This window comes from Oncorhynchus kisutch, linkage group LG8, assembly GCF_002021735.2.
Source record: "Oncorhynchus kisutch isolate 150728-3 linkage group LG8, Okis_V2, whole genome shotgun sequence".
Classification (NCBI taxonomy): domain Eukaryota; kingdom Metazoa; phylum Chordata; class Actinopteri; order Salmoniformes; family Salmonidae; genus Oncorhynchus; species Oncorhynchus kisutch.
This window is the reverse complement of record NC_034181.2, coordinates 42,071,809-42,143,897: the sequence shown is the minus strand read 5'-3', so window position 1 is coordinate 42,143,897 and position 72,089 is coordinate 42,071,809. Positions and strand designations below refer to the sequence as shown.

General features: G+C 40.5%; 2 protein-coding genes and 1 long non-coding RNA gene across 9 annotated transcripts; 1 reads left to right on the top strand and 2 right to left on the bottom strand.

Annotated features, from left to right (window-relative positions):
* The first annotated feature begins 925 nt into the window (after positions 1–925).
* On the top strand, positions 926–14,949 carry LOC109895056 (noelin). Of its 4 annotated transcripts, none has more exons than XM_020488709.2 (6): positions 926–1,386; positions 5,256–5,405; positions 6,910–7,065; positions 8,100–8,319; positions 10,413–10,519; positions 11,528–14,949. In XM_020488709.2, the coding sequence occupies exons 1-6, from the start codon at positions 1,321–1,323 to the stop codon at positions 12,203–12,205; spliced, it is 1,377 nt and encodes a 458-aa protein (XP_020344298.1). In that variant the 5' UTR covers positions 926–1,320; the 3' UTR covers positions 12,206–14,949. The 4 variants fall into 4 exon arrangements, with proteins under 4 accessions (XP_020344298.1, XP_031686264.1, XP_020344297.1 ...); XM_020488708.2 differs by lacking the exon at positions 926–1,386 and adding an exon at positions 3,467–3,833; XM_031830403.1 differs by lacking the exon at positions 926–1,386 and adding an exon at positions 3,468–5,118.
* A 19,893-nt stretch (positions 14,950–34,842) lies between these two features.
* On the bottom strand, positions 34,843–37,146 carry LOC109895637 (uncharacterized). The gene is made up of 2 exons (XR_002256009.2): positions 36,758–37,146; positions 34,843–36,058 (listed from the first exon to the last, which is right to left on the bottom strand). It is a non-coding gene; the product is annotated as an uncharacterized LOC109895637 (long non-coding RNA).
* A 4,132-nt stretch (positions 37,147–41,278) lies between these two features.
* On the bottom strand, positions 41,279–65,896 carry LOC109895638 (formin-binding protein 1). Of its 4 annotated transcripts, XM_020489507.2 has the most exons (18): positions 65,585–65,896; positions 64,241–64,356; positions 62,243–62,299; positions 61,604–61,751; positions 60,318–60,380; positions 60,116–60,220; positions 56,721–56,735; positions 52,913–53,041; positions 50,736–50,882; positions 49,153–49,338; positions 48,450–48,632; positions 48,021–48,035; positions 47,625–47,734; positions 47,389–47,521; positions 47,012–47,139; positions 46,514–46,650; positions 44,418–44,576; positions 41,279–43,130 (listed from the first exon to the last, which is right to left on the bottom strand). In XM_020489507.2, the coding sequence occupies exons 1-18, from the start codon at positions 65,657–65,659 to the stop codon at positions 43,123–43,125; spliced, it is 1,914 nt and encodes a 637-aa protein (XP_020345096.1). In that variant the 5' UTR covers positions 65,660–65,896; the 3' UTR covers positions 41,279–43,122. The 4 variants fall into 4 exon arrangements, with proteins under 4 accessions (XP_020345096.1, XP_020345095.1, XP_020345097.1 ...); XM_020489506.2 differs by having other exon boundaries at positions 41,279–44,576; XM_020489508.2 differs by lacking the exon at positions 56,721–56,735 and having other exon boundaries at positions 41,279–44,576.
* Positions 65,897–72,089: the final 6,193 nt, after the last annotated feature.

Below are 72,089 nucleotides of genomic sequence, written 5' to 3'. Positions count from 1 at the left end.
TTGTACTGGGTGGATGTAATATGAATAACAGTCATCTAATATGCTGTAATAGAAATAAGGCCATGCTCACAAAAATAAAATTGTCTTCCCTAATCTTAAACGGCACCGACCGCCACTGGTTTCCATGCTCTTGGCAGCTTACATTTAAATAAAAACAACAAACAGCAGGGATTTAGACAACTACAAGCCCGGGACAATCCACGGTCCCAGCCACAAGGGCTAACAGTTCAAATAAATATGCAATATCATTACAGTAGGCCTACTTTCAATTTGTGGGTGCAAAAATCCATACACTGCTTTCCTTGACTTGCCTCGTCTTCATGACATTTCTGGCTATACCACCATTTTTTCTGCAGTTCGCTTTCCATACCTTCCCTCTTTTTCTTGTTTCCCTCTGACATTTCTGAAAAGATCAGGGGAAGGTAGGAGTTGAGGATGTCAACTAAAGACCTGGACAGGGGAAAAACGGAATCTAGAGACATAAATCTAGGAATCTATGATCACATGACAAAGAGTTAGTATGAGATAAGCATGTAAGACACCACTTTGGTGAGTATTTCAAAGCTTGAGCATAGTAAGCAAGATAAAGGGGGTAGCCTATGCATTAGATGGATGCCATGACTTCACGCTAAATTATTTTCAGAAGTATTCTGTAGCAAACACCAATACTGCAATGCTGCAATGGCCTACAACTACTACTATATATATCTCAGCAGATCCCAGAACCCATCATTATGTTGGCTACTACATGATAATAATACTTTCATTTATTCTATATCATTTTTTGAAATGTTGGCTAGTTCTACAGGTTACGAACCAAGAACGCCATTATATTCTATATTCTCTCTTCTCCTATGAACCCCGGCCCCATCTCCATTTAATGGCCAAACCCACCAAATAATTATTGAATTTCCCACTCCAGTTCCTGTTACATCCGGTTTCAGCACCACGGCTAGCTCCTTCCCGCATTGTCGTGATTTAGGTCGTACACCCCTCTGCTTGTTTTGCGGAGCCAACTTCTGACTAAAGGCTGTTGGAGTTGTGATTTGAGAAAGCTTTATGTTTTTTCTTTCCATGTTTCGCATTCGAGGTGGCTGACAGAAGGAGGACATAGGGAAGAGGATCTTCATCACAACGCACTGAGATGCATTGAACATCATGCAGTGACGGCACCTCACCAAATTTATTATTTATCTTTATTTTAGTGCTCAGCTCTGCAACGAAGATTGCAAGACGACACGTATAAGAGGAAGAAGACCTTAGTGGAAAAAGACCATCTGCATGTGAAAGTACTGGATCTGGTGCTATCGGAGGCAAGAGATGCAGCCTACAAGCAAGCTTCTGAGTCTCACCCTCCTCGTCTTGATGGGCACTGAACTCACCCAAGTAGGTTTATAAACGCCATTTTACTCCCCATTTAAGATACTTAAAACATGATTTGCGAATTATCCTACAGATTACCTAATTAAAGACGATGTATGCCTAGAGATTTAAATATATTATGATATAGACACGATAAAGGGATTTCATCCCCCGAAAAATTTGATAAGCTCTTATGCGCATCCACCGAGGCATTTCTATAGCCAAACTGTATGCTATCTATTCCTGATTGTCAACAACAACAATTAGACAATCAATTAAATAGTCTAGGCTACATTGAAATATTTAAATTGTTGTTTCACATGCAATTCATCTAACTAATTATATATTAATTCCAATGATGTGTGAGATAATCGAAGTCGAAATCAGCGAGCAAAACCGACTGAATGAAAGTTAATCACATGGCATTAGCAGTGAGAGCCTACATTGAACTGAGACTTTGGGTAAATCTTGTTCAACTTTCAGCCCATTGCGGAGTCCCTATCCCACTCAGGGGGTTCTTGGTGTGACTATCCATATCCGCAAGTCTGAAGACTTATTTTGGAGAGGTGAGAAGTGATACAGCGAGCAAAAAAATTCATCAAATTAGTCAACTATTAATTTCACAATGACAGAAGTAGGGCACTTTTACATACATAGATTAGTAACGCTATTTTGAGAATATCTATTAAACACGCTGATAACATGTGACTGCAGTAGTCATTTAGTCAGAATTGTAGGCCTATTGGTTTAGTATGTCAGTGGAAAGGCTAAATAAGAAAGCCTAACAAGTATTGCATAAACCAGATTCTACCCCAATTTGTAACATGAATAGCCTAATCTCTTTACATTGATCATACAGGAAGAAAGCTACAAACCAAAATCATTCACCTATATAATAATAAACTGCTATTTAAAATGGGAAACCATTTTTTTTTTAACGAATCATTTTTGTTATGATTAATAGCTATGATTAATAACTGGTATTCATTTGTAATGCTGTTCTTCAGGAACATGCTCTTCTTAATATCTCAATTTTCTTTTCAAATAATTGTTTCTCTGTTCAGAGATGCTTTGCACTCCACGGTGACACAGCGCCTCCCCCTGGCTGCCACAATGCCACCTACTTTTCCGACAGTCTTGGACACCAACAGGGTGTTCACGCTTTTGTTCTAGCCCAGCACTAACACACTTGGTCACACACTAATCAACTGATCATCAAACTCTGGATTAGTTGAATCAGGCATTTGGTGCTTTCAAATAGTCATGACAAATTGACATTCTTATTTACATTCCTGAAGCTGGTATGGCAGGCTATGTCACTACTACTAGGCTACACAGTATCTTACAAATGGGCGTGCAATATAATTTGTAACGACAAGGTGGCGGAATGTCCCTAGATATCCCTGCACATGGTTGGTTAAGCAAAACAAGTCCGTGAACAGCGATAGATATTATGCCTGCATGTGCCATTATTGCGCCAAGGACTTTGTACAAGCCTGGTGTGAAGTCTGATGTTGTTTAAAATCTCTACCATTAATCAGATGTTCCAAGATTACGATTTTGTCGTTTTGTCTGTGAATAACTATATCAATATCCTGCATATCTTTATTGGATGAAATTGAACGTGATTGTACCTTGCTTTCTTTAGCGCTGTTCGATAGTTGATGCTGATGGGTTTCAATGTGGTTGGACTAATCCAGTTATTCTCCCCATAGAGTCATCCAGCCACTGTTATTAAGTAACCTACACTATTAAGGCATTCAGTCTGAGAATGCCGTTTAGTTTAGGTTCGTTTGGGCTCGTTTTGTCTCAATTGCTTTTGTGGGGTTTCATGCTTAACTTGATTATATCACACATAGACTTCAAAGTCTGAAGTCATGTTATTTACATGTAGTATTCCCTCACATGAAGATACTATTTTGTATTTGGTATAGAAGGTGGAAAGGTGCATAATGCTGTCTCGTTGTGGCAAACTCGAAAGCGTGGCACCGCGGATTTTGGCTGACGGTTTATTGATCCGTGCTGGGTGGGCGGGGGGTATCCAGCGAATGGGAGAGGCGACTGAATTCCGTCATTTTATAAACTCGAGAGTGATTGCAGGAGAACGGATTCAGAGTTTAAAACAACCGCATTGGCCCATCATCACAGTCGCCTTTGAAGAGGGCAGAACCTCCACCTGTCATCCAAACATGTTCAAATCCAGACTGTCCACTGTTGCAGCCATACCGTTGCATCAAATGACTGGCAATGTTATTTGCCTAGTTAGTTCTCCACTGGAATGTGTACAATGAAGATTTTGGTAATACGAAGAAAGCGCAGATATGTCGGTGCCTTTACTCAAGATTGGAGTGGTGCTTAGCACGATGGCTATGATCACTAACTGGATGTCGCAGACATTACCGTCCTTGGTGGGACTCAACACCACCAAGCTCTTGGTAGCTTCAGGAGGGAAAGCAGACCGGAGTACAGGCGTGAGTGACAGCTGATTCAGGAACCATTAGAATCATGTACCCTACTGAGGACAAATTGCGCGTTTACATTTGTGCCAATAGCACGAATAAAAATTGTTTAACAAATGTATTAGTATGCGTATAATTGATCATGTTGGTTGTTAATTTAAAGAAAAAACCTGCTCTTGGTTGTTCATCAAAAGAGAGGAAAATTGAGTGTAGTGACTATTGCCAAACGAGTAGGCCTATCCATGAACATATAATCAACTGCGAATAATTATGTTACTATTCCTGTTAACCTTGTGTAGGCCATACAACAACTTTCACATATTCTTTGCTAAATGGATGAGCTTGATATACTGTAAATAAGTGTGGTAATGTGGTCCAATGATGGACAATAATAACAATTCTAAAACTGTGACTAATGTATTTTAATATAAAGAGCAACATTAGGCTCCATTATATATACTAACAGCTAATGTGGCATATTATATACATAATGGATCTTAGCATTATACGCTGCATGTCACTAATTGCCAGGGTATATCTAGAGCCATATTTCTATTCATATCTATATTGCTTTGGCTTCGTGTAGTGGTAAAACTTAAACCAATCCACATTTCAACCAGCCTCTGTATCTAATTATTACTCTGAAGGCGTGTTGCTAAGTAGGCAATGACTGTTTAATTAAATGACTCTACCTCATGACTTTATTGGAGGCTTGAAAATGTAACGGCACAGATTAAATCATGTTAAAACATTACAAGTACTAGATTATGACTTTAATATTTTCACAATCTATCAAAAGCTATTTGAGTAGATTTACAAAGATGTTTTCCTCAATTTGATGTTATATCCTTTTGCCAGCCCCTTTGTCTTCAGAGTGTGGACAGTCTGTTTGATTGTTGAAGATTAGGGGTGGAGCATACTGCAAGGTTCAAAACTACAGATGCCATTTTGCGTAATCATACTCCATCATCTTGGAACAAGGTTATGTATATCCCTGTGGTGAAATGATTCCGCTGCAAACTAGCACAAATTCTCTGCAGAGATCATGATTTTTGTTCAAACCTCCCAAAATGTAATTATATTTTTTGATAAGCGAATGTGTTTTAGAAATTAGTAGTGATGTGGTGCGACTAGTGATGTGGTGTATCTTAAACTACTGAGCTAGAGTGAGCCTTGCCAAGCCAAGCCAAACCGAGCTGGACTGTACTGGCCTGGTAAACCATTCTCCACAGTTGCTGAAACGGTGCTGGAAAGGACAATGTGAAGAAAAAGAACATGTCAGAGCCAGTACAGTATGGTACGGAAATGGAAATACTGTCACATCCCATCATTACACGAATAACCCCTTTCCATTCATCTCTCCCTGTCTGGCCCCGTCCTTGTCTGTCTGTCTGTCTTATCATCTCTCTCCCTGTCTGTGTGTCTCTCTCGTAGGTGCTGCCAGCCAACCCGGAGGAGTCATGGCAGGTGTACAGCTCAGCTCAGGACACAGAGGGCCGCTGTGTATGCACCGTGGTGGCGCCTCAACAGACCATGTGCTCGCGGGACGCCAGGACCAAACAGCTCCGGCAGCTGCTAGAAAAAGTAACCACCCATGTAGCATGACGTACTACTGTACCCATTACCTCCTGTTATCAGAGTTCCACTAGAGCAAACACCATTCACCAGTTGCACCACGAATACCATGACATCTTCTTTTCAGCAGTAACAGCCTATGGCCAGAGGACAGGAGTCACTCACTTGTATGGTTCCTTGAGAACAGCAATTCAGTTCACCCTGCAGGATTTTGCCGATATTAATTCCCCATCATCATCATTTCATACACTACCGTTCAAAAGTTTGGGGTCACTTAGAAATGTCCTTGTTTTTGAAAGAAAAGCAACGTTTTTGTCCATTAAAATTACATCAAATTGATCAGAAATACAGTGTAGACATTGTTAATGTTGCAAATGACTAATGTAGCTGGAAACTGAAGATTTTTAATAGAATACCTACATAGGTGTACCGAGGCACATTATCAGCATCCATCACTCCTGTGTTCCAATGGCACGTTGTGTTAGCTAATCCAAGTTTATAATTTTAAAAGGCTAATTGATCATTAGAAAACCCTTATGCAATTATGTTAGCACAGCTGAAAACTGGCCTTCTTTACACTAGTTGAGTATCTGGAGCATCAGCATTTGTGGGTTCGATTACAGGCTCAAAATGGCCAGAAACAAAGACCTTTCTTCTGAAACTCATCGGTCTATTCTTGTTCTGAGAAATGAAGGCTATTCCATGCGAGAAATTGCCAAGAAACTAAAGATCTCGTACAACGCTGTGTACTACTCCCTTCACAGAACAGCGCAAAATGTCTCTAACCAGAATAGAAAAAGGAGTGGAGGCCCCGGTGCACAACTGAGCAAGAGGACAAGTACATTAGAGTGTCTAGTTTGAGAAACGGGCACCTCACAACTCCTCAACTGGCAGATTCATTAAATAGTACCCGCAAAACATCAGTCTCAACGTCAACAGTGAAGAGGCGACTCCGGGATGCTGGCCTAGTCATTTACAACATTAACAATGTCTACACAGTATTTCTGATCATTTTGATGTTATTTGAATGGACAGAAAATGTGCTTTTCTTTCAAAAACCAGGACATTTCCAAGTGACCCCAAAATTTTGAACAGTAGTGCATGATCTGACATTGTCTTATACAGTAGACTTGTTTGGAGGCCAGGTGTTGCACAAATGTGGCACCTTGATGGGGAATAACCGTTAGTCCATGTTAGCATACTCTCAATCCCTATCCCGGATGTAGATCTTTCTGATTCGCTTGCTCTTCAAGTCCACATAACAGTATGTTGCTCTTGAGCACTTGAATCACTGTAATGTCTGGCTTGACACATTAGAGATTACAGTGACACTTTTTGCAGTGAATCATCCATAGCATATCTACAATTAATTGTGCAATGCACCAACATTTGATGTTGGGAAGACCCTAAAACACTAAATACAAACCCAGGTAAAACAAGGATTCTTTGTATATTTGGGGCTGTATTTAGGTCTTTATTGTCTTTATTTTTTTTATTGTTTCCTATGTGTTAGGTCCAGAACATGACCCAGTCTATCCAGGTGCTGGACCAGCGGACCCAGAGAGACCTGCAATACGTGGAGAGAATGGAGGTCCAGCTGAAAGGTCTGGAGACCAAGTTTAAACAGGTGGAGGAGAACCACAAACAGAACATTGCCAGGCAATATAAGGTATGTCAACATTGCTCTTACATAGACAACATTGTACAAAGAGATGTCCTCTAAGTGGAGTTATGGGTCTATATTTATCATGCGTCTCAGAGTAGAAGTGCTGATGTAGGACCAGGTCCTTCCTGTATATATAATGTTATTCATAAAAGCCTAAAAGTCCAAACTGATCCTAGATCGGCACTACTACTCTGGGAAGCGTGATACATACAGCCTCTGGTGTAAATGAAACCCTTACACCTAAATGCTTGTCCCTGCAAATAAAAATAAACGTCATGAACTACTCTGATGACGTTTATGTTTGTTTGTGTGTGTGTGTTTGTGTGTACGTGTTCCCCATCTATCCTCACATGTTTATGCTATGTTCTGTCATGAACATCCCTGGGAGTGATGACCCTTGCACGTTTTGTGTGTGTATATTAGATAGGCTAGTGAGTTAGATTATTCGACACTCAACAGTATCTCATTTTTTTTGCTTGCAGGGCTAACTTTAGGAAATTATAAAGCTGCAGAGACTGAAGAGGCAGTTCAATCCCAGTGTTCTATCCCTGAACTTGACCAATGACTATTTGCATCATGCATTCTATTTGAAATATAGCACCTTTTTCACCCTCCGACCTTCACTGCTCTTTGCATTTCTGCATGTCACTGTAGATGCATTCCATTAATAGATTTTGTTCGGTTTTTTATTATTTTTATTACATTTTTATTTAATTCCATATCTCGTTAAATTTAGTATATACATACTTGGTTTACTACAGAGAAAACGTTGTATGTGACATGAAAGCGTGTAAAACCCTAAGATGTTGCATTTTAAAAGGTGAAAATAAAATATTTTCCCAAATTGTTTTTGGTGTGCCGAGGACTTGTTTCATGCTGCTTATGTTTGGGATGATGTCACATCCGCTCATGATACTGTTGAATGTGTTAGGTCCACTCTGCACTCACCATAGGGAGACAGCCAGAGTAGGGCAAGACAAGTGTGGCACACCCATTTGCTCGCATAACACTGAACCAAGCCTATTTTAACCTTTCAGGCAATAAAAGCGAAAATGGAGGAACTTAGACCATTGATACCAGTGTTGGAGGAGTACAAAGCTGATGCAAAATTGGTATTGCAGTTTAAAGAGGAAATCCAGAATCTGACGTCTGTACTAAATGAACTCCAGGAGGAGATTGGAACCTATGACTACGAGGAGCTACAAAACAGAGTGTCAAATCTTGAAGAGAGGCTTCGTGCGTGCATGCAAAAATTAGGTAGGCTCAGATAACACCGAAACACCCCCATTTGCTTCCTTGTGCAAGGGGCCAATCAGAGCTACAGTAGTTATTCTTCTCACACCAGCAGATCTCTATCTATCCACCACACCTACATGTTCTACCCCTACAGTATATCAGCTTTAACATACTCAGTTATTCTCTCATGTTAGGGAATCAAAGATGCCTTGACTACACCTATTCCTATTCATGCTCCTACATGTACTTACATGCCTACTGCAAATCAAATCAAATGTTATTGGTCATGCACACTTGGTTAGCAGATATTAATGCGAGTGTTGTGAAATGCTTGTGCTTCTAGTTCTGACCGTTCAGTAATATCTAACAAGTAATCGAACAAATTCACAACGACTACCTCATACACACAAATCAATGCATCAATGCTTAACAATATTGTTGATGAAAAAAGAGATTGTGCTCATACAGTATGTCAAGTTAGCCACTATTTAAACACGTTAGGATTTAGAGTTGTTAACAGGTGATTTGAATTACATTTTGCTAATGTAAACCTATTTAGTCAAAATTACATCACTAGCACATCATGTTATGCGTGCCAGAAATGGGCTAATGAGATTATGTTCACTTCTTGACTAAAAGCTACACACCATTGTAGCGACAGTCATCTAAAAATAGTGACAGGATATAACAACTGACAGATTACTTATTTCAGTAATCTCCTTGTTGCATTGGGTTGTTCACAGGAAGGAATATAGATACAAAGCCTACCTGTCACCATGTTTCTTTGATTGATGTAAAAAATAAGTGAAAGGCTGAAAGTACAAATGTAGGATCTTAATTTGAGACAGTTTGCAACAAGACATTTGAATTATTATATGGATTGCAATTTATTTACATTTTTGTAGGGGTTGATACATTTTTTGGAAATGGTATATCAAGTCTGAAACTTCCAAGTGGACATTTGGTTACTACAAACAGGAAATTACACACTTCAGAAGCCTTTTTAAACATCAAATACACAACAATGTTTTTGCAGGAAAGTTATTCTGCGACAGGGTGATCAAATTAAGATCCTACATCTGTAGATGAAAGGCTGAACAAATCAATGAATGGTACAAAATGCATGTTTAAAAAAACATTAGCAGGTAAAATGTAAAAGAAATAGACTGGTAAGGAATAAGACCGAGGGAAGACAACATGCATTGAAGTCAGTTTCCTTCGCACAACTATACGATTCCATTATCAAGCCAGCTACATGCACTGTTGGTAGCATTGACTGTTAGGATGCTGAGTGTACCAATAGGAAAACATAGACCCTGTAGAGAGGGAGAATAGCTCATGTGCTGGCAAATTCCTAGAAATGTTAGAATGTCTCACTCCAATATGAGAGGATTATCCACTTTTGTTTCAAGTGCTCAGCTTTAACTTTCCAAGTACTATAGCAATGGGAGATAGCAAGATTTACATAGTACGGAACACTATCTAAGAAGAATGGAGGCTGCTACTTTTTTCTGGATGTGAAGTGAGGGGGAGGTGTGAGTGTGAATTGACTCAAAATGTAATATTGCACTTACTGTCCCTGTTTTTAATATAGCATTTGTAGAGGAGAGTAATTGAGTGTGTCCTTTATGTAAAAACAGAAAAGTATGTTTCCATTAGTCATAGTTATCATTTATCTATGCTATTGAATTGATACTGTTGTACAGAGACCACGAGACCAAAGTTAGTGAGCCAACGAGGCACAGAAATAGATTGCAGGAGGACTAGATTCTGGCATACACATGTATACAGTATCTACACAGTTCTTGCTAGAGAGCCCTTCAGCTAAAACACGAATGTCAAAACCTGAAGAAATCACTGAACTGATCACTAGAACGCAATACTAAAGCTGGATTTGTCATTATAAACAAGTCATATTGAAAATGTAATTTTCAACATAATTATATATCAAGTATAGTTGATAGATCAAGGTCACTGACCTATGCAGGCAGACACACACACACACACACACACACACACACACACACACACACACACAGTTTTCCGACTTATAGACAGCATTGATAGTACAGAGATAAATGCAGTATCTTGCATTGTGTCTTTGGCTCTTGCAGCATGTGGGAAGCTGACAGGAATCAGCGATCCAATCACAATTAAGACGTCTGGATCAAGGTTTGGATCCTGGATGACTGACCCCCTGGCACCTGAGGATGACACTAGGGTAGGTCTGCTTCTGCAATACCTATCATATTTATTATACAGTATAAACATAAAACAGAGTCAGCGAAAACATGTTTTGTTAATTATGCAATTGTGAGGAACCTCAGGAAAGATAAAATATCAGATGTAAGATGTTAGCTAGCAATGTAGCATAAATCATGTTTGAATTACCCAATTACTCAAGTTTTCACCAAAATGGATCCCATTAGAACCTCAGTAATGTGTTTTCATGCCTCACTGTCTGGGATTAGCTCACCGGCACCACAACAATGGGAGGTATTTACATCTCCGGGTTGTCATTGCAGTAAGATAAGTAATTCTAGGGATAATTGGTGTCTGATATTATTTATACTATGTGGTGTCTGATATTATATATACCTTATGTCTGATAAGAGATGAATCCAAGGATTGGATGAGCGTTTTGTTTTACTAAAATACTAAAATATCACTCGTTATCATGCATAACTTTTATTCTTGTGTTCGTTAAGGAATACCACTGACATTCATTCTTTCCATGAATCCAGATGGAAGCTATGATCCCTTATTGATGTCACTTGTTAAAGCCACTTCAATCAGTGTAGGTGCAGGGGAGGAGACAGGTTAAAGGAGGATTTTCTTAAGCCTTGGGACAATTGAGACATGGATTGTGTGCCATTCAGAGTGTGAATGGGCAAGACAAAAGATTTAAGTGCCTTTGAATGGGGTATGATAGTAGGTGCCAGGCGCACCGGTTTGTGTCAAGAACGGCAACACTCCAAATCTGAGAGATCAGAGATAAATTGAGTCATCCGCACTGGCTCTCAATGATTGATGAGGGTCGAAGCCCTGGCTTTGTAGAGAAAGTCTGTCTGGGAAAACTTTGATATCCTTAATTTAATATCAGAGTTACAGCAGAAAGACCACAAGCGCTCCATGATTTGATATTACAGGAAGGTTTTAAAAGAACATTTGCAATAACACACTGTACCTGAGAATGACAAATCTTTAATGCTCTTGTATTCCTATCCAGGTGTGGTACATGGACGGCTACCACAACAACCGATTTGTGCGGGAGTACATGTCCATCTACGACTTTATGAATTCCGACAACTTCACGTCTCACCGCCTCCCCCACCCGTGGTCGGGCACGGGTCAGGTGGTCTACAACGGCTCCATCTACTTCAACAAGTTCCAGAGCCACACCATCATCAAGTTTGACTTCAAGACCTCCGTCATCAGCAAGTCACGCCAGCTGGACTATGCCGGCTACAACAACATGTACCACTACTCCTGGGGAGGCCACTCGGACATCGACCTCATGGTGGACGAGGGCGGGCTCTGGGCCGTCTATGCCACCAATCAGAACGCGGGGAACATTGTCATCAGCAAACTGAACCCCAACACCCTGCAGATCGTCAAGAGCTGGACCACCAATCACCCCAAGAGGAGCGCAGGAGAGGCCTTCATGATCTGTGGTACGCTATATGTCACCAATGGCTACTCCGGTGGGACCAAGGTGTACTATGCCTTCAGCACCAACTCGTCCACCTACGAGTACATTGACATACCGTTCCAGAATAAGTACTCTCACATCTCCATGCTGGACTATAACCCTAAAGACAGAGCGCTGTATGCGTGGAATAATGGTCACCAGGTGCTGTACAATGTTACCTTGTTCCACGTCATTCGCTCAGAGCAGGAGCAGTAGATAGCTAGCCATGCTGTGACCTTCTAATTCTACGGCAGACCTGGGTTCAAATACTATTTGATTACGTTCAAATATTTTTTAGCATTTGCTTTAGCCTGCTTGGAGTGTAAGATGGGCGGGGTTTGTAGTTTTGCAACAGTTACATTGGTTCCATTGCACCAGGCAAGCTCAATCAACCTTGGCTAGATCAACAGAATTTGAACACAGGTCTGGTCCACAGATTTTTCAAAGTAGGGGAGATATGTAACTCAAATCAAAGTTTATTGGAAATGTACGCAGATGTGCAGATGTAATCGCAGGCGCAGCGAAATACTAAGTGCTTCTAGCTCAGGGTTTCCCAAACTAGGTCCTCAGGACCCTAAGGGTTACACATTTTGGTTTTGCCCTAGCACTACAAAGCTGATTCGAATAATCAACTAATCATCCGATTTTATCATTTGAATCAGCTGTGTAGTGTTAGGGCAAAAAACAAAACCTGCACTTCTTGGGGTCCAGAGGACTTGAGTTTGGGAAACGCTGTGTAACGCCAACAGTGTAGTAATACTTAGCAATAAAATAAATAAATACACACATAATCCAGAAACATTTAAATACATTAAGAAATTAAGAAACATGAGAACGAGCAATGTCAGAGACCGGAATATAAATATATATACATATAATGGTGTCTAAAGACAGTACGGGCAGTATATGATTAGAAAAGGTGTGTACAGCAGTAGTTATATAGGATGAGCCATGACTAGAATATAGTATATACATATAAAGTGGGTAGAACAGTATGTAAACATTATTAAAGTGACCAGTGTTTAATGACTGTATGTACATAGGGGCTGTATTCTCTAAGGTGCAGGGTAGAGTACTGTGGAAGTAGAGAAGTATCCTGTATGTTACTCAGTAACAAGAAATAAAGTACATCATGATATATAATGTGTAGAAGGTATAGAAACAGAATGTAAGAACAGGTACCGAAAAGGTAATGCCTCTCTTGATTTAGATGACTTCAAAAGTCTTATATTGATTGTGTTTTTATGGAATTACCCACTCTTGACTTCTTTCATCACAGAGGAATAGTGCAGCCTAATGTATTGTAGTGTAGAATTGAATTACTCTAGAAGCTGAGAGGGATATGAAATCCTGGGCCTTGTTTATCAAACTATATTAAACCAAACTGTGGGACACAACACACAATCATGACCACTTTCCCCAGGTGGGTGCTACTCATTGGTGGTGGCTGAGGTCACGTTTCCCCTAAACATCTGGAAAAGCTCTATATAACAATACATTTCTGTATTCGAGTGAATTAATTCAGTAATTATAATTACTGGATCAGATAGTAAAGGTTGTCAAATGGAGCAGCCATTTTACCATGTAACTCAATACCTGCATCTTTAAAGGTGGAGAGAGACTACTGTAGTGATCATCGTAACGCAGAGCCAGGTTTCTTTTTTTGTTGAATTTTTACCCCTTTTTCTCCCCAATTTTTCGTGGTATCCAATTGTTTTAGTAGCTACTATCTTGTCTCATCGCTACAACTCCCGTAATGGCTCGGGAGAGACGAAGGTTGAAAGTCATGCGTCCTCCGATACACAACCCAACCAAGCCGCACTGCTTCTTAACACAGCGCGCATCCAACCCCCAGAAGCCAGCCGCACCAATGTGTCGGAGGAAACACTGTGCACCTGGCAACCTTGGATAGCGTGCACTGCACCCGGCCCGCCGCAGGAGTCGCTGGTGCGCGATGAGACAAGGATATCCCTACCGGCCAAGCCCTCCCTAACCCGGACGACGCTAGGCCAATTGTGCGTTGCCCCACGGACCTCCCGGTCGCAGCCGGTTACGACAGAGCCTGGGCGCGAATCCAGGGTCTCTGCTGGCGCTGCAGTACAGCGCCCTTAACCACTGCGCCACCCGGGAGGCGAGCCATGTTTCTTATTTATATTAACATTAACCCATAATGGTATCCCCATGCGTTGGTAGCAAAATATCTATTTGGAACAGGTGTAATGACACCTCATAACACACCTCAAAGTATTCTGTCTTTCCTGCGCAATACGTCCTCTCAGGAAACAACACAACACAACCACTCATTTGCATGGGATCACCTGTAGGTACATTGTAGGATCTGAGTATGATTGATAAATGAGGCCCAATGGACCACAGTGTAAATAATCTAGTCAATGACAATACCGTATATCTGGGAACACAGACTACAGACAGTTAAGGCAAAGACTGTTGGAAGCACCCTGTTTCATTAATGTTTCTTTGTGGTGTGTATTTTCTCTTTTCTGTCTTCTTTTTGCATGGGCATTTTTACCAACCAAAATGGTTCCCTTCTCTGGATGTATTTTGCAATATTATGACGCTGTTGTACAGGAGACTAGTCTAGCATTGCTAGGAGGCAGGCTTTTTACTTTCTTATTGTCATTGGGGTTGATATACAGAATGTTATTATTGTTGGTATTGATATTTACTGTGATAGCCTGTCTTTGTAGATTGTATTGTATTTGACGAGCTTGTATATTTCTGTCAGGCAAAAAAAAAAAAACGACACTGTAACGATCACGAGAATGTGCAAACAATGTACCTATGAGCCAGTGAAGTATCCATTGGCAATTTTTTTTATTTGACATCACAAATCTTCTGTCTGTTTCTTAGAGTGATAAATTGTGACATATTATTCTGTTGAGCTTGCATATGTATCTGCAACAACATTCATATTAATAAACATGAGCTTTGTTCTACAATTGAGTCTTTGTCCTAGAAAATAAACTTCTGAATAAGATGACTTTCCTCAATCAAACCCATTTCTGCAATGCATCCGTAAAATGCAGATTTTTTTTGGTCTCACAGATTTTGAAACAAGTGCTTCACATCTCATTGCATTATCCAAACGACTTATGCAACTGTTTGGTCAATGGAGCATAGGACACAAAAACGCAGTTACAACCCAGAACATGAAAGGAGAGGAAAGAAAGCACATTAAAGTAATTTCGCTATTGTTGCTCATCTGGATCCACCATTCCCTCTCCATGGCAACAGAGGTACATTGCAATAACCTCTTCCCTCTGGCAGCATGGAACAGCTGGTCTGGATACAACGCCGTACATCGCTGACTGAGCTTCAGCCACAAAACACAACACACTTAATTAGCTCTCCACACTTCTCCCAACGCTGAGAAAATGATTGGTTTCGCTCCGACAATAATGATGATGAACAATGCAGAAGCAACAAGGCCTGTAAAAGAAGACATCACATACCTGTCTCTAGCTCCAAGTTGTTGCACACCATATGGGAATGAAGAATCTGGAGGTAAGATGTTTATCTTGACGGCAGTAGCCCACTTTGGTTAGTACAGTATTATTCCTGATGCTCCATGAATTCAGTGCAATCATCTCTTTCTCTAGTAGGAATACTGTGATGCTATAATCCTTCTGAATATAATCATTGTACTCATTCTTTAGCTACTGCATGCTGATTGAACTCCAACGGGCTATTCTAAATTTGCTGTACTGTACAGTACTATACTATTCCACATCCTCATATTCTGGCTTGTGTCCACTACATATCCTATCTTGTGGTAGTAGTTATGTTTTAGTAACATAGTGCAGAGTGTGGTGTGGGATGCACTTGAATTTGACGCTTCCCCACAGAGAGAATCAATCCGATTCTCAGTCGAGTTTTGACTGATTGCTTTCTCAGGTATCTCTCATATCCCTTTTGTGCCTGTAAATGTGTTGTATGCACAGTTTAATGCAATAAACCAATATTTAAGATGGAAACAAATCATCAATCAATGTTTCCTCTACTGAACATTTCCCTGTTACACATGGATGTTAAAGGGATATCCTTACACCTTGTGAGTGTCCTATTGACAGTGTTCTAGTCATTTAGTTCTGAGTAATTACATCAGCACAGATGGTGCATTCACAATAACCACAGCAGGCCTACAAAGGTATTTCCCTTCAGAGACAGAAACGTTCAACATTGTATTTCTGTAGTCTAGTCACTTGTGATTATACAAATGAAAACCATTCATCCTTCTCTAGGCTTCAAATCAATCTCAATCCAATGTAAAATATTTGTCAACGGGATTAAGTCTTGCATCTGTGAAATTCTAGAATTCAATTTGAAATAGATTCTGCTATCGACATATCAGATTGTCAGATTGCCCACAGTGTAAATGAACACGTACATTAGGCGTTCATATAATCATTAAAGATGTTACATATGTAGGATCTTAATTCGAGCCGGTTTGCTACAGCAGGAAAATAACCCTGCAGCAACAGGAAATGTTCATTATTATGTGGATTACAATTAAAGGACATTTTTGTAGGGACTGATACATTTCTCGTAAGGGAAAATCAAGTCTGAAATTTCAAAGTGGAAATTACAAACTTCAGAAGCCTTTTTAACTTAAAATACACCACGTTTTAAATGTCCTCCATTGCAAGAACGTTCTCCAATAACACTACGTACAGTATGTATGAATAGAGATGACATACGATACAAAGATGTTATCAATGCCTGATGTACAGTATATCCCCTTCAAGTAAAGTGTTACTGTAGTTTGGAGATGACATATCATATTCTATTCTACAATATGGTGTATTTAAAAGACTTGCCCAGAGAAGGAGGTCAGCACAAACCATACATCTGTAAAACAGAGTGAATATCTACCCAGAATTTCAAAGCATAATATCCTAAATGTTAAATTACTAACAATTTACGTATAACTTATAAATGGATATATACCTTATGTGTAATCTGAAACATTCCATTTTAAGTTATGCACACCAGTTCAGTTGAAATGTTCTCCTGCTTTTATTTCTCAACTATATTCTGCCTCGTGTGTACTTTCTCCAACACTTCAGTCATCCTTCAGCTATCACCTTGCTCTTTGTCAATGTGGTAAAGTGTTAAAGCATATCTCTGTGCCAGTCTCCAGAGCCACACCTCAGATACTACTCATAATGGCTTCCAGAAAAAAAGAGCATCTGCTCTGTCTATTTTTACCTCATCCACAAATCCCCCTGTGCTGGCTTTGAGGGGGGAGGGGGGGGGGGGGGCACAAAGCCTTCTAGACGTGCGGAGAGGCTAAACCAGCTCCAAGAGACAAGAACAAAACAAGAAGTAAAGTCCTCTAGCCACGAACAAAGGAGCTCCATGCAAATTCACCCCGGAATTCACAGTCAATGTGGATTCCCTGAAAGACCGTAACATATTATTACAACTGCTTTGAGGGTGTGTGTGATGCAAAACAGGGGGGATTGTGTCTTATGCAGATTTTTGGGGGGTGTCACATTGCTGTTTTATTTCCGACACAGCGCGAGGAATGAAACGCCTAGGCAATCTTTTGTTCGGGCTTTTACTGTACTATGTCTGTGCTCGTATATGATATCTATAAGGGTTTGAGTGAAAATCTCAAGAAAGTTCCAATGGTGATATTTGTACAGTAAAGAGCTGATTGATGATGTCTTGTGAGTCAAAGTACTAAGACGAAAAAAGGCATTCCGACGCAGGCAAGGATGCTATGGAGTCTCATAGAAGGGGAAGTACTGTATGAGCTGCAGGCTTCCTGCGCTTAATCTTCGTAATAGCTGTGAAAGCTCCTGCACCAACATGTAACAAATGTCATGCGCGACAATAGAGAACATATACTTCTGTCTGCCACCACATCTCTCGTGATTCTAAACATGGAGTTGGCATCTAAAATAATGTTTCTCTTTTAAACTCTTTGCTCTTTGTATGTGTAAACATTATGCAATAAGTGACATGGGACATCAGACACTGAAGTAACACATCCTTACGAATTGCAAATGTTGGTATTTTGCTGCACTAAATGTTGGCTTACATCTTTAATTAGCAGTAACATACAAATCATTCATTTTCGAAAATAAGACAACCCAATGCATATTTTATGTTTGTTTCCTACAATATACAGCACGCGATCTTTTATCCCATTCCTCAAGTCCACACTAAGGGCAAAACTATGCCATGATGGCATCATTCACTGCCATTTATCAATACCACCGGCTTTTGGTAATGCAGGTCAACAACAAAAGCATGATAAATGTGAAATCTTTATGACAGTGGCCTTTACAGTGGCATTAGGAAGCTCAACAGAAGTGACAGCTGACGTTTTATACCTTAGGTGTACGTCCTGTTCGATCTTCAACATTATAGACCACATCAACGGGGAGTTGTGCAGTTTTTCTGACTACACAACATTTTGGCCAGGCCACGTCTGCACAGCGGCAGGAAACAAGGCAGCAGTAACTCATTAGACCTCCCCATTGCCTCTCCATTGACTAGGCTATTTGGAACCCCCCCAAGAGCGACAGAGAACAAAATATATCATAGCATGAATGGAAATGAACTGATTAAATAAACATGAATTAAACACTGAAACGTTGGATAAACATCTGTCCTGCATCTTTATCAGGAGTTTGGTGAAATACTTTATTAAAATGCATATAGGGATATTCTAATCAGGTAAATAGCCAGCTCAGTAATGATATTACAGTAGCTCAAGGACAATAATTGTGCTGCACCTTGCAAATATGTACATTGTGAGACAAATGAGGGAGAATAAAGAGTTTTCAGTGAAAGTGAGGTGTTTGATTAGCTTATCTTTCTCGAAGGGGGGGGGGGGTTTAATGTATCACAAACAACATCAAAATGGTAATGTGGTATGTACTTGGGGGAAATTAGAATGCTTAGATAATGCGAGAATGGGTTAGACCAAAGAGGATGGAATTTAGGACTCTACAATTGAGCTCAACTCATCTCATAATACACAATTACAGCTTGGACTGACCAAATGGACCCAGTTGGACTAGATGCAAAATGTGATCCCCTCCAAAATATACAAATATGATGAATACTGAGTATTACAAACAGGCAATACAAGCAGTATTTCTGTTTTGGCCAAAGTCTGCTCATACTATCTCATTTGGTGGGGCTTTTGGATGACATTCTGGTTGAGGCCCAGTATTTGCCTCGCTTAGGCGAGGAGCAGGGCAGTGTGCCATACAAAGGCTAAGGCCCAGATGGTCCCTGGACTTCAAATGCCATATGTCAGAGACTCAAGTCCTGTGGTATGTGCTGGTTGGCACTCTGTATCACTGGTGAGTAATAGGATGAAAAAGGAAAAATGTACAAAAGGAAGAAAAAAAAATGTACAGATGGTCATACTATTAACACATTATCTGTTGATGAGCAACTGCTTGCTAAGGCTATAGTTAGAATTAGGTTTACAATAAGGGTTAGGGTTAAGGTTAGAGTTAGGGCTAGGGTTAAAGTTAGGGCTAGGGCTAGGGTTAGGGTTAAGTTTAGGGTTAGGATAAGGGTTAAGGTTAGGGCTATGGTTAGTAGATAGTTCAAATGTTACTGATAGTCTGTATACTATCCAAATAAAGTGTTTTACCGTACAGTATGTCCTGCCGCCTAAGTAATATCAAACATGGTTATAAAAACTGCCAGTTGAGATTATTTTCACACCATTCCATTCAAGTGTGTTTTTACACCTTTTTATAAGGTAGGCCATTCCACCAGTATTTCCATTGAGCTAATGTGCCAGAAAAATAGCAACAAAGTTTCCAAGTTTCAAACAATGAAAAGGGTTAGGTACTACAATATAATCGTACAATCGTATCTGTCTTTTGCCACAATGTTCACTCAGAATACAGTGCAGTGAAAAAGGGGCAAATAACGATAGCTAATGCACTTTAGTACACCGCGCTGTTCCGTACATTTGACCTTATTTTAACGCCACAAAAACGTAATACTTCCAGGTCAACTGTAATATGAATACCATTGTAAAGCACAATTTCTCCACTTTCCAGCAAAATCTATTACGAGACCTTCATACTGCCCGTCTCTACATGATTTAGGAAGGTAATGGAGCTTTGCCTGGTCTTTAAAAAAATTGCGTAATCACTGCGAGCCATCATGGTTCTCAAAAACCCTGACAGCCGCAGTTTAATTGTGACGATAAATGTAGCACCACCCTAAAAACCCAATTTCAATTCAACACTAACCTTGAAATAGGTATGTCATGAGAAACTATATAAACTCTTCATAGTGTTTTATTTACATTTTAGAGGTGATAAGTTGGATATATTGGGTGAAAATGCCGTTTCCCCACACGACATAAAGTGCCTTGCAAATGTTTTCACCCATGTTGGCAATTTTCCTATTTTGTTGCATTACAAACTATAATTTAAATTGATTTTTTATTTGGATTTCATGTAATGGACATACACAAAATAGTCCAAATTGGTGAAGCGAAATGAAAAACAATACTTGTTTAAAAAAATTACCAAAAATTAAAAACAGAAAAGTGATGCATGCATATGTATTCACACCCTTTGCTATGAAGCACCTAAATAAGATCTGGTACAACCAATTACATTCAGAAGTCACATAATTAGTTAAATAAAATCCACCTGTGTGAAATCTAAGTGTCACCTGATCTGTCACATGATCTCAGCATATACATCTGTTCTGAAAGGCCCCAGCGTCTGCAACACCACTAAGCAAGGGGCACCATGAAGACCAAGGAGCTATCCAAACAGGTCAGGGACAAAGTTGTGGGAAGTACAGATCAGGGTTGGGTTATAAAAAAATATCAGAAGCTTTGAACATCCCATGGATCACCATTAAATACATTTTTAAAAAATGGAAAAAACATGGCACCACAACAAACCTGCCAAGAGAGGGCTGCCCACCAAAAGTCATGGACGACGCAAGGAGGGCATTAATCAGAGAGGCAACAAAGAGACCAAAGATAATCTTGAAGGAGCTACAAAGCTCCACAGAGGAGATTGGAGTATCTGTCCAAAGGACCACTTTAAGCTGTACACTCCACAAAGCTGGGCTTTACGGAAGAGTGGCCAGAAAAAAAGCCATTGCTTAATGAAAAAAATAAGCAAACATGTTTGGTGTTCGCCAAAAGGCATGTGGGAACATATGGAATAAGGTACTCTGGTTAGATGAGACTAAAATTGAGCTTTTTGGCCATCAGGGAAAACGCTATGTCTGGCACAAACCCAACCCATCTCATCACCCCGAGAACACCATCTCCACAGTGAAGCATGGTAGTGGCAGATCATGCTGTGTGGATGTTTTCATCGGCAGGGACTGGGAAACTGGTCAGAATTGAAGGAATGACGGGTGGCGCTAAATACAGGGAAATTCTTGAGGGAAACTTGTTTCAGTCTTCAAGAGATTTGAGACTGGGACGGAGGTTCAACTTCCAGCAGGACAATAACCCTATGCATACTGCTAAAGCAACACTTGAGTGGTTTAAGGGGAAACACTTAAATGTCTTGGAATGGCCTAGTCAAAGCCCAGACCTCGATCCAATTGAGAATCTGTGGTATGACTTAAATATTGCTGTACACCAGAGGAACCAATCCAACTTGAAGGAGCTGGAGCAGTTTTTCTTTGAAGAATGGGACAAAATCCCAGTGGCTAGATGTACCAAGCTTATAGAGACATGCCCCAAGACACTTGCACCTGTAATTGATGCAAAAGGTGGCTCTACAAAGTATTGACTTTGGGGGGGTGAATGGTTATGCACGCTCAAGTTTTCCATTTTTTTGTCTTATTTCTTGTTTGTTTCACAATAAAAAATATTTTGCATCTTCAAAGTGGTAGGTATGTTGTGTCAATCAAATGATACAAACCTCCCCAAAAAAATCTATTTTAATTGCAGGTTGTAAAGGCAACAAAATAGAAAACATACCAAAGGGGTGAATACTTTCACAGGCCACTGTATCTCCCCCTTTCATGAATACGCAGTAGCTTTTGCTTCCCCACCCTCCATTTTTTTAAAGACCCGGCAACACTCCATTGCCTTCTTCAATCATGCAGAGACGGGCAATATGAAAGTCTCGTCATTGATTTTGCTGGAAAGAGGAGAAATTATGCTTTACAATGGTATTCATATTACAGTTGATCTGGAAGTATTACGTCTTTTGGGCCTTAAAATAAGGTCAAATGTACGGAGCAGCGTGAGGTGTGTTAGCTATCGTTATATGCTCCCTTTCTGATTTTCTCTACTTTTATATATGTTTGATACTGAATGTTTTCAGATTTTCAACCAAAACCTAATATTTTGGGGCGGCAGCGTAGCCTAGTGGTTAGAGCGTTGGACTAGTAACCCGAAGGTTGCGAGTTCAATCCCCTGAGCTGACAAGGTACAAATCTGTCGTTCTGCCCCTGAACAGGCAGTTAACCCACTGTTCCCAGGCCGTCATTGAAAATAAGAATGTGTTCTTAACTGACTTGCCTGGTTAAATAAAGAAAAAAGAAAAAAAGAAATATACTTCACCATCACACTACACTACCACCACCATGCTTGACTGTTGATATGACTGTTGAAAGGTAGACTCAAGTTTGCCAAAAAAGCACCTGGAAACACCTGGATGATCGTCAAGACTCTTGGATGAATGTTCTATGGACAGATGAGTCAAAAGTATAACTCTTTGGGTGACCTGGGTCCCATTACGCCTGGCGAAAACCAAGCACTGCATTCCACAGTAAGAACTTCATACCAACGGTCAAGCATGGGGATAGTAGTGCGATGGTTTGGGGATGCTTTGCTGCCTCAGGAAATGGACGACTTGCCTTAATAGAAGGAACCATGAATTCTGCTCTGTATCAGAGAACTATACAGGAGAATGTCAGGCCATCCGTCTGTGAGCTGAAGCTGTAGCGCAGCTGGGTCAAGCAGCAAGACAATGATCCAAAACACACAGTCAAGTCTACATGAAAATGGCTAAAAAGCAACACATTTTAAGTTTTGAAATGGCCTTGTCAAAGTCCAGACCTAATCCCAACTGAGATGTTGTAGCAGGACTTGAAATGAGCCGTTCATGCTTGAAAACCCACAAATGTCACTGAGTTAATAAGACGGTTCTGCATGGAAGAGTGGGCCAAAATTCATCCACAGTGACGTGAGAGACTCTACTGGAGCATTTGGTTGGAGTCATTGCAACTAAAGGTGGCACAACCAGCTACTGAGTGTAAGTGGGCAATTACTTTTTCACACAGGGGCATCGCATAACCTTGTTTAAGAAATAAATGAAATAAGTATGTAATTGTTGTGTTATTTGTTCACTCAGATTTCCTTTATCTAATATTAGGTTTTGGTTGAAGATCTGATAAAATTCCGTATAACAAATATGCAAAAGTAGAGAAAATGAGAAAGGTGGCAAATACTTTTTCACAGCCCTGTACATTAACAGAGAGATGGCAAACAATGCCTTGAGGTAGGAAACACAGTCATTAGTGTTTTAAGGCTTTCAAGAGAAAGGAGACAAATACCACGGAGTGCGCTCTCATTTTTCTCGAGCTGAGGCCAAGAAAATCAGTGCTAAGAACACTTCAGGCACATAGAGACTACCCTGGCATGTGCTCTATGTGTATCCCCAGCCTCTATACTCGGGCGTCAAGAGACTTACCGAGTTCCCCTCAAACAACGTAGTAGACAAGCGCTGCACAGAGATGAGCAATACGGTTCTCAGTGGGGGCAATTTGCTGATAGAGACATTCTGTACTACGGCTTTGATGGGTTTTATTCAAAGCTATGTAGCCTTAGGGTTTGGCATGAGAACAAGGCATGCATTTCCCTTGTTAGTCTACTCCGTTGCATTCATGTTATGCTGTCCAACATTGTATAAATACTGAACCAGAACCAGTACCACTACAATCATGTTGTCAATATATAACTAGTGTCTCCACAAAGTTGGTTTATTTTTACAGGTTACATGTCATCCATTCTATAGATTCTGCCAAAAAATCTGATCAAAGGACAGAAAAACCTGCTTTGAAGAAACCCTTGCTCTTTAAATAATTAAAATATGAATACAAATGAATTGATCTGACTCCAATCCCATTTGCAGGTCATTAGCTTCAAGACAGATCTCATTATCTGACTGATGAAGTTCAGTACAATTCATACTCACAGAATGCCTTGACATTTCCCAGCCATATCCAAGAGGCATTCCATCCACATATTTGCACAATGTAGCTCGCAGTTCTGCTCTTCGCATTTCTGTATCTAAATGATAAATGTCATATCGTAATGGCTTTTTCAGTCACTCCAATTTTTTGGTTTCATCCCAGCGCAGATTTTGGATTCTGCATCTTCTATGTGCTAAATCCATATCAAAGGGTCAGAGGTCAATAAATTAGACCTTTATCTAAAAATAACAAGAATTAATATGAGCCTATTATAGTTATATATAATATTATAATAGTAGTGCACCGAAATATTAACCTATTGCTTGTATAATTTTCCTTTCTTTAAAGGAGCACTAAAGTTCTCTCATAGAGTGATCTAGTCTTGAGCAATTAATAGCAATAACTTAATTATAGCAACGGCTCCTTTTGCAGGTCAGGACAGTGCTCAACTGAGCTTAACTCTAAGGACTTTTCAGTGCTCAATTGAAAAGCCAAATGGTTAGCCATACTGTATCCTCATTTTCACAGAATCTGCTAGATGAGATCCAAACCCTAACTAAATCTATGAAAACTATGGTAAGCACTGGTGTAGTGAGCAGCTATGGTGGAATGTCAGGATTAGATTTTCAGGAGATTAACTGTGCATGGAGGAGAAGCTGACAGCTCCATCTGCTTCTTTATTGGAAAAGACACACATGCCCATGCACACACACACACGCACACACAAACACAAAGTAGGCCTACGCAAGATTGACTGACAAAATAAGTTTGTCTACCATAGAACAAAACAAATAAACACACTGAAAACATCAAATATACTTTGGCTGTAGAATGTTTTACTGACTTGTGAAAGTGCGGCGCTTTTCTTGGTCCATTTTGGTGGGAACGGTTGAAGGATGTCAGAGGAGTCTCTAGCAAAGCCATTCTGAGCGTATGGCTCAGTGAGTGGTGGGCACACAGACAGATTTCACAGGTCAGCCACAAAAGGTTAACGAGATGTCAAATGAGGATTAAACCTGAGGTGAGTAGATGCCTGGATGCATTCTTCCAGGGCACATTCCACCTCACTTCTTTAGTGCTACAGTATTTAACTCACCTGCTGCTTCTCTGGGAAATGAACCTTGCACCATTACTTTCACTGATGTGTTTATAAAATGGCATAATCTGTAGTCCAAATGGTACATCTTATCTGTAGTATAATCAAACTCCTGGAACCCGTATTGGGTTATTGTCAGCAACCACCGTCCATTGACGTTGTAGCGGGATACCAAAGAATCTAAGAGCAGTATATGCTGGAGAGGTGACATCTGTTTCCGCCTCCACTTCCATATCTACTTTTTCTAGTTTTGACTTCAAGTTAGCACTAATATGGCACTGTCCATGGTGCTGGATACATGTGCACCCGGTTTTAGGGCACGACAAGATATTCCTGTTAGCTTGTTAGATGTTATCATCGTAACCTGCAGCTTCTACAATGGAAGTTACAGCAGATGTGTTAACCAAGGATTGTCTTACATTGCTTTGCCTTGTTGTGACTGTCTTGGCAGCAGAATGTAACCAAGATGAATGTAACTCGGGCTATTTTGGCTGCCCAGACATCAATTGACCCACTTCACCAACTCTCCACAAGAGCCTCACAACTCATTAGATTACATGTAAATAATCACTCTTTCTGAGTGATAATTCGTTTTGGAGCCATACTATGTAATGGAGTACAATTACTTCACAACAGTCAGCAAAAACATGGTAAACCTAATGCACTCTATGGGAATATCGGCCTAGCCGTTAAGTTATTCATGGTGATTATGGGGGGTGAAAAATGAGAACACGCATGTTTTCCCCTTTATAATGGAGAAATAAGGCACAAGGGGATGTGGTATATGGCCAATGTACCACGGCTAAGGGCTGTTCTTAACGGAGTGCCTGGATACAGCCCTTAGGCGTACTATATTGGCCATATACCACAAACCCTCGAGATGCCTTATTGCTATTATAAATTGGTTACCAAAGTAATTAGAACAGTAAAAATAAATGTTTTGTCATACCCGTGAACCACGGCTTTCAGCCTATCAGCATTCTGGGCACGAACCACCCAGTTTATAATGTAAAATATATAATACTATTGTGTTTCAATGTTGACCTTAAAAGCTATAGTCTATGCTCTGTGAGCACCAAAACACGCTTTTTAAGGCCAATGAAATCCAGACAAGCTCTGAAAACCTGTCACGCACTTACAAGCCCCAATACAAAGAGACAAATTAAAGCAGTATTAGAGAAGACAGGTCTGACAATCTAGGGAACCTATCAGAGCTCTCATGCATGCCTCTCAATGCCTCACCAATACAGATAGGTCCTCAGATAAGGCATCAACAAACATGATCCGGTGTTGAACACTTACCCACTGTGTTCACATAGGGATCACACATACCAAGAACGGTCTATTTCAAAATGTTTCGATAATACATAGCTCGATATGATCAGGTAGTAGAAGATTTTGAAAACACTTCTTCACCCAGGAAGAGGTGTACATGCACAGTGCATTTGGAAAGTATTCAGACCCTTTGAATTTCTCATTTTGTTACATTAAAACCTTATTCTAAAATTCATGTAATTTCCCCCCCTAATCAATCTACACACAATACCAAAGCAAAACATTTTCACAAAAACTGAAATATCACATTTACATAAGTATTCAGACCCTTTACTCAGTACTTTGTTGAAGAACCTTTGGCAGTGACTACAGCATTGCGTCTTCTTGGGTATGACGCTACAGGCTTGGCACACCTGTATTTGGGGAGTTTCTGCCATTTTTCTCTGCGGATCCTCTCAAGATCTGTCAGGTTGGATGGAGAGCATCGCTGCACGGCTATTTTCAGGTCTCTCCAGACATGTTAGAATGGGTTTCTGGCTGGGCCATTCAAGGACATTCAGAGACATGTCCCGAAGCCACTCCTGCGTTGTCTTGGCTGTGTGCTTCCTGTTGGAAGGTGAACCTTTGCTCCAGTCCTGAGCACTGTGGAGTAGGTTCATCAAGGATCTCTGTACTCTGCTCTGTTCATCTTTCCCTTGATCCTGACTGTCTCACAGTCTATGCTACTGAAAAACTCCACAGCATGATGCTGCCACCACCATGCTTCGCCGTAGGGATGGTACCTGGTTTCTTCCAGACATGACGCTTGGCATTCAGGCCGAAGAGTTCAATCTTGGTTTCATCAGACCAGAGAATCTTGTTTCTCATGGTCTGAGAGTCCTATAGGTGCCTTTTGGTAAACTCGGCTGTCACGTGCCTTTCACTGAGGAGTGGCTTCCGTCTGGCCACTCTACCATAAAGGCCTGATTTGTTGGAGTGCTTCAGACATAGCTGAACTCTGGAGCTCTGTCAGAGTGACCATAGGACTCTTAGTCACCTCCCTGACCAAGGCCATTCTCCTTCGATTGCTGTTTGGCTGGGCGGCCAGCTCTAGGAAGAGTCTTGGTGGTTCCAAACTTCTTTAATTTAAAAATGATGGAGGCCACTGTGTTCTTGGGGACCTTCAATGCTGCAGAAATGTTTTGGTACCCTTCCCAAGATCTGTGCCTCGACACAATCCTGTCTCGGAGCTCTGAAGACAATTCCTTTGACATCATGGCTTGGTTTTTGATCTTACATTCACTGTCAACTGTGGGACATTATATAGACAGTTGTGTGCCTTTCCTAATCATGTCCAATCAATTGCATTTACCACAGGTGGACTCCAATCAAGTTGTAGAAACATCCCAAGGATGATCAATGGAAACAGGATGCATCTGAGGTCAATTTCAAGTCTAATAGCAAACGGTCTGACTATTTATGTAAATAAGTTCTTTCTGTTTTTATTTTTAATACATTTGCAAATATTTCTAAAAACCTTTTTTCATTTTGTCATTATAGGGTATTGTGTGTAGATTGATGAGGAATTGTTTTTACTTAATCCATTTTAGAAAAGGGCTGTAACGTAAGAAAATGTGGATTAAGTCAAGGGGACTGAATACTTTCCAAATGCACCTTACATAGAGTAACTGACTTTAAATACAATCAAATCTAAATGCTTGCCTGACAATCAGTTTTTAAGCAATCCGAAGCATCTGTTAACCACAATTCCTAGCATCACCTTTTGTCCCTACAAAAGTTACAAAGACAGAACAAAGGAGGAGACGGAGAAAGAACAGACCGCGCACGGCCGTGTAATTCACATCTGATAGCACTAACAGAGCCTGCCAGATGTAATGTGGATTCCATTCAGTGCCAGGGTGTTGCAGGATATCAGCCCCATTGCCAACCCCAGCCTGTCAGATTCCTGAGAGTCATTACTGAGTTGAAAATGGGTCTAGTCTCCCTGGAGAATGTGAGAGCTCTATACTCTAAAACAGAGGGAAATGTGTCTGTGACTGTGCTAGGGCTTTTTGGACACCTAATTATAATCCATAGCTGACAGGGTGAGTGTTTGATTTGAGATGGTCAAATATGCCCAGAAATAAGCATTTAATGGATACACATGCAGTAGTTATACCTCTGACTGTTTCTGTGTATTGGGGAACAGGTGGTTATGTGTGAGGTTTAAGGAGGAATGACAATTGGAAACTTGATCTTACACTGCAAGGGATAATGACTATTGCAGACATAAAAACATGCACTCTGGTTACGCAATGTGATATACAGTGTTGGGGAAGCTACTCTGAAAATATAGTTTACCAATCTACCAATTACTTCACACTAGAAGTAGTTCAGCTACACTTAAGCTACATTTAAAAAAAAACTATAGTTTACTTCACTAAAGTTACTTTGAAAAAGCAGTTCACTACATCCAAACTACTTAATGATAAATTATCATATCTAAATCGGAAATGTCATATATTACAAATTGCAACAACAGATCTCTCTGGAGTCAGATGTTAAGAGAATGTGAAATTAGGAAGGTCGAATTCCAAAAAATAAATTATTGTCTACCTCACCCATATTGTATTTTTTTAATTTTTTTAAGTAGTGTGTATTTTAAGTCGTTAGCTACAGCGCTAACCAAAGTATTTAACTGCTTAAAACACTACCAATATTTGAATTTAGTTTAACTACCACCAAGCTACTGCAAAATGTAGTTAAATTACTAGTGTAACTACACCCCTCCCCAACACTGGTGATATGCTGTATTGTATAGTAAGTATATTGATATATTGTGTAGACATTAAATATTGAGCACACTTTTTCCTCTTACTTATGTGATGTAGGGGGTCCCCGGATTTTTTCAGTGGTCCTCAGAAGGAAAAGGGTTGACCCACTTTTAAGTAATGCAAAAAAAAATAGAGGGCTATGGCTTCACACATAGAGGCTGTCTGCATTGATTCAAAGTATAGGGTGTACAAGCATTACTCAAAGGAGCTAACGCACAGATATACCTACTGTATTCTGCTGTACACATCACTCAACATAACCCTGTGAGGAGGGCATTTCACTACTATTCTCTTATTTTAACACTTACACCATCTATATTAGTTCATTCATGTCCATCAAAGAAAATATCTAAATATCGACGAATCACCACAGATTTCTTTCTTCTAATACTTGTCTTGGGGTCACTAGTTTCCTAGCAACCACCATAAGACAATATTTTAATAGTTGCATTACCATGACCCATTTTTCTGGAGCAATCCAAGGCGGTTAAATATCATTTGCAGGATCAATTTAAAAGTAAATGGAATATCTAAAACTCATATAAACCTTCTGTTTAAAAGGGACTGGGAGTTGGATAAATGTTTATCCTTTTCAAAATAAAGCATGAACTATATGGCCAAAAGTATGTGGACAGCTGCATGGCGGACATCTCATTCCAAAATCATGGGCATTAATGTGGAGTTGGCCCACCCTTTGCTGCTATAACAGCCTCCACTCTTCTGGGAAGGCTTTCCACTAGATGTTGGAAAACTTCTGCGGGGACTTGCTTCCATTCAGCCACAAGAGCATTTGTGAGGTCGGGCACTGATTTGGCCGATTAGGCCTGGCTCGCAGTAGGCGTTCCAATTCATCCCATAGGTGTTCAATGGGGTTGAGGTCAGGGCTCTGTACAGGCCAGTCAAATTCTTCCACACCGATCTCGACAAACCATACCTGTATGGACCTCACTTTGTGCAAGGGGGCATTGTCATACTGAAACCTTTCCCAAACTGTTGCCACAAAGTTGGAAACACAGAATCGTCTAGAATGTCATTGTTTGCTGTAGCGTTAATATTTCCCTTCACTGGAACTAAGGAGCATAGCCCAAACCATGAAAAACAGCCCCAGACCATTATTCCTCCTCCACCAAACTTTACAGTTGGCACTATGCATTCGGGCATTTCCACTGCTCCAGAGTCCAATGAAGGCAAGCTTTACAACACTCCAGCCAACGCTTGGCATTGCGCATGGTGATCTTAGGCTTGTGTGTGGCTGCTTGGCCGTAGGAACCCATTTCATTAAGCTTCCGACTAACAGTTCTTGTGCTGATGTTGCTTCCAGTGGCAGTTTAGAACTCAGTGGTGAGTGTTGCAACCGAGGACAGACAATTCTTTACTTGCTACACACTTTAGCACTAGGTGGTCCCATTCGGTGAGCTTGTGTGGTTTACCACTTCGCGGTTGAGATGTTGTTGCTCCTAGACGTTTCCACTTCACAATAACAGCACTTACAGTTGACAGGGGCAGCTTTAGCAGGGCAGACATTTAACAAACTGACTTGTTGGAAAGGTGGCATCCCGTTGAATGTCACTGAGCTCTTCAGTAAGGTAATTCTAATTACAATGTTTGTCTATGGAGATTGCAAGGCTGTGCGCTTGATTTTATACACCTGTCAGCAACGGGTGTGGCTAAAATAGCCGATTCCACTAATTTGAAGGTGTGTTCACATACTTTTGTATATATAATGTCTCTCCCGTATCCTCAATGCATGAGCCAGCAACATGCGCTGCAATTTGTTGTTAGATCACCACCTTGTGGTCAAGATTGATCTTGAGGCAAGGCTTTTATTGAACCAATCATCCATGGTAAGGTCTAATAAATATGATGTATGATGTTTTAATACTAATGAAAGGAATTGGACTTACTGTGTAACAGGCAAAGAAAATGGATGGCATACAAATGTAACAATGAAGAACAATTAGCCTAGGTTGAGTAATGGTTTCAATTATTCTGACCATTCCCATTGTCGTTTGCATAATGAAAGTTGATCCTGTCTTGGAACATGGGGATGGTTTCAGGTCTTTTGCTCTTCTCAATGGATGTGTTGAAACTGTTATCTCTGAACATCCCACTTTTCAGATTGGGTTCTGAAAACTTCTGATAACTGCCATTAAAAGTTACCTAATGGGATAGGGAAAATTGAACAGAATCAGGTTCAGACAGATCCGTCTATATAAATCATGTTGTTTTCCACATTGTGCGTTTTTTAGATTGTCATGCTGTTTATGGCACCTTTATTTCATGAACGGTTGGGTCTCTTGCCTCCATATTTTGTTTGATGTCTATTAGAATGGGTGGTTTGTCTTTGTACTGAAATAGACAACTATTGGGTCAGTGCTTTGATAATCAAAAACAAAATGCAAACCTATTTTTGGGGTGTATAACATTTATTTGCAATATGGTTCAAAGAAAGGTACATTCGTTGGAAACACTAAGGCTATCTTATTGAAATATTAGGTTACTTATTATGAATGTCTAGTTTCAGGCTGCTGAATTGTTGCTGTGAAATTACAAATTGCTGCAATTCAATCAAACCTACCATGGCAATGTTGCACACACACATACACCTTCCCTGAAAACTGAAAGCATAGAGGCTACCGCTACCCTGTGAGTAGTGACCATGGGAAAAAAGCCACCATGCATAACCACATTGCAGGTTCAATTTAAATGATCCCCCATAACAACATGAGGAAGACTCACCCAGAGACGTTATACCCACAGAGGGCACAAGGGCATGTGCCCCCTCAAAATTATAATAATTTATTACATCTTTCAGATGATTACTAAATTATTTATGATCATAATTATTTATAAAAAAATATCTGTTAACGGTATTTTGCAGAGGGGGCACATTGACTGGAGAAGACAAAGCATACCCCATATTCTCCCAAGTAAGTGTTCCTTCCTTGTTCCTTCCAAAGTGCAGCACAGAGGCAGGACGCTAGATACTCTAATGCAGTGGTTCCCAAACTGTGGGTAGTGCATCATCAGTTCATCTTGTCATGTTAGTCATTGCATAACTTAGAGCAATGGTTCCTAACTTTCTTCGGTTACTGTACCACCAAATGAATTTAGCTCTGTCCAGAGTACCCCTGAAGTACCCCCTCATGTACATTTGACCAGTAAGCCTATGATCTCATTAGTCTTCTCAAGTACTCCCAGTGGATAGGCCAGGGACCACCAGAGGTCCTAGTACCCCTGGTTGGGAACCACTGCCTTAGAGAGCTATTTGTAACTTGTCAGAAATGTCCGGATCAACTAGCCTATGTCAGCTAACTATTTGTTATTTAGGTTTTTTAGCACATACAGTGGGGAGAACAAGTATTTGATACACTGCCGATTTTGCAGGTTTTTCTACTTACAAAGCATGTAGAGGTCTGTAATTTTTAACATAGGTACACTTCAACTGTAAGTGACGGAATCTAAAACAAAAATCCCGAAAATCACATTGTATGATTTTTAAGTAATTAATTTGCATTTTATACATAAGTATTTGATACATCAGAAAAGCAGAATTTAATATTTTGTACAGAAACATTTCTTTGCAATTACAGAGATCATACGTTTCATGTAGTTCTTGACCAGGTTTGCACACACTGCAGCAGGGATTTTGGCCCACTCCTCCATACAGACCTTCTCCAGATCCTTCAGGTTTCGGGGTTGTCACTGGGCAATAGGAACTTTCAGCTCCCTCCAAAGATTTTCTATTGGGTTCAGTTCTGGAGACTGGCTAGGCCACTCCAGGACCTTGAGATGCTTCTTACGGAGCCACTCCTTAGTTGCCCTGGCTGTGTGTTTCGGGTCGTTGTCATGCTGGAAGACCCAGCCACGACCCATCTTCAATGCTCTTACTGAGGGAAGGAGGTTGTTGGCCAAGATCTCGCGATACATGGCCCCATCCATCCTCCCCTCAATATGGTGCAGTCATCCTGTCCCATCCTGTAGCCCATCCCAGCCTTGTGCAGGTCTACAATTTTAGCACTGATGTCCTTACACGGCTCTCTGGTCTTGGTCATTGTGTAGAGGTTGGAGTCTGTTTGATTGAGTGTGTGGACAGGTGTATTTTAAACAGGTAAAGAGTTCAAACAGCTGCAGTTAATACAGGTAATGAGTGGAAAACAGGAGGACTTAAAGAAAAACTAACAGGTCTGTGAGAGCCGGAATTCTTACTGGTTGGTAGGTGATCAAATACTTATGTCATGCAATAAAATGCAAATGAATTACTTAAAAATCATACGTGATTTTCTGGATTGATTCCGTCTCTCACAGTTGAAGTGTACCAATGACAAAAAATATAGAGGGGGTAGTTTTTTTTCTGTAATACTAGCCACCTAGCAATATTATGAAGTTCGCTTTAGCTAGCCAACTAGATAGGTTGCCAATCTCCCAACTCCATAACTAGCTACTACCAAGCCATTTCAGGCTATCAATCAAGTTAGAGTAGCTTGTCTAACTCACTTAGCTGGCATGCCTGATGGCAAGGTTGATAGACTTTAGAAAAGCAAGTAATTACTAAATGTACAGAATAAGACATTCCTTTCAATCGTTTACCGATATGTTAGTAGAGATGCAGAGAAGCATATTCAGAACCACTGGTCAGGATACAGACAGCTCTAGATATGCAGAAAAATACTTCGTTTAAATGTAATCTGACACCTTATATCATTATATTTCTGTATTAATTATGCCATAATAAGTGACTATCGATAAGTGTTATAGAATTAGGCATAATGATCACTACAGACCTGGGTTTGATCCCAGGCTGTGTCACAGTCAGCTGTGACCAGGAGACCCATGAGGCAGTGCACAATCGGCCCAGCGTCGTCCGGGTTAGGAGAGGGTTTGGCTGTCCGGGATTTCCTTGTCTCATCGCGCTCTAGCGACGCCTTGTGGCTGGCCGGGCGTCTGCAAACTGACTTTGGTCGCCAGCTGGACAGTGTTTCCTCCGACACATTGGTACGGCTGGTTTCCGGGTTAAGCGAGCAGTATGTCAAGAAGCAGTGCAATTTGGCAGGGTCGTGTTTCGAAGGATGCATGGCTCTCGACCTTCGCCTCTCCCGTGTCTGTAGGGAAGTTGCAGCGATGGGCCAAGACTAACTACCAATTGGATATCATGAAAAAGGGGTAAAACGTTTTTTTTTTTTAACACTGGTTTTCATAGCTTCATTGTCATTTAGTGGATGAGTTTCCTCATTATTTGCAGGATCCATGATTATGAGATGAAGGATTCCCATCCCGATGCACACGAGTACTGTTTTGGCTAGTAGCTACCAACACATATGTAAGTGATAAAAAGGTGTGTGTATTGGGGGGGGGGGTCAACTTGTCATGGTTATTATAGGTAGACATGGAGAAGTGGCTATAATATTTCTGAACATTATTCAATTAGGCTATTTTCACAAAATGAAAAAGTTTATGAAAAACGATAGACATACGCAAACAAAAACAGTCACAAGGCTCAGGGAATTTATTCTGCAGCTCTGTATAACATTTTAGTCATTTAACAGATGCTCTGATCCTCCAGAGTGACTTAATGCAGTCATCTTAAAGGAACTGACAAATGTTTTCAGATTTCTATGGAAAATGACCTATAATTACTTACGATAAGAGTAAAATATTTTTCCTTCAAAATAGTTTTTATTAAGTAGGTTAAAAAGCAGCTTTTCTGCATTGGAAAAGTGTTGGCATACCCCAACTACAGAATGGTGTGGGTGTACACTGGTCATTCAAATAGACCATTGACTGGCCATCTCATCCTCCTCTGGAATGCTGATTGGCCATCATCCTCTATGAGGAAGTAACAAGCATTTTTTAAACAGTCCATTCGAGATACAAGATTGAGGTGTTTTTTTTTTTTAAGTGCTAGTACTCCAATTTATGCTTTGGCCAAAAATACAAGCATAGGATGAAACATTATTTGGATACGAGTTACCAGAATGTACTTTTTAAAGTGACATTTTCACAGGCCAGTTACTTTAAGATTGGGGTGGTATGCTTAGAATTCACCAATCAGTGTAAAGGCAAAGCAAGTATTGTGGTGCTCAGATCACAAACAAAGCTCAATGATGGGGTATTTCAACTGAAGCCTTGGTAGATGCACAAGGCCTACAATGCTATTGGCTAAGCTAAATTCAAGTATTTGTATTATTATTCATTCGCATATAGATTACAATCACACGGTACAGAAAATTCAACATATTTCATGTAAACAACTCAACAATAATATTTAAGTAAAATTAATAGTCTGTTTATGAAAGTAGACAAAGGATTATATTAAAATGCTGTCTTTCCCCACACAAGGCCTTAAGAGTTTCAAACATTGTTTTCATGAATATTTCACATTTCTTGCTTTACAACAACGAGATGCATAGGAATATGGAGAACAGTGAAAGTAAGATATGGTGGTGTGGTCTGTCCCTCGTTGGCAGTGACAGCCACAGTGCATTATTACTCACGGTACGAGTTTGAGACTGGCCTAGCGCGTACCAAAAGTAATAATGGACCGTAAAGCAGGCAGATACTCTTGATCTTGTTTTTCTGTGGGACGAAATCCAAGGTTTGGTCTGGTTTAGAGGAGTCAACAATCCCATCCCACTTTGAAATTACTGCAGGCCTCCAGGTTCATTGGCTGTTGAGGTTAGAGGTAAGGGTAGCTTCCATCTATGTGAAACAATGGGATATTAGCCTACACAACTTGATGTCAAAGGTAGGCCACGTGATATCAAGGGCTCATTTTGAATAGCAGAACTATAAATAGGCCTAGAGGGCAGCTTGCAATGCGTAAAATAATAAACCAAGGCATTTGTTAGAGCATAGATCAGCACAAGACATGCCTAATTGAACATTTCTTTACTCAAAAGTAGAAACGAATTCAGGTTTCATAGGCTATAGTTAGAAAATGAACATAATTTGGCCTGTTTTGAATTGAATAATTGAAACTAGTGCTGTCAATTACACAATTTGAAGTCGACTTCTGATCCTGGGTGCGTCAACACTAGCCTTGCCAGCCGCTTAATCCTGCGAGTTTAAAGTGAACTATTCATTTAACCTCAAAGGATCAGGTGGTTTGCGAGGCTAAATCAACACACCGTGATGCAAAAAAAAAAAAGGTTTGCGATTTTAGGCTTCATGGGGAAACATTTAGGTGTTTCAACTAATCAATTGACAAATAATAAATAGCATCTGATAAATTAAACTACCGATAACTAATAGTTTGATTATAAACGTTTTACCCTTGGTTACTTTTGCGTATCATACGACTTCATCATGATTAGCATATTATCAAACAACTGCATACTGAAGTTTCTCCTGGAAAAAAAGAAGTTATTTTCTAAATAATAAGTTGTTCTCACAACTTACCATAGAATAGAGAACACAATGCCAAGCGTCTTGAGATTCCGTGGTTGCAGCTGCCACATCACCTCTACTCAATTGACTGACTTCAGGCCTATCATCTAGGCCATCTCCCAATTTTGGTTTCATCAATATATACAAATGTGTACTTCCCTTGTGTTCCCTCGCTGAATGGAGAGGACTAGTAGAGGCTGCCCGCTTTGGAAGTGCTTTTTATGCACACCTTCCTGTAGTGGCCAGGAACTTGATGGTCATTCCCAAGCCGGAATTCCTGTGTGTGTTTCCAACTGATAAAATAGTTGTGAAGTGCTAACACACTCCATCCTGCAGAAAATGCTCCATGAATGACATCTTCAAAGAACTACGTGCTGTCTAGCGTCCAGGTATAAAGCAGCATCAATGGACGTTTTTGTAGGGCCTGATACATTTTTCGTAAGGGAAAATCAAGTTCAACATTTCTAAAGGGAAATTACAAAGGTCAGAAGCCTTTTTAACTAGATACATAAAGTGCTTCCATTTCTAAATGGTAAAATAGATATGTATAAAAAATACCCTCAAATAAAAGGTGACATTCTGTATTGTCACATCATATCAAACATTTGATCTCAAATCCAAAATCCTGGAGTATAGAGCCAAATATATTTTTTAATGACTTCACTATCCAAATACATATGGAAGGGAGTAAATAGTTAGCTGCCTAAGTCATTGTTTCGAAGGGATATTTTTAATTCAAGACTGGGGTATAAGTCAGTGTGTGGATTGAAAACAGTGATTTATCCTGCCTCGTTAGGGTCTTTGCCGTTGGCCTTTATAAAACTCTGTTAGGTCCACTTTGACGCAGATCCGTTTCCTGTGTGAGGGAGACTTTGTATTGTTCTGAGGGCCCAGAGTGCAGTATCACCATCCTCCAGTCACTTCCCGCTTCCTCTCAAACAGGAAATGCTGCCCTGCTACTTTCCACCAATATTACAGATTTAAATTCAAGTATGCTAGTTGTACAATTTTGTATTTTGAGGAGAGGACTTATTGGAACCTATTGACAGTTAGATGAGTTTCACATTGTAAGCATTCCACTGGGCACAGACATCAATTCAACGTCTATTCCAACAACGCTGATTAAACCAGTTTTTTCCCAGTGGCATTGGTCTGTTGATACAGGTGTAGGATCATAATTTTACCACTCTGTTGTTGTTAAGAATTTTCCTGCACCGCAGGATTTACATAAATTCACTATATTGCATTTTTCACGTAGCCTAATTATGGCTAGCTAATAGCCTAACCACTGAATAAGCAACATTGCAGTGGCGAGAAAAGTGTGAATGGACTAAACATTCAAGTCCTGTTTCAGCAGGATTATTTTGCTGCTACAATACTGGTCAAATCAAGATCCTACACCTGTACACCTGGGACGAGAATTACTAAGTATTCCACCAGGTGAAAAGTTTATCCCTTGCTGAAAAAACTGGTGCAAACACCTAATTAAAAGTGGAAACATCCCACTGGGCACAGACATCATTTCAACATATAGTTTTGATTTACATTTATACTGAACAAAAATATAAACGCAACATGCAACAATTTCAACGATTTGATGGAGTTACAGTTCAAAAAGGAAATCTGTCAAATAAAATAAATAAATTAGTCCCTGATCTATGGATTTCACATGAATGGGAATACAGATGTGCATATGTTGGTCTCAGACACCTCCCCCCAAAAAAGTTAGGGGCGTGGATCAGAAAACCAGTCCGTATCTGATGTGACCATCATTTGCCTCATGCAGTGCGACACATCTATTTCACATAGAGTTGATCTGGCTTGTGTTCGTTGTGGCCTGTGGAATGTTGTCCCACTGCTCTTCAATGGCTGTGCGAAGATGCTGGATATTGGCGGGAACCAGAACATGCTTTAATAATACACGTCAATCCAGAACATCCCACACATGCTCAATGGGTGACATGTCTGGTGAGTATGCAGACTATGGAAGAACTGGGACATGTTCAGCTTCCAGGTGTTGTGTAGAGATGCTTGCGACATGGGGCTGTGCATTATCATGCTGAAACATGAGGGGATGGGGGGCAGATGAATCGCACGACAATGGGCCTCAGGATTTCGTCACGGTATCTCTGTGCATTCAAATTGTCGTTGATAAAATGAAATTGTGTTCGTTGTCTGTAGCTTATACCCATTCCATAACCCCACCGCCACCATGGGGCACTCTGTTCACAACGTTGACATCGGCAAACTGCTCTTCCACACAACGCCATACAGGTGGTCTGCGGATGTGAGGCCAGTTGGACGCACTGCCAAATTCTCTAAAACAACGTTGGAGGCAGCTTATGGTAGAGAAATTAACATTCAATTCTCTGCCAACAGCTCTGATAGATATTCCTGAAGTCAGCATACCAATTGCATGCTCACTCAAAACTTGAGACATCTGTGGCATTGTGTTGAGTGACAAAAATTCACATTTTAGACTGGCCTTTTATTGTCCCCAGCACAAGGTGTACCTGTGAATTCGATGTGAAATCAGCATAAAAAGCTAGCATGTCATTGGATTTAGGTTAAACGTTGGATAATAAGACGAAATTCCTTTATGTTGATGACTTTGTGCAAATCCAATCAGTTTAACACTTTGATTCAACGTCATCACATTAAAAAATGTCTCATTGGTCCTATATGGTTCAAACTAGGCTGTTCATATAATTTCTTGATGAAAACAAAATGATTCATATGATATTCAAAAAGTAAATAGGATATTTGCCTGAATAATGAGCTAAGAGGTTTTATAGTCTGTGCAAATGTGTTCGATACATTGTTTTTGCAAGGTCTTTTCAGTCTGTGACCTTAGTAACATGACAACTTGTCTGTGGGAGTGGTCTTGGTCATTTTTACTAACTCCAGAGACACGTCTCCAATGCATAAATCCATTGGAGTCTAAATAAGTCTGCACTGGCTATAACTGTATAACCATCAATGACCAAAGTCCAACATAAATGGTTCCCACATATTTCAAGGATCAAGAACTACTGAATGTTTTAACACATTGTCTTGTATGGCTTTTATTTTCCAATGTTTTTCATTCTAGACAGTGTTAAAGATGTGTATGAGGAGGTGTAAATGATCCCTTTCAAATAAAGAGGGGTGGGGTCTCAATCCAGAGCAGTGACATGATTTCCAGCACTGGGAGCCAAACAGGAATTCCTGGCTCCCAAGGGCAAGGCTCCTGTTACTCTTCAGAGAACTAGGAACAACCGTTTATGGGGTTATGATGCCTAAATTACTGTCAACACACACACACACACACACACACACACACACACACACACACACACACACACACACACACACACACACACACACACACACACACACACACACACACACACACAGCAGTGTTCCAGAGGGGGATTCTTGCCCTAGGGCTGAATCTGCTTGAGAAATACAGCTCAAATAGCACAGCTTGTGTTATAATGGCTCATTCCTGCTTGGCGTCTTTATGATCGTACATCAGTAGAACAAGCAGGCATTCTAGAAGGGTCTGCTGTCTAGTGTATTAATGATCCATGTCATTTAGGACCAAAAAATACAAAAAAAGTTAATAATGGACAAGATGGAGGGGTAGCACAGGATGTATAAGGGGTGGGGTGCAGAAACAACCCAATTCTCACACACAAACAGAACGCCAGGGCTGCTGGCTAAAGCATGAGTTACTAAACTTGTTTTGAATTACTCTGCTCCCATTCCTGAAGCCCATTGCATTCCCAAACATTCAAATCTAATCGAGAACAAATGAAGGAAGTGATGTAAGAAGTTCCTAACTTTATCGTGGCCTAGCAGTTGTCACCTGCTGAACTAATTACTGACCAATGTGATAACATACACACACACACATGGATTTTGTGTTGTAGATATGTGGTAGTAGAGTAGTGGCCTGAGGGCACACACTTCATCTCTTGTGAAATGTAATGTCATGTTTTTAATTGTATACTTGTATAACTGCCTTAATTTGGCTGGACCCAAGGAAGAGTAGCTGCTGCCTTGGCAGCAGTTAATGGGGACCCATGATAAAACAAATACAAATGTGAAAACTAAATATCCAAGCCAGCACAGTATGGTTCAGCCATAATAGTGTGAAGAGTATCCAACGAGAGAATTGACACATGAGAACTATCCGCGTATCAGTCACAAGATACTGTACTAACTGTACAGTATGTGATGTGCATGTTGAGCAAATTCATTTTTTTGGGGTGGCGAAATAATTAAGCAAGAACGTAAGCATGCAATTGAGCACACACACTCTCTCGCAAGGAAAGCACCAGCAACTCAGAAGAATTTGCTGTGACAAATATGCCATCTAGTGGGCTGAAGTGTTAGAACGAGTTGTAATGACAGAAAGATGTGATGGTAATGTATGTATCTGTAACATTCATCATTTAGTCTGCAGAACCTCACAGTGCACTTACTGTATGTCAGCAAAACATCACTACCGCAGCCGTTGTATGCTTTTCCACAGTAACACGTCCCTTTTTCCCCCACTTCATATTTCAATTTATTTCCAAACTCCAACATGGTATATTAGACTTCAGATAACATTTCCAGGAGAAACAAAGCCCAACAATAACAAAGAGGTATTGTTCTTCTCAAAAGAAATAAACAGGCATTATTTTACTATAAAATAAATGAAAAATGAAGACACGATTCCAAGCTTTAGCATATAGTTATCACATATCACACACACCAGAGTATAATTACATCATTACTGTCAACGGTCAAGAAACAAACTTTGCTTTCACACCAGTTATATACAGTATACAGGTACGTTTTCAAAGGAACAGTACACAGTGAATTCAAAAGCACAAAATACTTACAGAATACACTGAGACTTCAGTTCGCTAATATGTACTGCATCTCTTTATCAATGGACGTACGAATACCTCAATTTGTCAGTTTGAGTTGGTAACCAGCTAATGTAAAGAGAAGCCGCTCCTAGATTAACCTCGGTTAAAAGAAGCTTTAAAACGTTTTTTTTTTTTTTAAACAGAAGAGAGATATGAAACTGTCGGTGTCTCTCCGGAAGAGAAACGGCATGGACATATCAAGAATTCGAGGGGAAAGCAAAGTGGACATGCATTGACAAAAGAATAATACCCCCCAAAATATAAAATCACAAAACCACAGGCACAAACACAGGGTAAGAAGGAAAGAAGATAACACACCACAAATGATGAGTTAACGTAATAGAGACCCCCCCCCCCTCCCCCCCTGCAGGACTGGCACAGGCAAGAAGACAGGGCAAGCATGCATGCGTAGAGAAACACAGCGCCAACCGAAGAGTAGCTACCTCCACCACAAGTAGCCAGAAAAAGAGAGAAAAAGAACAGAGAGAAGGGTGAGAGACGGAGAAAGAGAGTTGTGCGACAATCACCATGGCTACTGCCTGTGTGGGGGTGTAGCCAGAGAGAGGAGCTGACACTCATGTGCGTATTGCAAGACAATAGGAGAGAGCAAAGGAGTGAGATCTTCGTTCAGATTGTATGCCAACCTGTAAACCTGCACTGAGTGCTCCAGTCAGACACAATGCACTTCAACTAAAAGTCAAAAGTCAAATTGGTGCTCAACAAATTTCTGCAGATGTGTTTCAACCCAGCAATCAGTGTAATTTATGTGTGATCAGTATATAATCTATATACCCCAAAATACGTACATGGGTGTGTACAGTAATTGTGAGGCGTTTACTGTGTTGAATCCAACTGGAGAAGCAGCAACATCGTTCCAGTGCCAAGAAAAATGTATCCTTATAATGAGCTTTGTTTTCTTCCGTTTTGTCTGATTGACATTACTGTGAACATGCTTTTTCGTGACGCAGACACAATGGCTTTTTTTTCCTTCACCATGGGAATTAACCAATGGAATTTCAGCCAAAGTGTAGCGGTATTTTCCATAAGTATTTTCCTACGGTGTAGAGTTTGTTGTGACGATAGATTGAAATGCAGGTTTAGAATAGCCACCAATGTGTAACAAGGCTGTCTCAGACTCCTCTCCCCTGAAACAAGTACCGCCCCTGGGGGCCAAGGTACAGTAGAACAGCAAGCAGCCCACAACATGATACTTATCTCCAGTTAGAAAAACAAGAAGCAAGCTTGCAGAAACAATCAAGAGGAAAATGACTAGAAATGGTGGTTGCCCCGCAATGTGTGTTGTTTTTGATCCATTCAATAGAAACCCGCAATGGATTTCTGTACTGGGTCGCAAATTGGACTGCCTTGCAACTTTGTCCCTTTAGTCTGTCGTCTCTCTGACTACAGTTTTAAGAGGAGGGCGCTTTTTCGCAAGGACCTGTGCCCTGCCATCCCTGTGCGAGCCAAAGACTTTTAGGAATCTGCAATAAGAAAAAAGCAAACAAAAAAGCAAACAAACAAACAAACAAAAATCACACAAGACATGTTAGTGGTGATGCATTAAGAGAAGCGAAAGTAAATCCATGACATTCCTTCACATTCTGACAATCATCCTGGCAGATTACGTGTGCATACAGTCGAGTCTATGCTGCTCGAGAGCGTGATTCTGAACGTCAACGGCAAATTAAAGACAGAAAACTCGAGGTTACATGTGTTAATCATTTTCAAAACAGAAATACTACCTGGTTACAATACTATGCTCCTCTGATTTGACTTAATTTGTCTTATCAATTGGTTCAAGCATGCAGAACAACTCAGTATCAAATAAAGCAGGGATAGATTGATCATTATAAAACAATAAATCAATATCATGCCAATTATGGAATGGCGGGTGCATCACCTTGCGTCTCAGAATGAAATGAGTGTCTATCTGTCGAGAACACCACTGTAAACTTAGCGCGACATTCAGTAGTTTAGGCGCTTTAATGAAGCCCCTTTGTCAGATTTTGGAGGAGGTCCAACAGCTTGTAGAAGGGAATACACTCGTATGTCGTACTATTGCTAATCAAGACAACGTGCAAGCAGTGTCCTTTTCTAACTATCACATTGTTTTTTTGCTTTACTCTGTAAAAAAGGCATGTCCTCTCTTTGATACTTTGAAACATGTCCACATGCAACAGCTGATTTAGTTTGCCTCTCTGCTTCGCAAGCTTACAGCAATGATGGTCGCTGCTCAAGGGCAGATATACTATGTACTGTGCATGCAACGCAGTGGAGGCTGGAAGAGCATAACCTGCATACCATGAGTCTGTCTTTAGGCATGCAATAATAGCTATTCCAAAGAGGAATTGATATGTTTAGATGCAATGCTTTCTAATATGAGAAACCTTACTGTACATATCTAAATTTGTTGGTCAAATAAATCAAGAAATTGACATCTGGTTATTACTATTAGTGCTAGAAGCAAGGTGTAGCTGATATCGACAGCGGTGTCGAGTTGGTTCTGACAACTTATCACATCCACACCTGTTCATACACACAAACAAAGACTTCTCCAAAATGAGTTTGAACGGGTGCCAGATGGTAGAAGGTAAAAAGCACAAGTACAAATGTAAATACAGTCCGTTGTTCTGCGAGTTCCGTCTCCAAAATGATTCTTGGATATTTCGGAAACTTCAGGGGGGTTGAAATGTCAAAGAGATTTTTGTATATGTTTGTCCACCCATTGCCCATCTCATAAAATGACAATTATATGTATGTCATAGCACCTTTGGCATTTGTGTCGAAAAAGACCTTGATGTAAGATGTGGGAACGTATCCCTCTTCATCCTCGTTCCTGCGCACCCGCGTCCACCCGTCACCCTTATCCTCCTCGATGACATACAGCAGCTCCCCCTCGGCCATGGAAATGGTGCCTTCATTCTGACCTGAGAAGGAGAGACAAGAAAGTAAAACGCCAAGTTATTGTTATTTTACAGAAGAGTGTGTTAAAATATTACGTTCACAAAAAGCCTATGCTGCACCAAGTTTGTTTGTAATCATCTAGCAATAACCTACAGTTGAAGTCTGAAGTTTACATACACCGTAGCCAAATACATTTTAACTTTTTCATAATTCATGACATTTAATACTAGTAAAAATTCCCTGTTTTAGGTCAGTTAGGATCACCACTTTATTTTAAGAATGTGAAATATCAGAATAATAGTAGAGAATGATTTATGTCAGCTTTTATTTCTTTCATCACATTCCCAGTGGGTCAGAAGTTTACATACACTCAATTAGTATTTGGTAGCATTGCCTTTAAATTGTGTAACTTGGGTCAAATGTTGCGGCTAGCCTTCCACAAGCTTCCCACAATAAGTTGGGTGAATATTGGCCCATTCCTCCTGACAGAGCTGGTGTAACTGAGTCAGGTTGGTAGGCCTCCTTGCTTGCACACACTTTTTCAGTTCTGCCCTCAAAATGTACATAGGATTCAGGTCAGGGCTTTGTGATGGCCACTCCAATACCTTGATTTTGTTGTCCTTAAGCCATTTTGCCATAACTTTGGAAGTATGCTTGGGGTCATTGTCCATTTGGAAGACCCATTTGCAACCAAGCTTTAACTTCCTGACTGATGTCTTGAGATGTTGCTTCAATATATCCACATAATGGATATATAATATATATATATATATCTCCCTCATGATGCCATCTATTTTGTGAAGTACACCAGTCCCTCCTGCAGCAAAGCACCCCCACAACATGATGCTGCTACCCCCGTGCTTCAAGGTTGGGATGGTGTTCTTCGGCTTGCAAGCCTTCCCCTTTTTCCTCCAAACATAACGATGGTCATTATGGCCAAACAGTTCTATTTTTGTTTCATCAGACCAGAGGACATTTCTCCAAAAAGTACAATCTTTGTCCCCATGTGCAGTTGCAAACCGTAGTCTGGCTTTTTTATGGCGGTTTTGGATCAGTGGCTTCTTCCTTTCTAAGTGGACTTTCAGGTTATGTCGATATAGGACTCATTTTACTGTGGATATAGATACTTTTGTACCTGTCTCCTCCAGCATCTTCACAAGGCCCTCTGCTGTTGTTCTGGGATTGAGTTGCCCTTTTTGCACCTAAGTACGTTCATCTCTAGGAGACAGAACCCATCTTCTTCCTGAGTGGTATGACGGCTGTGTGGTCCTATGGTGAAGATGAACGTGGTACCTTCAGGCATTTGGAAATTGCTCCCAAGGCTGAATTATTTTGATTTTCCCATGATGTCAAGAAAAGAGGCACTGAGTTTGAAGGTAGGCCTTGAAATACATCCACAGGTACACCTCCAATTGACTCAAATTATGTCTATCAGAAGCTTCTAAAGCCATGACATAATTTTCTGTAATTTTTCAACTTGTTGGAAAGGCACAGTCAACTTAGTGTATGTGCACTTCTGACCCACTGGACTTGTGATGCAGTGCATTATAAGTGAAATAATCTGTCTGTAAACAATTGTTGGAAAATTTACTTGTGTCATGCACAAAGTAGATGTCCTAACCGACTTGCCAAAATTATAGTTTGTTAACAAGACATTTGTGTAGTGGTTGAAAAACCAGTTTTAATGACTCCAACCTAAATGTATGTAAACTTCCGACTTCAACTGTATGTAAATGGCATACATAGGTGAAATTTCAGAATACGCCTCAATGAGTCATCCTCTTTACAGCACTTTATTTTTTACCTGCAGGGAAATGTTTTAACCCAACTGTACATGAACTGTACATGACGGAAGAAGCCCCTTCCCTGTTATTTGAACCAGGTGAGACATATGTTCTGAACAGTACAACAAACCCCAATCTAACAACAACACGTATTTTCAGAGGGGGCATTGGCGTACCTTCGAAAGGGTAGAGCGATTTACAAGTTCCGATAGTGGGGAGTGGGTCCTCGTCATCAAAGTCATCATCAAAGTCGGTGCTCCGAGATTTGAGGTGATGCTCTGTGCTATGATCCTCTGTATAGCTGCCGTCCGGGCTAACCGCATAAAGACGACAAACAGTTAAAGACCAACAACATGGATATTGTATGTGCAAACCCAAATATCATATCGTAAAAGGTTGCCTATATGGCCCTGGTGAGAAGTGTGTCAAATCCATAAACCAATCCATTTAGAGCTGTGTTAAAAAGCATACATTGAGTCAATAGACAGTCCTCGTTAGTTTTATTTAGAGCATAATAAATCATGTGCAACAAGCCCCCAAAGAAGTTTCAGTCAAATCGTTTAGTTCTCTGTTGTGACACACATTGTTAGCTAGCTAGTGCGAGGTTTGGTTGTGGTTTTTCAGTTTGCTGGTCCACTGATTCTGAGCTATAGTAATGAGCACATTTGTTCTACCTCTCTCGGTTGACAGGTGCACAGTTGTTGTTGACAGGTGTAGTAGCGTTGGACTCGTACAATCCACTTTGTCGTCTGTGTGGGTCACTCTTTTCTGCTAACCTTGTCTCCACCTCCAGCAGCCAGGCCTGTGGACAGACATCAAAAGGTTTCGACTCAACAATACATGATTTGCACATAAACTAGTGGAATATTTTTGATAGAGATCGGGAATGAGAAAGAGAGACAGATCAGGGGAAAGACAGTGGTGAAAGTGTCAGACAAGGGATTCAAACCCAGATTTTAGTCTGGAGCCTGCAGTTGGCAGCACTACCCCTAGACAAACACGAAATATCTAACCGGCATTGACATAAACCTTGTGTAACAGTTCAACTTACTTCATATTTCCTTGATTCCAGTTCTAACTTGTCAATATCTTGTCCGATCTCCTCTAATCGTGGGTCCACGCTGTTGGGGTCCCCCATGTGTGGGTTCTTCACGTACACGTCCTTCATTTTAGTCAGAGCATCCCTACAACACAAAATGGAACAGCTCTGTCACATTCAGAATGAACAGGCATTCATACTGAAGAGTTGATCCGAGACACAATTGGACTTTCACACATTTACTCTACCTCTGATCCACCTCTTTTTGTAGCTCCTTGTTGATGTCATTGATTTTGGCCTGGAGCTTCTTCCTCCTCTGTTCAGGAGGCAGGTGACTACAATCTTCAGGGCCAGAACCCTATGGGAAAACAAACAAACAAACCACCAAACAAACAAATCAACACCCATACATACATAACCCTATTAAAGAAGCCTAACACCATGGAGAAGTGACTTTATATTGTTTTATATATGTTTTTTTCAATGTCTTTATATTGACTTCATTTTGTTATCATCAACAATGAGATCTGAGCGTATTTGAGCAATTTTTCTCTATAGTGATCTAGATTGTACCTGTAATGTGTGCACTACAAAACAATATAGTCATCAACCATCTGAAGAGTTAGGAAACCAGTCATGCTTACCAGCTTGAGAGAAAGCTTTCCAAGTGAGGGGAGACAATGGGACGAAAAAGACACAATGTCAACATATGTTTGAAACTTTGAGACGGAAGTATGAAACTGTACAAGCACAAGCAGCAATGAAGGGTTGTGGATATTAAGATAGACGCCATGTCAGTCTGAACAGTTCATTCACCATTGGCAGCATTATATTTTATCCACCTACAGTATGAACAAATGTTAAACAATGAACAAAATGAATACACACCATTCGTAGATTGGAAAAGAACACAGTGCCAGAATACACACAATTTTCTAATTATTGTCTGCAGGTAGTAGGCTCGGACGGATCCCATTCAAAGGGAATGAGCAATAGCAGGAGCCACTATCAGTAGCCCTTAGTCACCACATCAATGTCTTAAGAGTCAATCTGCCCGTACAAAATCAACTTACCCCGCGTGTCAGACTCCTTAAACATTGCATTTTATGTTTGGAGGTCATGAACTCATTGAGGCGGTGGGAGAGGGGCTCCTTGGGCTGCTGGGGAGACTGGGGGCCGTTGGGCACGGCACCGGGTGATGGGGAGGTAGGGGGGGGAGGAGGTGGTTGGCGTGGGGAAGCTAACAAAGACATGAGCTATGGGTAAGGGTCATGGAGCGGTATGGAACAAAACAATAAATAAAATTAGGAAAATGAACACACAAACATTATTTTAAATAATAATAATAATGAAACGAAGGACAACAGAAAGAATCTGGTTACTAACACTTAAGACAGCAGTGATTAAAAGAGCATGTACAGAGTATGAGCATGTCATTGTGCGACGACGAGAGAACACTGCTCGAGCACGAGTTGAACGTTTAGATAAATTGTGCTTCCAAACAAGCATTTATTTCATATTACAAAGATGTACACTCTCCAGTTTAGGCAGACGTCTGTGCCCCGTTCAGTCCACATTATGGAACATTTCAGGTAGAAATGTCATGAAGAGAGCCAACAGGATTCCTTTTTTTCATGTCAGAGAGACGTGTGCTCTATCTACAACATGTATTTCTGTCTGAACCTTCCACAACGCGGTGCCCTGCCGAACTTGGCCCTGGCTATTACAGTACAGTAGGTAGAGGGCAGTATTGTGGACTGAAGGTGTTATTCTTACCTTGTTTCTCTTGAAAGGCCATAGTTTGCCCCTGCTGTTGCTGCGGCTGGGCTTGCCCTCCCCCCGCGAATTCAGATAGCTGGACTCTGACACGGTCCGCCTCATAGACAGACTATAGTCCTCAACTTCTACATCGCCAGGTGGCTCGAAGCCAGACTTGAAGGATTCCACCACCTGCTTGGTATCCTGTTGGGGGAAGTGATTTCATTCATCTATAATAGATGGAATATTATGAATATTCACCAAATGTATTTCAGCTTGAAGGCACCAAACTGAACCAAACAGAAGGAAATAATTAGCACTTTAAAGTGGAAGTATTCCTCTCGAAAGCCCATGTCAAAACTGCGACATGCAAAAGGGCGATTCCACCCCAGCAGGAGCAGGAAATATTTTTGGTATCTCAGATTGTTCTGGATATACTCACATAGAAACTTCATGGGACTTGAAATACTTTTGACATTTGCATCACAAACCAACATTATGATGGAATTGGCCATTTTAGGCCTAAACATGCCTTCTGTAAGACTGTGAAGTGTACATGATACAGGCAACACCTTGGTGTCATTATACTCCTTTTAGTGTGCTCTTAAAGGAGTATGTCTAGGTTCTTTTATTCAACAGGAACTCCTTCTGCTGGTGATTTGTCCAATCCCAAAAGAGGGCTATGATCTGTTTTGAAGAGTATATTGTTGCAAACAATATGTCTAAAAATAAGAAAAATAAAAAATGGTAGTTTTGAGATATTCCTATTAATATTTTTATGTTTAATAAATTAATGTTAAAATGTGTATTATCAGAATCTAGACATACATGCCCTCGCCATATGTTAGAGCATGTATCAAGTTGTGTTTAGGTCTAAAAAAGGCCTAAAACTCCCACTCATCATGATTTACAAAAAAAATGGTTTGTGATACATACAAATCTTTTCTGCTCCCGCTGAAGTGGAATCGACCTAAACTCCCCTTTGAAGCGCAGGAAGACACAATTATAGCAAAGGCATGGCTCTTGAAACCCACCACAGAAAGCGTCTCAGAGTATGAGTGCTGATCTAGGATCAGCTTTACCTTAGTTATAATCAATAGACAGGGGGACCTGATTGTACATCAACACTCTTAGTCTGAGACACTTTATACAGTCCAGACTAAAGCATTTATTTTTAACACCAGTAAGGCATATGTCAATGAATGCCCAACATCTTGATTCCTTTGCGGTATAGGATAAAACTATCATTATCGGTGACTCCGCTGTCACTATCGGCGAAAACACCCAATGACACCTGTATGCGACTTTGCATAGCAACAATTCTCATTAATGTGAAAGTGGAGACCATTAATAAAACTGCCAAAGTAAGCGTTTTGAAGGTGTGAATAATTTATGTCCTCCTATGGTCTGCTAACCCTTTACTGCTTCTGCGAATAGAACAATGGATGACGGCAATCACATTCTCTCTACACTTTGGTATAGAAATAATGTCACAAAAATGTACAACAGATTTGTCTGTGCACGTTCCACACAGTTTGTCACTATGTAAAATGACTGTACATAACAAGAACCATGTTATGCACAGGCACTAGGCTACTCACCATTGTTGGCTCGATGGATGCTGCTGCATTGGTCATGCCATCTAAACATTTGCTAACAATAGGTAACACTTTCCGATTGACCTCTGCGTAAGTCTTCATAGACTCGCCCACTTTCTCGATCCTTTTCTCCTCCATCTCCTGTATTTTCTGCAACAAAGAAAACATTGTTTGATTACTGTACCTTCAAATAGAATTATGAGTTGCTAATCACATACACATCAGTTATATTGTAAATAGTGTGGATGTGAATACTGGTAAATAATGTTTTCTCCCTGAAGCACTTTGAGTGCCTGCAAGTGCTACTGTATAACTACAGTGCCTTCAGAAAGCATCCATACCCATGGACGTATCACACATTTTGTTGTGTTAATGCCTGAATTCAAAATGGATTAAATATATATTTTTCACTAATCTACACACAGTACCCCATAACGACAAAGTTTTTCCCAAATTGATTTAAAATGAAAAACAGAAATATGTCATTTAGATATTCACACCCCTGAGTCGTTACATGATAGAATCACATTTGACTGCGATTACAGCTGTGAGTCATTCTGGGTACGTCTCTAAGAGCTTTGCACACCTGGATTATACTAAACTGAACAAAAATATAAATGCAACATGCAACCATTTCAAAGATTTGACTGAGTTACAGTTCATAAAAGGAAATCAGTTAGCAAAAGCCAACATCATCCAGGACAGAGAATAGTTGATTGAATTCCATTATCTTGGCGTTAAATGGATTTCGCCTTTGAGTTGTCTCGCTGATATGTTCTTACTCTTTCAAATGACTGCTCGACTTGAACTTGTTAGGTTGTTGGCATGCTTAGTATTATTCGGCTTTTGTTCTGTGTTGTGCTATATTTCATTTACCTTCATTTTCGGTTTTGCACATCGGCGTTAAACTAGACATGGGTCGATACCAATGTTGGCATTTTTAGCTAATATCGTCCGATTCCGATATGCTTACTGATGTATCGTGCATCCCTGATTTACATGTTGCGTTTATATTTTTGTTCAGTGTATATTTGCCAATATTCTTTTAAAATGTCTTCAAGCTTGTGAAGTTGGTTGTCAATCATTGCTAGACAGCCATCTTCAAGTCTTGCCATAAATGTTCAAGTCAATTTATGTTGAAACTGTAACTAGGCCACTCACGAAGATTAAATGTTGTTTTGGTATGCAACTTCAGTATAGATTTGGCCTTGTATATTACATTATTGTCCTGCTGAAAAGTGAATTTGTCTCCCAGTGTCTGGACCAGGTTTTCCACAAGGATTTTGCCTGTGCTTATAGATGTATTCAGTTTATTTATATCCTAAAAACTCTATAGTCCTTTCTGATGACAAGTATACCAATAACATGATGCAGCCCCACCATGATTGAAAATATGAAGAGTGGTAGGCAATGTTGGGTTGTGTCGGATTTGCCCAAACATAATACTTTGTATTCAGCACATTTTTTGCAGTATTACATAAGTGCATTGTTGCAAACAGGATGCACTTTTAGGAATACTTTTATTCTGTACAGGTTTCCTTCTTTCCACTCTATCATGTAAGTTAATATTGCGGAGTAACTACACTGTTGTTTATTTATCCTCAGTTCTCATATCACAACCATTAAACTCTGTAACTGTTTTAAAATCACAATTGTCCTCGTGGTGAAATCCATGAGCGGGTTCCTTGCTCTCTGACAACTGAGTTAGGATCTACCAATCGCTACACTTTTTCTGTGATACATAAAAAAAACTCCTGGTCTTTGTGGTTGAATCTGTGCTTGAATTTGACTACTCGATTCAGGGACCTTACAGATAATTGTAAATGTAGGGTACAGAGATGGGGTAGTCATTCAAAAATAATGTTAACCACTATTTTTGAAAACGGAATGAGTCCATGCAACTTATGATGTGATTTGTTAAGCAAATGTTTTACTCCTGAAATTATTTAGGCTTGCCATAACAAAGCGGTTGAATACTTATTGACTCAAGACATTTCAGCTTTTAATTTCTTTATGAATTTCAGAAATTCTACTTTGACATTATGGGGTATTGTGTGTAGATCAGTGAATTTTACATTCAGGCTGTAACACAACAAAATGTGGAAAAAGTCAAGGGGTGTGAATACTTTCTGAAGGCACTGTATATAAAACCAATCAATTAGTACTGTGAGGTTAAATACCTGAAAGATGTGAGGTATAAGGTTATAATAATGTTCATTCTGCTCCTTGTTAAACTTCTGCAGGTAGGTGAGGTATTCATTCTTGCTGTCCTCTGCCACTTGGTGTTTCAACTGGGCCTGCTGTCTGGCCTGTATACAGAGAAGAGGTTCAGAGATGGATTAACGATTCACACACCACCAAGTGGGACTGTAAACCCTGCAAAGATCAACAGAACTCTAACAAAGCACATTTTGTGTTAACACGCATAACAACAACAGGATGATTCCTCACAAAACTATAAAAAAGACATTTTTTGGGGGGTGGGGGAAGTCAAAAGTATTGGTTAGTGTCAAGTAGTGCGACACCTCAATCCATATTGAATGTTTACAATGACAAAATGATGGAAACATCGACCATAACAAACAACAACAAGAACAAAAGAAAAACACAAAAGGGCTCATTTTGCATGCACATAACCCACAAACATACAGTATGAGCACTGAGACACACTGTACACTGACAGGACAAGATCTATGTGCTGCTTCAGCAGACAGTTGAAGACTGTCTTCATAACACAAGACTCAAAGTAAACAAACAAAACTGAAGGGTAACATTTTGTATGCCTAACAGTATTCTTAATAATCTTGGGTAACCCTGAACTAAAATCTCATGTAATTGGTCAGCTGCTCGAATAAATTCTGGTTCCATACATGTTAAGAGAAGAGATGAAGAGATGCTAGAACGAGGAAGGGAACCATAATGAAGAGCTCCATTTGCTCTCTATACGGGGCCCGAATGTGCCCTCCTCTTCCAAAATTCCAAAGATGATAACACCGTTGAAATCGCGATGTGTGCAAATAACCTGTGATGAAAAACACAAACACTGGAACTACTGCTGCTCGTTATCTCACCAATCCCACTCCTTCCAGACAGATTCTAGGGTATCAGTTATATTTATGTATATCTGTCCACGAGAGATTACAATCTCAGCGATTATGCATTTTATTTGTGTCTATACAGTATTTGTTATTTGTGCGCAGCGCCATGAAAAAGTATTTGCCTCCTTTCTGATTTTCTCTATTTTTGCCCCCTTACACTCAATAACCACCTTTAGCTGCAACGACTGCAACCAAATGCTTCCTGTATTTCATGATCGGTTTCTTACGTCACTTTGGAGGAATTTTGGAGGTTTTCAAGCATGAACTGCTTGTTTGAGGTCCTGCTACAATGCCATTCTAAAAATTAGAATGTATTGCTTTCAAGCCATTCTGACGAGGACTTGCTTGTGTGTTTTGGATCATTGTCTTGCTGCATGACCCAGCTGCGCTTCAAGCTCACAGACGGATGGCCTGTCGTTCTCCTTTAGAATTCTCTGATACGGAGCAGAATGCATGGCTCCTTCAATGATGGCAAGTCATCCTGGTCCTGAGGCAGGAAAGCATCCCCAAAGCATCATACTACCACCACCATGCTTGGCTGTCGGTATGAGATTCTTTCCGTGGAGTGCAGTGTTTGGTTTTCCTCACTGATCCAAAACACACAAGCAAGTCTACATCAGAATGGCTGAAAAGCAACACATTTAATGTTTTGGAAAGGCCTACTCAAAGTCCAGACCTAAACCTTACTAAGAAGTTGTGACAGGGCCTGAAACGAGTGGTTCAGGCTCGAAATCCCACAAATGTCGCTGAGTTAAAGCAGAACTGCATGGAAGAAAATTAATCCGCAGCCACGTGAGAGACTCTTTAACAACTACAAAAAAGTGTTTGGTTGCAGTCATTATAGCTAAAAGGTGTTAAAACCAGTTATTGAGTGTAAGGGTGCAATTACTTTATCACACAGGGGCATTGTTTATTAAATAAATGAAATAAGTATCCAAATGTTGTGGTATTTATTCACTCAGGTTCCCTTTATCTATCTAATATTAGGATTTGGTTAAAAATCTAATAACATTCAGTGTAAAAAAAGATGCAAAATTCGACAAAAATCTGAAAGTGGGCAGATACTTTTTCATGGCACTGTATACAATACGAGTCAAAAGTTGGGACACACCTAATCATTCAAGGGTTTTTCTTTATTTTGACTATTTTCTACATTGTAAAATAAGAGTGAAGACATCAAAACTATGAAATAACACATATGGCATCAAGTAGTAACCAAAAAGTGTTAAACAAATAAATATAGATTTTTTATTCTTCAAAGTAGCCCCCTCTGCCTTGATGACAGCTTGGCACACTCTTGGCATTCTCTCAACCAGCTTCACCTGGAATGCTTTTCCAACAGTCTTGAAGGAGTTCCCACATATGCTGAGCACTTGTTGGCTGTTTTCCATCACTCTGCGGTCCGACTCATCCCAAACCATCTCAATTGGGTTGACGTCGGTTGATTGTGGAGGCCAAGTCATCTAATGCAGCACTCCATCACTCTCCCTCTTGTTTGAATATCTCTTAAACAGCATGGAGGTGTGTTGTGTCATTGTCCTGTTGAAAAACAAATGATAGTCCCACTAAGCGCAAACCAGATGGGATGGCATATCGCTGCAGAATGCTGTTGTAGCCATGCTGGTTAAATGTGCCTTGAAATCTAAATAAATCACAGACAGTGTCACCAGCAAAGCATCCGCACACCATCACACCTCCTCCTCCATGCTTCACAGTCGGAACCACACATCCGGAGATCATCCATTAACCTACTTTGCGTCTCACAAAGACACGGCGGTTGGAACCAAAAATCTCTAATTTGGACAGATTTCCACTGGTCTAATGTCCATTGCTCGTGTTGCTTGGCCCAAGCAATTTTCTTCTTCTTACTAGTGAATCGACCATGAAGGCCTGATTCACGTAGTCTCCTCTGAAGAGTTGATGTTGAGATGTGGCTGTTACTTGAACTCTGGGTCTTCCATTCCTGTGGCGGTCCTCATGAGAGCCAGTTTCATCATAGCTCTTTATGGTTTTTGCGACTGCACTTGAAGAAGCTTTAAAAGTTCTTGAAATTTTCCAGATTGACTGACCTTCATGTCTTAAAGTAATGATGGACTGTCATTTCTCTTTGCTTATTTGAGCTGTTCTTGCCATAATATGGACTTGGTCTTTTACCAAATAGGGCTATCTTCTATATACCACCGCTACCTTGTCACAACCCAACTGATTGGCTCAAACTCATTACGAAGGAAAGAAATTCCTCAAATTAACTTTTAACAAGGTACACCTGTTAATAAAAATGCATTCCAGGTGACTACCTCATGAAGTTGCTTGAGAAAATGCCAAGATTGTGCAAAGCTGTCATCAAGGCTAAGGGTGGCTACTTTGCAAAATCTCAAATATAAAATATATATTTGGATTATTTTCCCAATGTTTTGGTTACTACATGATTCCATATGTGTTATTATATAGTTTATGTCTTCACTATTATTATACAATGTAGACAATGATTTATTTATCCATTATTTTACAAGGTAAGTTGACTGAGAACACGTTCTCATTTGCAGCAACGACCTGGGGAATAGTTACAGGGGAGAGGAGGGGTTTAATTTAAACTGGGGATTAAATTAAAAATAAAAATAAAGAAAAACCATTGTGTCCAAACTTTTGACTGGTACTGCATATGAATATGTTTAGATGTGTCTTCACTCAATTATCATTTGGAAATCCTGTACACACTAACCGACCCCAGCAGTTTCTTACTATAAATACCCATTCCAAACCATAACAAGCCTTAGAAGATCTTTGGAGATCTTAATTTGAAATGATGCTCCGAGTGAAACAGACAATGTTATATCTATGGGTATACATTGAACACAGAGACAGATCCTCACAGACCTCGTAAACCTACCTTGAGAGAGCACCGCTTTAAGACATGTTAGAAAACAAAAACACTGAGTTAGTTTCAGAGCACTACAGACAGGTTTTAGACGTTCTAATTATGTGAAAGTATTTTTTTTAAATTATGATTTATGTACTGAATAAATTACTAGACTGCAAAAAGGCTTGAACTGTAAGGAACATAGTGGTTACAGTGCATTCGGAAAGAATTTACAGATTTTTACAGATTTTGTTACTTTACAGCCTTATTCTAAAATTGATTAAATACAATTTTTACCTCATTAATCTACACATAATACCCCATAATGACAAAGCAAAAACAGGTTTAGAAATGTGTGCAAATGTATTCAAAATGTAAAACTGAAATACGACATTTACATAAGTATTCAGACCCTTTGCTATGAGACTCGAAATTGAGCTCAGGTGCATCCTGTTTCCATTGATTATCCTTGAGATGTTTCTATAACTTGATTGGAGTCCACCTGTGGTATATTCAATTGATTGGACATGACTTGGAAAGGCACACACCTGTCTATACAAGGTCCCATAGATGACAGTGCATGTCAGAGCAAAAAAACAAGCCATGAGGTCGAAGGAATTGTCCTTAGAATTCCGAGACAGGATTGTGTCGAAGCACAGATCTGGGGAAGGGTGACAGCATGTCCCTAAGGACACAGTGGCATCCATCATTCTTAAATGGAAGAAGTCTGTAACCACCAAGACCCTTCCTAGAGCTGGCCGCTCGGCCAAACTGAGCAATCGGGGGAAAAGTTCCTTGGACAGGGAGGTGACCAAGAACCCGATGGTCACTCTGATAGAGCTCCTCCCATCTCCTCTGTGGAGATGGGAGAACCTTCCAGAAGGACAACCATCTCTGCAGCACTCCACCAATCATGCCTTTATGGTAGAGTGGCCAGACAGAAGCCCCTCCTCAGTAAAAGGCACATGACAGCCCGCTTGGAGTTTGCCAAAAGGAACCTAAAGGACTCTCAGACCATGAGAAACAAGATTATCTGGTCTGATGAAACCAAGATTGAACTCTTTGGCCTGAATGCTAAGTGTCAAGTCTGGAGGAAACCTGGCACCACCCCTGTGCTACGGTGAAGCATGGTGGTGGCAGCATTATGCTGCGGGGATGTTTTTCAGTGCTGCGGGGATGTTTTTCAGAATCGAGGTAAAGATGAGCGGCGCAAAGTACAGAGAGATTCTTGATGAAAACCTGATCCGGAGCGCTCAGGACCTCAGACTGGGGCAAAAGTTCACCTTCCAACAGGACAACAACCCTAAGCACACAGCCAAGACAACGCAGGAGTGGCTTTGGGACAAGTCTCTGGATGTCCTTGAGTGGCCCAGCCAGAGCTCGGACTTGAACCCCATCGAACATCTCTGGAGAGACCTGAAAATAGCTGTGCAGCGAAGCTCCCCATCCAACCTGACAGAGCTTGAGAGGATATGCAGAGAAGAATGGGAGAAACTCCCCAAATACAGGTGTGCCAGGCTTGTAGCGTCATACCCAAGAACACTCAAGGCTGTAATCGCTGCCAAAGGTGCTTAAACAAAGTACTGAGTACAGGGTCTGAATACTTATGTAAATGTGATATTTTTTTGTTTGTTTTGTTTTTATAAATGTGCATTTTTTTAAATAAAAACGTGTTTTTCTTTGTCATCATGGGGTATTGTGTGGAGATTGATGAGGGGAAAAAACAATTGAATCCATTTTAGAATAAGACTCTACCGTAACAAAATGTGGAAAACGTCAAGGGATCTGAATACTTTTCTAATGCACTGTCATGAGGAGAAAGTTGAAGTCTCTACCTATCCACTGGTGTAAATCCCCTTTCTGATTGCCAGTTCATCTACTAGATAGCATTAGGAGATCACAAGACGTCGCTTGGTCTGTTTTGGGGTAGAATCGCTGAACGGATTTAAAAATTCTTAAATTCTTAAAATTACCCTCGCAATCATGGCTTTCAAGTTACTGAGATTTTTTAAACAAGACACAGACAGTTGAGGACATTTCCAACTTCTTTTCCCATTCACTTTTCCTATTGTAAACGAGTAGATCCACGGCCCATGTGGAGGATGCGTACAAGGTAAAGTGGCTCGACAAGGAAATTCATTGCTGTACAATGACCATCAGGGTGTATTCTTTCCAGGCATATTACATGTTTGCATTTTTGGTGACTTGATCCACATTGCATACTCTATGAATATGACCATAGCGCATTGTTTATGCCCTTTATGGAGGGGTGGGGGGGGGGTCTTATGACATTGTCAGCAGTAAGATTTGAGTTTTATCTACAAACAGACAAAGGCTGTAGCTTTCAAATGATATGTCACTTTCTATTTACTGACACGTTTTTTAGTTGGGGGGGTCCAAAGCAACCAGCGTTTGGTTATTTGATTTGGTTTATTTTAGTTCATATTAGCTTCTTGAGATTCTTGACTTGTGTACAGTAGGTGGTGCATTTCACAGCGCAAAGTCAATTGCGCCTGAAGAGGTTTGCTAACTTTTTGTATCTTTATACAGATACAGGCAACCGTGCAATATCATGGCCAAATGAACTGAAATCAACTCAATGACCTGGTTTGAAGTTACTTAAATGTGATTTGGCCAAATATTTGTAACATTGCACATTTGCCCCCCCCCCCCCATCTGTCCCATATATTTTTGGTTAGTGTTGTGTTAAATTAGCTGGATTAGTAGTGGTTGTTTAATAAACTCTAAACAGTGGATTACAGTCTCTAGACTACTGTCTGGGTAAGAAATTATCAAACTCTTAAGGTCTAGAATACCAAACTTATCAAAGTAACAACAGTAACAACATTCTAGGGAAGTTCTTTCACGACTGGCAGAAAGCTAGGGCAATGTTGATATCAATCTTCCTGAGCTCAGGGATGTTGCATGTTGACACCACTGTACATTGAGTTACCTTTGTTTCTACAGTACATTGGACAGATCGGATACCTGATAAACATGTCAAAGTACTATCACTGTTTTCTGCAATCATTACTGAAATAATAGTAGTTTTTGGAATCAGCAGTACACTAGCACAGGAACACAGCTTGGTTACCATCTGAGGCATTACATTTAGAGGGAACAATGAGAAAAGCCCATAGCTGGAGCTCCATGAAGCACTGTACCACTGTCTACCAGCAGTGATTCATATTTGGCTCCAACCCAACTTCCAACAGGGCCACAGCACTCTCTTGTCAGTGAAGCTGTTGCCACGCAAACCATGCTTACAGCTTAATGAGTGGGTGAGTGGTGACTAAGAGTAGCTGCACTTTTACACACACACGCACAGACACACAGAGACAGGCGAGGCATTCGCAGTCACCCACGCACACACACACACACACGCACCCACACACACTGCTACCCATTGTCAGTCAATAACTTACTTTTTCGACGTCTGCTTTGGTCACATTGATGTCAGCATCAATCTTGTCAAAGTACTGCTGGGCTCGGTCCGCCTCCTTGCAGTCTCTCTCAAATCTCCGTTTACTCTGAGGAGAGGCAATTCACAAGTCAAGTTGGAATGGTTCAGTCGCATATCATTCATCTCTTCAATTACTCAAACCTACTCATCAGGAGGACACTTACAGATTCCAGTTGTTTCCAAGAATTCTCAATGTGTTGCTGAGCTCTGCGGCCATCATGGAAATGCTGGGTAAAAAAAAACACATAATAAAATAAGTTAAAACACTTAAAAACAGTAGTAGAATCATTTCTGGTTTAACCTCTGAGCAATTTAGTATCTATAACTAGACAGTCAAGAGACTTGTAAATCTCTTACGGCAGCTCTTACGATACTCCTTATGATGAATAATAAAGCTAGACAAAACACACAACATCCACAACAAAAAGGCATAAAATCCACTACTTAGCCTTTGCATTGAAGTGAAACTACTGAGCCAAAACTAAACTCTGATGTGCATATTCTTGACTGATTCAATGCTGCTCACAGTGTATAATACGACTTTCAAAGGGATTCAAAGATGAAGACTCAAAGGCACTTCTGCTTTTGTTTTAAGTTCAATTCAAAATATAGGAGCAGTAAATATGAATGCGATGTACAAAGCTTATGTTCAATGCCTGGTAGCATGACCTCATTTAACTTACACCATGTTCTGCTTGGGAATTGAATGAATGAAAAAGCATACATTGGAGTGAGCTATCGATGAAAGCTACCTTCACTACACGTTAGAAAATAAAAACAATCCGACACGAACGGCAGTCCAGATTTTTTAATTTTTTATTAACTCTTCTCGCACTGAGCTGAGCCATCGTCAAAGACATGTTGTCAGACAAAAGGCCACAACCAACGCCTTACAAAACTATGTGTGGGGGGGGGGAGAGAAAAGAGCTGTTTGTACATTCCACCCCCCCCCCCCATCATATTAGTTCCAGCCACCAGCTCCAGACAGAGACCTGGTTGAGGCTACTATGGATTGGTGGGGGGAGTAGGGTCAACATGTTCCCAATCCATTGACCTGGATACTTGACCCAGTTCCATCCCTGGGATGTATTGGATGTGGCGGCATACAATTGTGAGCAACATCATAACAGATTCTCAGCTTGATCCCTGGCTGTGTGGTACAGAGCAATGACAATCACCAATGACATATTTGCATCTGTTCCAGCAATTGCATTTGCTGATTTGATTTTTGGGAGTGGGGATAAAAAAAAAATGTTCAAACATTTTTTTGGAAGCATCGAGCCGCCACTGGTTGACCAGGGATTGGCTGGTTTGGCTCAGATCATGTGATATCAATAATCTCTGCGTATTCTAGCCTCAAAATAGTTTTGAGCCGCCAATGAGCATGATCCGGGAGAGTACAATTCATGACTAAGTGAGCGATGAGCAGGAAAGGGGATTTTTCTTTTACCGATTTCCTCTCTGCTTTCAGCTCCTGGATATAGCGTGTCAGCTCACAGATGATATGAGTGGTGAGATTTTCAGCGATGACCTCGTGTTGTCCGGCATAGTCGTTCAGCTCATTCAGGGTCATCAGGAAGGCCCGACAGGACGTATACCTGGTAACAAGACGAGAGGTGACCACAAAACGTGTTTAAAAACACTCACTTATTTCACATTTAATTACTTTAATCACAACTGCAGGTAGCCTAGTGGTTAAAGCATTCGGCCAGTAACCGAAAGGTTGCTGGATCGAATCCCTGAGCTGACGAGGTAAAAATCTGTCGTTCTGCCCCAGAACTAGGCAGTTAACCCACTGTTCCCCGGTATTATGAAGGATAACATCTTGATGAAAAGACAATCCTTGTGGAAAAACTCTTGGCATTAGCTACACAGTGTTCTCCGAGCAGAAATGGAGTGTTTCGCTGCAAGCCATGAAAATGCAGCCTTGTTAATCTAAAACAGCTATTTTTACCCACTAACAGCCGGTAATGAGTGGAGATGGTATATGAATTACATGACTGTACAATCATCACAAAAATAATAGCCAAATTAATGTGCACGGTCAACCTGATACTGTGAACATTAATCCTTGATGCATTTCACTCACTTGTATTCGTCTTCCTCTCTTGAGTTTTTCTTGGGCTGATATTTTTTAGAGAGGTTTCTGTTAGGGAATGGGAACAAATTTCAGTACAGGCGTGGAAAACATACAGTACACTGTAAATCAGGGACTGTGGAGAAATACAGAGGGAGATGTGTAAACACAAATATTGTATGTTTGGGTACTCATGGGAAAGGGACGCCCAGTGACAGGATATCAAAAGTACAAGCTAATTGACGGATAATCTTCTGTGTACCTCTGCATCTGGGCCTCATATGTACACATCTCTAAAAACAACAGAGTGATTTGACAAGAAAGAGCAGCATTAGAGGGGCAGTATCAGGAAGTCATCCCTTAGCTGTACAGTAAATCTCAGGATGATTCAGCCAACTAGAGATAGAGCCTACACTTACTATGAAAGCATAACGGCAAGATTCCCCTTTGAAATATCATCATACTATCTGTACAATGACGCTTATGAAAGAAAAAACGATAAATATTACATTTGTAATTATACAGCCTCTCAGCGGACTATCGTGAGCAGAAACTGAGGTTAGAATAATGACACAGCGGTAAAAACAATCTCCCCCTCTGACTGGTAGCCTCCACTGGTAGCCTCCACCCCCTGTGCTCTGATCCACACCATCTATTCTGATGTGTTGCTAGGCAGATTGCCAGGCGCGCCAGCCGCCTCTTTTTGTCTGCTTGCAGCCACATGACAAATCTGGATCCTGACACCACAGCACATGGCACAAATCCCATACGCCCAGATTCATGTTAACACTTTGAAAATAAAATGACTAACAAGTCCCTAACTGTCTGTTTGCTCTAGTCTTTTTTAAGCACCTGCTTGTCTTTTGGGGCTTTTTGCATCATTTGGAAGGCTTAATTCCTCCATTCAGTGTCCAATCTGTGCGTTCCATAGTCTGGTTTGTTTAGTCTACAGTTGCCTTAATCAATATACTACATCAACTGTACTATCAACTAACATATGTAGAGAAATTAAATCTATTATGGTTGGTGATGAAAAAAAAACACAATTTAACAAAACACTTCATATGCAACTTAAAATGGTGCCATTATCAATGATACTGGCTGGAGAACAAAACACACCCAATGAATAATCCAGTCGAGCTGATCGCTGCACTATTGCTGAGGCAGAAAACCTCTTGATATGATCTCCAGAAACAAGGTTGATGATTATGCATGCAGGGATTTGCTGCTGTGTATTCCTTGGTGAGTGCACGGCAGACAGTGATCCAACTCAACCACTGTCCCCGGGGACTGCTCTGTCAGAGACCATCACTGTCTGGCAATACCCCCATATTATACAGTGGGAAGCTCCCAAGACCATTGGAAGAAAACGAATGTGGGTCATTGCTGTGGATAACCTAGTAACCATGGTAATGCGTTGCCTACCCGGCTTACACTTCCGGTTGCACGTAGTTGAAGGCCTGTATGTATCTGTATTAATCTACTTCACTTTGTTGCTACTTGCTACATAAACTCCCACCTTTGGGTAGGCCTGGTTACATTCACCTCCGAATGTAGAAGTTTGCTTGAAGTGGGCTGAAATTCATACATTACATTTATTTTATTTTTTTACCATTGTTTAACCCAGGGGTTATTGAGAAGGCATTCTCTTTAATTATGACAACCACCTGAACAAGACGGTGCAGTGATACACTAGAGAGACAGCTGACACATGTACCACTGGACCCTCTTGCTCTGGTGTATGCATGTCTGAAATGTATATGAAAATGTGGATACCAGAGATCATTTTGTCACCTTATGACATGCGTTGCACTTGAGTGTGGCATGACTTGGATGACATTGGTGATGCAGGCTCTGTAGTCTTTTATCAAAGTTACTGAAATCGACAAAACATACCGAAACATATGTTTTAGTCGTACTGTAGGCTTCTCCTACTGCAACGCCTCAGCCATGAGAGACATGACAATATCAAAATGGGAAGTGAAGAGGATAATGTTTTCCCAGCCTTACCTGATTTGTTTTGCATAGCTGATTTCAATTTCAGATCTCTCTTTAACAAACTTTGTATACCTCTCCACAAACTCAATGCCCCAGTGGGTGTGCTTTTCCAAGTTGTCAAACTGGTCCTATAAGAAAAGAGATTAAGAATACATGATCAAAACAAAGCCATATCCTCAATTTAATTCCCAAACTCACATCCAGTAACTAGACCAGGTTACACCACCTCTGATGTGTATTTTCTTCCTAATTTATTTTGCAGCCAAGAGGCAATGTTTATGAAAAAATGTATAGAAATTAGCTATTATGGTTCAATTAGAGAGGGATATAGTCTAGAAGTCTTTGTTGAAACAGTATGTCTGTTGCTACAGTGGGCTAACACTTCTGCACATTGTATGTAGGCCTACAACCTAAACTACAGGAGGCAAATTGGGAATATAATAAGTCTATTGGCATTCAGTTGGTGAGGTGTAATAGTATATGTTGTGAACTCAAAGTAACATATGTAGTGGCGGGTTACGTTTGCATCTCTGCAATGCATAGCCTATTTGTGCACACCTGTAGGCATAAAAACAATTTTTTAAACAGCCCTCTTCAACTAAAGGTATTGTTTCCATTTCCAAATAAAAACAAATTCCATGACGTTACACATATTTAATGTATTATTTTAGACGTCACTCTCTCTGATATTTGCAATAGGCCCTTCTATGTGCGGGAAAAAACCGTAGTGTATGAGGATCCGTTCAACCTGCTGGCCCTGTTCGTCATTGTTCTTGTTTTAATAGCTATTTCAGCTATAATGTCAATTAAGGGAGACAACGGAGGAAACCCATTCCCAAATGCGTAGCCTAAAACACCGCTCTGGGGGGCAATGTTTCAAATTAAACGTTACTAGAGTCGCTGTGTAGCTGTACGTGCACAGTATGGACCCCATTTGCAATGGCTTAGTGATTGTAATAGGCTAATGGGGTAGGATATTGAAAACAACTAGCCTATTGCTTCTAACGTAGCCTGTATGGCGGGATAGATCTTGAGGTTAAAAACAAAAGTAGGCTATATTAATTAGTGACTGTAAAATCAGATGGGGTAGCCGACCGTGTCGTCTAACAGGCGACCCAGTATAGAATCGGCCACTATGCCTCCGATAATAAAGGCTGCATGCACGCGCAGAGAAGCATCATGGCAGCAGGAGCTTTAAGCTCGCTACCTTGTTGCAAGACAATGCCATCCACATGTCGTTTGTATCGGAACAGATCAAAGGTTGTCCATCAAATTAAAGCAATAGTTAAAACATGTTTCATATACTAATATATTTGCGCCGCTATCACTCGGTCGTGCTTCCGCGGTTCTACTTACCCACAGCTCTGTCCCCCATCTGCAACTCATCGTTTCAGTGCAAATTCTTCCAAATGATCCACGATTTCTATGCATGCGTCCAATGATATTATTCAGGCCTGTATCTGAGTACCAGCGTATGTCATAAGATCCCACAATGTTTGTGTAGCTTTTCACCGACGCATTCACTCATAACAAACGGTGTTTTGTCCTCAGATATTGGGTTGATTGCTGCTCCTACATGTGGGGCATCCACCCGCCTAGCCCGATGACAGCGTGCTTCACATAGAAATCTCTGCTAGAGCCTCTGCTCACGGGTAGAGTCTGGAGCGCTTGTTGTGATGGACAACGAAATGATAGGCTTTGTGATACTCAAAACGGTGGATATGTTTTTGAACAGTACGTGTATACGTGGAACTATTACGGGTTCAATTCCAGTAAGGCACGCCAAAAGTTGCAGCTTTGTAAATTGTAGGCGACTAAATACAGTAGAACATAATTATAAATAACAAACATATGATAAGGCCAACATATCTATGCAGTAGCCCTTCAACTGGTAGGCTATAACAACGTAATAACAATGGATACTGTAATAACTTACTACTGTGATGGTTTTATTTGATAGGGTAATGTAATAAAACTGGATAATGTGATGAATCACTTGGATAATGTAATACAACTGTTGAATGGATAAGGTAATCATTTTCTCTGATTAAGGTTGATAACAGCTTTTTGTTGCCCTGTGGAGTGCATGTTTGGCCAGTTGAACTATCTCCTGTGGGATCAGAGAGGTCATTCAGAGGTTGAGCTGATCAATTACCTTGAGTTGAACTATACAATAAAGCAATCATAATAATCAGACATGTGTAGTAGGCCTACATCTGAACCCCCCAAAAACGGATGTTTGTTTTGTATTTACCTGCTAATCAGTCTTAGCCTACATGAATTGCATTTTTAGGCACTATCAATGACTTATTTTATTTAATTCAAAGGGACTCTCAATCTGCTTCAAGACATCTGGTATCTTCTCAGAAACTAACTCAGGTATGACATCACCTGGGAAAACTGTCACACACACAGTAGCGGTGTGTAAACAAAATCAACATTTTAAAAAATTGCATTGTTTGCTCTGTAACCCATTAATTCATACGCCACCGTGATATACAATAAGGCCGTGACAACAAAAAGGCAATTCACTCAGTGGCAGAATAAAATCAACAACACAAAACCGGAGAGTAACATCTGTCCGGTGAAGTTCACAATGCAAATATTATATATAACAATAACAGTTATATCACCTGCAGCATGGGCAAGCAAGTGAAATATTTTCAACTGATTTAGAACCATGGATTTACAGCAAGTTAGCACAAAGACAACAGGAGCACTGCCTCCGCTATTGCACTATTTAAACTTTAACATTTAAACATCAAAGCAACAAGGCTATACTGTATATGCTTAGTTTAATACACTGAAAACAAACGTAAAGGTACCAAAAAACATTTAGTCCAATCAATGTTGCTAAATTTCATCTGGCTACCCCTAGAACTGATTTCTGTGTGTGTGTGTGTGTGTGTGCGCGCATGCATGTGTGTGCGCGTGCGTGTGTGTGAGTGTGCAAGTAAAACAAACAATGTTGACTCAACCTACTTGTTGACTAGTTGAATGCCTATGCCATCTTCCCCTATTTCATGTTTGTAAAACGATCTATGGCTCTGTCACACAGTACACTTTTAGTTTTTGTTGTCATAGCCTATAGCTAAAATAATTGCTAGCCTAAATTCCTTGCATGGGCAACGACGAACCAGTGAAGTTACCTAGCTAGTTAAACAACCTCTTAAGGACCGTGTTTTAACATTTTCGCCTAAAATGACATACCCAAATCTAACTGTCTGTAACTCAGGACCTGAAGCAAGGATATGCATATTCTTGATACCATTTGAAAGGAAACACTTTGAAGCTAGGTGAAATGTGAAATTAATGTAGGAGAATATAACACATTAGATCTGGTAAAAGATAATACAAAGAAAAAAACATGCGTTTTTATTTTTGAAATGCAAGAGAAAGATCACAATGTATTATTCCAGGTTAGGCGGAATTTCGGCCACTAGATGGCAGCAGTGTATGTGCAAAGGTTTAGGCTGATTCAATGAACCATTGCATTTCTGTTCAAAATGTTTTATCAGGACTGCCCAAATGTGCCTAATTGGTTTATTAATACATTTTCATGTTCATAGCTGTGCACTGTTGGGGAATAATCAGAATTGGTTGGTAACATAGGTAAGATGTTGTATATTCATCATATGTTTGTAAGTTACTTCTCATCAAGAATGTTATTTTTGTATAATACTGTGGCAGGGTTGCAGTATCTGTTCTATGTCAAGACTAAGTTACATGGGCCGCAGAGAGGGGAGAGGTCAATGTGTCATCATGTGTAAACTTATCTTTTGCTTCACTGTGTCTGTGTGCCAGTCACTCCCTTCTTTTCCCATCGGGGAAAGTTAGGATGGCAGTGTCTGGAATCATTCTATCCTCTCCGTGAGCTTGTCCAGGATTGGTTGTATTTATAGTTAGTTGTATCTAAATGACAATTTGATATATGCCTGTTGATATGGAGGATTGGTTTATGGTTCTAGGGTTTGAGTAAGGAGACAAAGCTGAACGATTTATTATGTCTATGCTGTCTGACTATGTGTGTTCTTTGCTATTAAAGGATCTCAGTTGCAATGTAGGGGAGCTCTCAGAGAATTCATTGATAGACACTGAATTGCCTGAGAGTCACAGGGTTGTGATAGAGCTCATATAATTAAAGATGGACTTTGATAACTAACTCTGACTTGTGTTGTGGTTTGCTCCCATGATTTGGTTAATAGAGGAAATTTCCACGACAGCACTCTCCTCAAACAAAAGCATGGTATTTATTTCACTTTAATGATGGGGATAGGGCTGATTGCTGCCCCCTTTGGGGTGATTGCGTGCCCATAGTAAACAGAAAAAAAATCTGTCAAAAATTGCTAATATATGCAATAAAAAAATATTATTGAATAGAAAACACTCTAAAGCTTCTAAAACCGTTTAAATTATGTCTGTAAGTAAAGCAGAACTCTCAGGGCACTCATTCTCCCAAACTCTCTCTTGTCATCATAAAAGTTGGCCCAACTTTGACGTCATCGCCCCCACCCTTCCCAAGCACCTACAGTCCTGGGAACAGTTTATGTGCCTTCAGCGCGGTGTCCGCTTTCAATGGGGCTTCTCATTGTGTGAATCGCGCGCTCACGAGACTTTCGGCGGGCCGAAACCTTTCGGTCACGCGGGAAAACAGGTTACTCTCATGCGCTTTCTGTTCAGTTGATTGTCTTTCTTCCAAGATTGATTAAACGATGCGTGTGTTTCTCTTCGTCCTGAGAATTGCTGTGAAGCTATATAACATGTTAACGCTGTGTTCTGAACATAGTTTGACAAGTTTAGTCGACATATAATATGTAATTTCGACGTTTTGGTGCGACACCCACTTTACTTTTTGGCTGCATTTCAACCGAAATATGTCTTGTTTGATAACCGAAGTATAAACCCTTCCAGGTCTTCTGATGGAAGAACAGCAAAGGTAAGGGAATATTTATGTGTTAAATTTGGGTTTCTGTGGACTCCGAGATAGAGGAGCCAAAATGCTAATTCCTGAGCGCCGACTCATATTATAGCTTAGTGAACGAAATCTGTAACGTTAAAAATAAATGTAACACAGCGATTGCATTTAGAAGAAGTGTATCTTTCTATATATATGTAGAACATGCATATTTAGTCAAAGTTTATGTTGTGTATTCCATGTTAGCTGACGGCATCTGCAGAAGCCATCGTCATTTCTCCGGACATTTGAGTAGCATTTTTTTAACATGGCGTCATTGTAAACAGAGATTTATGGATATTTATAGCATATTATTGAAAAAAACATAAATGTACTGTGTAACATGTTATATTACTGTCATCTGATGAAGATTTCAAAAGGTTAGTGAAATTATTTTTCTTTTAATCCTGCGTTTGGTGATTGCATATTTTGTTCAATTTGGCTATGGAAATAAGCTGTGTCTTCGGTGGTGGTTTGACATAAATATGTGCTATGTTTTCTCCGTAAAACATTTTAGAAATCTGACTTGCTGGCTAGATAAACAAGTTGTTTATCTTTCATTTGAGCTATTGGACTTGTTAATGTGTGGAGGTTAAATATTTCTAAGAATATTTTTGCATTCCGTGCGCCACCGTTCCAGCTGAAGGTGGGGGGGCTGAAACCCAATTGGGGACCAACATCTTTGTCAGGATAATAGCTACTGTAAATTGGACAGTGCAGTTAGATTAACAATAATTTAAGCTTTCTGCCCTTATCAGATATGTCTATGTCCTGGGAAATGTTCTTGTTACTTACAACCTCATGCTAATCACACCAGCCTACGTTAGCTCAACCATCCCGTAGGTGGGACTAATGTGAGCCTACTAGGTTACATCTAGGCTACATATTGAACTTCAATTGTCTCAGGCCAGTGGCACAACATTAATTTATGGTTAGATCAGAATCGCCATCATAATCATTGCCCTTTATGCAAAACCACAAGTCTAAATCCCCATGTCCATCCATGGCTTAGGAAATGGCCAATTTAGCAATCTAGCTAATGCAGGACATCAACACAAGCAGACCTGAAGCAGACACGTTTTCTGAAAATTATGTTTTGCTTAGGAAGTGATTGGATTGGTTTGAAGACAATTCCAAGCTGGCCTTCCTTGGAGGGCGTTTTTCTGCACCAGGTCAACCCACAGGTGAGCTCAGTGACACGCTGATTGGCTAATAATTTTATATATTTTTTTATCAAGGGAGGCCAAATGCTTGCTGGCGTCAATCAAACAAATGCTATGGCGCAAGGCAACATGTTATACTCTTTTGGTCCAGACAGCATCAGATGCATGGGCTGCACATACTGAGACAGAGGGGCGCTGTTTCCCTCGCTAGTTTGATTTCTCCAGTGAGATTCAGCCACATGCGAATTTACAGAAAATTGTGATAACAAAGTAAGACGAAAAATGTATTATTTAATCATTTTTATTGGTCAAATATTTGGGGAAGCCTGGCTTCCTTTGGCATCCATGAATACACGACCACTGCATATACAGTGCCAGAATTGTTTTTCTGAGGGGCAAATTATGGAAATACATTCAAGGTAAGGGGGTGTATGGAGTGACTTCAGTGCCAACAGAAATTGCATTTGAATTCCATCATTTTGAACGGAATTATTGCATTCAGTTTTAAACGTTTTATTTAGGCAGCACAAGTGCGCAACTACACAACCACTTACAGCAACACTGCTGACAAAACAGGCCGACTGTCCGTTTACAACGCGTCCAGGAAGACTTCCTGGACCCATATGCATTGGGTGCGAAACCCATTAGGGCTTCTACCCATGTCAGGACTCCCGCTCCTCTCCTTGTTCGGGCGGCGCTCGGTGCTCGATGTTGCCGGTCTTCTAGCCATCGCCGCTCCACCTTTCATTTTCCATTTGTTTTGTCTGGTTTTTCTGCACACCTGTTTTACATCCCCTCATCACTCTACGTGTATATTATCCTCTGTTCCCCACATGTCTGTGTGTGTAACTGTTTGTTAAGTGTCATGTGTGACGCGTCATGCTGTTTTTTCACCGGGTCTTGTTTGGAACCGTGGTATTGTATGCTGTACATTATTTGTGTGACGAGTGCGCTATTCACTTTTGCCTTTGGCGGGAGTGTCGTTACGCAGTTGCGTCCGACTGTTTTCCTTCTGCCAAATAAAGTGTGCCTGTTCACTCATCTCTGCTCTTCTGCACCTGACTTCAGTTAACCAGTTACGCACACTGTTGACAGAATTACACACCTACCATGGAGTCAGCAGGAGCAGCTACCCCGGTTGTAGGGGTCGAGGAGCACGTCAGAGAGCATGCAGCGATGCTGCAACATCTCGGCTCTCGTCTTGGCTCTCGTCTTCTCCAAAAAGAAGGCGACTCAATTACCACCCCATCGACGGGGGGATTGTGCGATAAATTTCCGGGTAGACGCCACACTTCCCAGGAGTCACGTGTATCCTCTGTCACAGGCGGAGACAGCGGCTATGGAAACATATGTCTCCGAATCCCTGCGTCAGGGATACATTCAGTCCTTCTTCACCCGCCTCCTCGAGTTTCTTTTTTGTGAAGAAGAAGGAGGGAGGTCTGCGCCCATGTATTGACTATCGAGGTCTAAACCAGATCACTGTGAGGTACAGTTATCCGCTACCTCTCATAGCCACCACGATTGCCAGGACCGGCCTGGGGAGTAGGCGACATTCGTGCTCTGGGCCGAGATGGCTCAGAACTCGCTCCGCCACTCCTCCACTAACCTCTCCCCCTTCCAGTGCGTACTGGGGTACCAGCCGGTTCTGGCGCCTTGGCATCAGAGTCAGACTGAGGCTCCTGCGGTGGACGACTGGTTCAGGCCGTGCTGCGCCAGAAAACCAGCGCAGACCATCACCCTAGTG

What these genes read in the sequence shown, in the direction of transcription:
- LOC109895056 (XM_020488708.2), top strand. Translation starts at nt 3,684, where the DNA reads ATGTCGGTGCCTTTACTCAAGATTGGAGTGGTGCTTAGCACGATGGCT. An exon ending in AAGCAGACCGGAGTACAGGC is followed by an intron (nt 3,834 to 5,255) that starts GTGAGTGACAGC and finishes TCTCTCTCGTAG; the next exon opens with GTGCTGCCAGCCAACCCGGA. An exon ending in TGCGTGCATGCAAAAATTAG is followed by an intron (nt 8,320 to 10,412) that starts GTAGGCTCAGAT and finishes TGGCTCTTGCAG; the next exon opens with CATGTGGGAAGCTGACAGGA.
- LOC109895638 (XM_020489506.2), bottom strand. Translation starts at nt 65,659, where the DNA reads ATGCATAGAAATCGTGGATCATTTGGAAGAATTTGCACTGAAACGATG. An exon ending in CATCCATCGAGCCAACAATG is followed by an intron (nt 49,339 to 50,735) that starts GTGAGTAGCCTA and finishes TTCCCCCAACAG; the next exon opens with GATACCAAGCAGGTGGTGGA. An exon ending in ATCGCTCTACCCTTTCGAAG is followed by an intron (nt 44,577 to 46,513) that starts GTACGCCAATGC and finishes TCTCCTTCTCAG; the next exon opens with GTCAGAATGAAGGCACCATT.